The sequence below is a fragment of the Cavia porcellus genome, unplaced genomic scaffold (genome assembly GCF_034190915.1).
Source record: "Cavia porcellus strain 051 isolate PalLab524CR breed Dunkin Hartley unplaced genomic scaffold, mCavPor4.1 scaffold_1, whole genome shotgun sequence".
NCBI classification, from domain to species: Eukaryota; Metazoa; Chordata; class Mammalia; order Rodentia; family Caviidae; genus Cavia; species Cavia porcellus.
The window spans coordinates 129,831,037-129,901,340 of record NW_026947484.1 but is presented as its reverse complement, the minus strand read 5'-3'; the positions used below and the strand labels follow the sequence as shown (position 1 = coordinate 129,901,340).

At 45.7% G+C, this 70,304-nt stretch overlaps 2 protein-coding genes, 2 long non-coding RNA genes and 1 other non-coding gene across 6 annotated transcripts; 4 read left to right on the top strand and 1 right to left on the bottom strand.

The window, feature by feature from the left end:
* Nucleotides 1-6,177: 6,177 nt before the first annotated feature.
* LOC106025527 (uncharacterized) lies at nt 6,178-7,540 on the top strand. Its single transcript, XR_001199112.2, has 2 exons — nt 6,178-6,423; nt 7,276-7,540. It is a non-coding gene; the product is annotated as an uncharacterized LOC106025527 (long non-coding RNA).
* A 16,241-nt stretch (nt 7,541-23,781) lies between these two features.
* Nucleotides 23,782-40,245, bottom strand: LOC134472895 (uncharacterized). 2 transcript variants are annotated; one of them, XR_010042917.1, is made up of 4 exons: nt 40,140-40,245; nt 29,938-29,992; nt 27,140-27,353; nt 23,782-24,285 (listed from the first exon to the last, which is right to left on the bottom strand). It is a non-coding gene; the product is annotated as an uncharacterized LOC134472895 (long non-coding RNA). The 2 variants fall into 2 exon arrangements; XR_010042922.1 differs by lacking the exon at nt 40,140-40,245 and adding an exon at nt 30,420-30,535.
* A 75-nt stretch (nt 40,246-40,320) lies between these two features.
* On the top strand, nt 40,321-52,870 carry Eps8l3 (EPS8 signaling adaptor L3). Its single transcript, XM_063255584.1, has 19 exons — nt 40,321-40,480; nt 42,208-42,262; nt 42,427-42,491; nt 44,137-44,295; nt 44,558-44,707; nt 44,799-44,854; nt 45,213-45,349; nt 45,435-45,544; nt 45,801-45,924; nt 46,004-46,065; nt 46,255-46,329; nt 46,643-46,791; nt 49,770-49,851; nt 50,116-50,150; nt 50,556-50,748; nt 50,962-51,090; nt 51,392-51,465; nt 51,943-52,075; nt 52,324-52,870. The coding sequence occupies exons 2-19, from the start codon at nt 42,232-42,234 to the stop codon at nt 52,333-52,335; spliced, it is 1,776 nt and encodes a 591-aa protein (XP_063111654.1). The 5' UTR covers nt 40,321-40,480; nt 42,208-42,231; the 3' UTR covers nt 52,336-52,870.
* A 1,510-nt stretch (nt 52,871-54,380) lies between these two features.
* LOC111754384 (U6 spliceosomal RNA) lies at nt 54,381-54,487 on the top strand. Its single transcript, XR_002789076.1, has one exon. It is a non-coding gene; the product is annotated as a U6 spliceosomal RNA (small nuclear RNA).
* Nucleotides 54,488-57,931: 3,444 nt separating this feature from the next.
* On the top strand, nt 57,932-61,048 carry Gstm3 (glutathione S-transferase mu 3). The gene is made up of 8 exons (XM_003479212.4): nt 57,932-58,140; nt 58,511-58,586; nt 58,867-58,931; nt 59,588-59,669; nt 59,835-59,935; nt 60,278-60,373; nt 60,468-60,578; nt 60,860-61,048. Exons 1-8 carry the CDS (start codon nt 58,093-58,095, stop codon nt 60,956-60,958), a joined length of 678 nt encoding a protein of 225 aa, XP_003479260.1. The 5' UTR covers nt 57,932-58,092; the 3' UTR covers nt 60,959-61,048.
* The last annotated feature ends 9,256 nt before the right edge of the window (nt 61,049-70,304 follow it).

Genomic DNA, 70,304 nt, shown 5'->3' with positions numbered 1-70,304 from the left:
GTGGGCAGGACTTGTGACTTGCTTCTGACCAACCTAATAAGATAAAGATGAAGGGTTGTCACTGCCATGATTATGTTCTGTTATCAAAGACCTGATAACACTAGAGGACTGCAGCAAGAGACTTTCTCTCTTATGGGCTTTGAAGAAGTCAGCAGCCATGACCTGAGAGTCTTACAGAATGGACTCGTGGCAAGAAACTCTGGACAGCATCTGGGAGCTGGCAGCCAGTGAAGAGGCTTCAGCTGTGTGGCCACAAAAAGAGGAATTCCACCAACATACTGTGTGAGCCTGGAAGGGCTCTGTCTTGCACTGTGCCTGCAGGTGAGAACCCATCCCTGGTGAACACCCTGACTGTAGCCTTGCAGAGCAACTAGTTAAGTTGTATGATCCCTGTCTTACAGATAAAGACTCAGAATCAGAGATACATGCTTCGTATGAGGCCATGCTAGGGCGAGAGTCTGTCCCCAGACTCCACAGGCTGATGTTCTATCACTCCAAGTGAATCACTGTCCTTCAGCTGGTCATCTAGACATAAGAGGAGTAGTATGCACAGTATTTATTGAAATATCATTTCTTCATTTCAACTCAACAAGTGTTTGTTGACCCTCTTCAGTGTGCCCAGCAATGTGTCAGGCACAAGCGGAACAGTGCAGAGCCACCGAGCCACACTCTTGCTTCTAGGTTGCAGAGGTTCAGCACAGGGTTTGGACAATGGACAGAGGATGACAGCATGATGAAAATTACAAGGAATGAGCATGAGCATGTGCTGAGGCAGGCAGCCCCCCTGAGTAAGCTAAGCACCGGCCCCTAGGGTAGACAGACCTGGTGGGGAGTCAGCCCTGCCACATTTCAAGTGAGTTAGTGACTGAGTAAACTGTATTGGCCAAGGGTCCCTAGAGAAGAAGCCCCTTCCAGCAATGTGAAGTCACCCTGCTTCTCAGTACTGGTTCCCAGGATACCTGTCCTGAGAAGTCAGGGCTTCTCTGGCTCCCTGTGATACCCAAGACCTCAGAGCCCCCACCAAATACCATTTCCTAAATGCATCATGGATGGCTTGAGTCAGGGAGAATTTGGTTAGCTGGGACTGTCATCCTTTAAACATCCCAAACATCTGACAGATGGAGAATCACAGGTGGAGTTAGTAGGCAGAGAAGGGAGATAGGGGGTGGCACGGGGTGGGCACAAACAGAGCCACAGACATGAGTAAGAATTAGAGGAGACCTCCCTCCCTTCGGTGTGACTGCAGCCTGTGATGACTCAGCAGCCCCAGGAGTGTTGATGAGCTAGATGGATGGTATGGATCAGGCAAGATCCTAGCAGGAAGCAGGCAGCCCACAAATTTGGTGATTGGAGAAGTTGTCCATAAAAACGCTAGTGTCAGAGATCTGCGAAGGGTTGAAAGGAAGCTGGACACAAGCAGGTTGTCCCACTACTAGGCTTAACAAGCCAGGAATGTTGCTAGAACTGCAGGAACTGAGCAGGGGGGGCTACCTGGTGGGACCAAGGTCCCAGCTGAGGGCAGCAGCAAGGCTGTGGCAACCAGTAGGAGGTGTCAGGTGACCTCACTCTCCTCTACTTGTTGGAGGGTAAGGGCAGCCACTGATGCTGTCCCCCAGAGCAGCTTCCTGGGGAAGAGAACAGGGTAGGCAGTTTGGAGACAGATTGGAAGCAAAGAAAGACCTGATCCTGACTCCGCCCTTCCCAGCTAGAGGCTCTAGATAACCTTTCTGGGCCTCAGTTTCATTCCCTGTGAGAGAGAATGGTGAGGGTGCTTATGTTTCAGTTGTTCCAATTTGAATTGTGATCACACATTTAGGAGTCTCAGTCTAGAAGAGTGATGGTGAATCTTTTAGAGTTTCCAATGGTAACAGATGGCCAGCTGCAGCAGGTGTGCCATAGGTTTGCCACCACTGGCCTAGAGCCTGGCATGCATAACCTGGCTGTCAGCATTTGGGTCTATTTCAGAGGACAAATGAGGTAGTGGGTGGACAGGCAGCTAAGCCAGGTTCTCAGCTCTTCCAAGCATCAAGGGCCCAGCTGAAAGGACCCTTGGCAGTGCTGAGTCTCCCCGGTAGTATGGGGAGAAGGTACTCACAACCTCCCAGGCCTCTGGCAGGGCTGGGCAACTGCCTGCCCTGAATGCCAAGGGCCTAGAGCCCAACAACACAAGCCCTCAGAGCCTCAAGCTCCCAGAAGCTGTCCCCTCCTCAGGTGTCCATAGCAAAGACCCCGGTGACACCCACAGGCCTCTGCCCTTTATTTCTTATCACCTGCATCACAAGTTCACAGGAAGAGGGTTTTCAAACCATCAGAGTCAAGACTGCACTGTGGTTAGTGTTTTTCAAAAGAAAGAAAACCAAAATGGATCAAAGAACTGCAGGTGCAGTAGATTAGGCCCTGCCTGTGGTGGGAAAGGGGCTGGGTGAGAAAAGGGGTGAATGCAGGGGAGGCAACCCCTGCCCTCAAGGCCTATCGCCTTTTCAGCTCTCTGGGGAAGAGCAAAGGCTGGGGAGGGGCAGAAAGGGCAAAGGATGAGGAGGAGGGGCCAGGTCCCCTGAGTGTCAGGAAAGACAGAGGGCCATGAATGTGGGCCCGTGAGGTCAGTAAGGGGCACGTGCCCTGTACAGTGGCCAGCTCCTGTCCTTGTCCAGCCTCCCTGCCCCAAGAGACTTGCAGTCAGTGAGCCCAGCCTCTCCACGCCGGTGTCAGCCAGCCCTGGCTACTGTCACCTGCACCCGGGCAGCCAGTTCCTGACCCCGCTTGGCTCACCACATCCTACCCAGCTGCCATGCTGGATTCTCGTGAGTCACACTTTTCTAAGGAACTTGTGTCCCTTGTTTCTTTTGTCTGAGGCACATGCTAGAGATAAAAATGCTTCCAAATTTCCTCTGAGACTAGAATTAAATTTTCTGAGCTACCTGTAAGATGTTTATCTACTGAAGCTGGTGTGAGAGATGTAAAGTTGTTTTATTGCCCGTTTTCCACTTGCTTCATTTTTCTGAAATATATATATATGTAAAATGAGCCCTTTAAAAAAAACTGGTTTTGAAGTTGTGAAATGGTTCAAATATCCAGAAAATCATATAGGACTAGATAATTATACCTACTAGCCAGCTTTATTAGTTCTTGACATTACCATGTTTGCTTCAATTTCTTTTTTCTTTTCTTTGTTTAAGTAAAAGAAGAATAAAATTTACTATTTTCTCCATCTCAATATATTTTTGAAGTGTAACATTACAAATTAAAGGGCCCTCTGATCTATTACTCCTTTACTAGAGATAATCACCATTCTAGATTTCATTTTTGTGTAAAAAAGATCACCTGTCCATTAAGGCAAGTCATATATGAGAGGATATAAAATGGAAACTAAAATGTATCCTGCTGCTCCTGTCTTAAACTCACTCTCTCTGAAGTAATCATTGTAAAAACTTTCCATAGAATTTTCTACAAAAAATTTTTTAAAAATTTTTTTTTTTGTCTTGAGACAGGGTCTCGCTATGTAGTTCAGGCTGGCCTTGAGCTCACTTTGTAGCCCAGGCTGGTCTCAAACTCGCAATGATCCTCCTGCATCAGCCTACCGAGTGCTGGGATTACAGGCGTGAGCCACCACGCCTGGCTAACTACAGAAAATTTTTACACAACTTTCTTCAAGTTGTTTTGTTTGTTTTGGTGCTAGAGAGTGAATCCACACCTGACTTATTCTAAGTAGCATCCTTCCATTAAGCCCCAGACTTCCAGGTATTTTTTTTAGACATATGAATTATATTAACTTGTTTTCTTTCTTAGTACAAATGAAATGACATTACACATATTTTTCTCCAATTCACTCTTTGTTTCCAATTATCAGTGTTCCTTGGAATCACTGTGAATACTAACAAATCTACCATATTCTTTTTAACAGCTGCCTGGGATTCTACTTTATTTAGTATTTCCCATGGACGGGCATTTAGGTGGTTTCCAGTTATTGGGTTATTCTAAAACAGCTTGTAGTGAATATTCTTTGCCACATAGTTTTGGTGACTTGTGAGAATACTGTCTATCTATAGGATAAATACCTAGAAATCGAGTTTCTGGAGTAAAGAGTGACTAAACATCAGGCATCTTGAAAGAATTGCCGGACCCTCCCTCTAAAACCATCGCTTAAACACTGACAAGAATGCACAAGAGCTCCTGTTTCCCCCACATTCTCAGAGGATGTCTGTACAGACCACTGTTGACCCATTGTTTATCTCCTGTGAACTGTCTATTTCTAGTTCTCTCCCCTGACATTTTATGAATTTATTACTACATTTGGATCTTTGATCTATCTGGAATCAGTTTGCGGGTAGAGTGTGATTTTTTTTCAGTTAACCTATACTGATGTTTCTTACTCTGGAAATAGACTGAATTAAGCACCAAGACAAAAAGGAAAGCAGATTTTTCTCAAGTCTAAAAGACCTAAGGCCACCTGAGTTTGCCACCACCTCTGAGGCAAATTATGTAGACATGGAAGGAAGGTCCTGTAAGGGAATACCTCTGATTCTTGTTTTGGAATCAAAGAGGTGAGTAAAAATTAAGCAGGAGAGGAGGGAGGGAAGAGGAAAAGAATGATGTTCTGGCACCTGAAAGCTCTGCTCTGAAGTTAACGATGGGGCATTGCGTCTGACTACCTTGTCTTCATAATGGCTCAGCTGGATACTCCACAAACATCCAGTCACTGGATGTGTGACTGCAGTGGACACCATCACTGGGACTTTGATTTTTTTTTCCTATGATAAAGAAAGCCATATATGGAGTAGCTATTCAATGGCTGTAGGCCAACCATTAATAGTCTGCCAAAATCCAACTTTCCTTCCTCCCACAGTGGAGTCAAAGGCAGGAACATGGCTGCCAACCAGAGACAACAATCCCGACCCTGTCCATTTAGCTGAAGCCAAATGACTACATTCTCACTAGTGGAGTAAGAGGAAAACTAGCTTGTGCCCTTCCAGGGTGCAGTGGTTTTAAAATATGAGCACAAATTCTAGCAAGATATGGAGATCTATGAGCTTCCACTGGAACCTGAGAAATCTCAGGTTGCTGTGAGAAGCAATGTGGCTCCTGTGGCTAGGGAGCAGAAGGCTGCCATGTCCACCTTGTTCTCCAGAAGGCTTACTCTTAAAGCCCTGTGCCACCACGAAAATCCAGCTCCCCTGAGGCCATCATGTTGGAGAGGCTACAGGTTGGGTACAGGCCAGCTGAACTCAGACTTTCAGTCAGGTGCTGGGTGAATGAAATTCTTCCTGACAGAATCTTCCCAGCTGAGATCCAGACATCAGAGAGCAGAGATGCAAGCCATCTTTCTCATGTTTTATCAAATCCCACAGAATTCTTTGCAGATCTAATACAGACAGTACAGTTGGGAGTTACAGGGCTGCTCTCCTCTGCTCACCCAAATCTGGGCAAAGCCTTGTCTTAACATTTACTACAGGATGGCAGAAATAAGTGAAACAAAGACCTCTGCCATCAAATACGCTCTGGAAAATTCCAAAATTCCAAATTGGGACCAGTGCTTGCCACACCTCCTTATGTGGATTACAGTAACATATTTGTTCACCTGGAGCCTATTGAAGAAAATTCACACATACTGAGGGCTTCTCTCTTACACACAATTATAACAAAGTGCATGATGGGAAAGGATGCAGCTGACGTGACCCAGCATCCTGTCAATCATGTTGTTAATCATGCTCTAGAAGGCCCCAATGAGAGGTGCCCTCTCAAACACCTAAAACCCCTACTCTTTATGCCAATGGCAATTGTGACATCTTTGACAGCCAGAGCTCACTCACTCTGAGTACCTTGACCTTGATAAACTTTGCTGCTGTATCTTTGCTGTTGTGCCGTGTCCAATTCTTTGTTCCTTTCTCCTAACAACATCAGAATCTGTCTCAGACCCCATCACCCACAGTAACAGCCCAAAGAATCTGTGAGGATAGTGAAATGGTTGATGTTTTACAGCACTAAATTTTGCACAGCTTGTTATTCAGCAATAGATAACAAGAAGCAAACCATAACTCAGAAAAGCTGTCCTTTTTCTTGCTGGCTCAACCCAGATGTCAAGAACCCAGTCTCAGCTATGCAAATAACCAGTAAAGATGACAAGGCATAGCACAGGAGGGACCTAGATACCCAAATAATCACACAGTGCTAATGTGATCAGTTATCTTCGAGCTTTACACATAAACATCTTTCTTCAACCACAAGCAAGACAAACGCGTTGCCTGCCGTTTGTGAGCTTAGGTGGGGAGGAAGGAGAGGGGCAGCAAAAACAGCTCAAACAAGACAGGCAAACAGCACCCAGTTAGTGTGAGCAACTCTAACCACAGCTATGTACAGAGCTGTAAAAACAATTCACCGAGGCTCTGACTCAGGCGAAGGAGCTGATGTGTGCTCTGACACCACAGGGTGAGTAAAAATCAAGTCGTTTGGGAGGGAGAGAGCGAGAGAGGAAAAGAATATTCTGGCACTAGAAGGTAGAGCATGTGCGAAACTTCTGAGTCAGGAAGGAGATGCTGTTTCAGAAGCTGGGGTGGAGAGTAAGGGCTGCTGTGGGGAAGATTTACTACGACCTCTGTGAAATGAGGACCCATGGGCTGATTTCAGCTGGAGACCGATGAAGCCGGGGCAGAGAGCCCTCTCAAGAGGCTCAGGAAGATCCTGTAGGGGATGGAGCCATGGAGGTGATTGAGTTTAGGAGACACTTGGGAAGTGGATGATGAGTTTTTGGAGTCAGGGAGTTTGTGGAGAGAAAGAAGAGTAAAAGATGAAGCACCAGCAAGATGATGTCTAGTCTATGAGCACATTATGGTGTCATGGCCAGGGGAAATCTGGACACGGCCAGGTTCAAAGGCAGCTCAGAGAAGAGAAAGGGAACTGGATTTGTTAATGAGTACTGCTGAGCATGTCACCTTTCACACTTTTAGTTGTCGATAATATGGAAATAATCACAGTTCCATCTACTACACAGGATTCTTAAGCATATGGTCTGTGTCTGCATACATTCATTTACCCAAAACATTTACCGAGGGGTGCCTGCAGTGTGTAATAAATGAGATTAATATATAAAAACTATGGTGTTAGTAAAAAGCCCTAAAAAGAAGAAAACAAGGTAGGAAAAGGGAAAGAAAAGAGGAGTAAATTTTTATGTAGGATAGATCATGAGCAGAGTAGATCCAAGTTCCCTGGGGAGCTTGAGGCTTATGTAATTTGGGGGAGTTTCCTTTAGAAAAGGAATGTTTGAAAATATTACTGTTGCAGGTTCAATGAAGATATGTGACTGAATAAATGTCCGGGGCCTGAGGAGAGGCCAGCTTTGACTCTGGCCTCAGAGTTTACCTCTGCTCACAAGCAATGGAGCAGGGGAGGGATGGCTGCAGAGTCACAGCAAGAACCTGTTTTCTGCCACTTAGGAGCCAGACAGTCACACCAATCCTCAACTTCCTGATCTGTAAATGAAGACAATATCACATCCTTACAAGGTTTGAAAGAATAAATAAAGATGCAGAAGTGTAACTCATTGTAATATGTGATAGCTATTTTAGGCATTTTTTATTCCTACCCCACACAGCTGAAAAACCATGGTCTCAACCTCTGGAAGGGACTATAAAGAGCTGCAGTCCAAAGAGAACTGCAAGCTCCCGTGACAGGCAGCGCCACACTGCTCTTGAGTGCTGGGCTCTGGCACCACCAGCATACACAGTTTGTGTGGCCTTTGACCTGTGGTAGCAAGCTGTGGCAGTGACCCTTAAGTGCTGTGCTCCAGAGAACTTTATGGAGACCAAAGGTCCTGTGAGGACTCAGCTGCTCTGCAGGGTGGACATTTGAATGTAATGATGCCCTAACACTGCCACAGTCGGGTGTTTTGAGGGTGAGATGGTGTTCCAGGCATCTGCAGAGCAGGAAGTAAAAGCTCTTTTTAGTTGGACACCAGTTCCCGGTCTGTGCCAAACAGAAAAGTGCTTGTGACAGCCTAGAGCACTTGAAGACTCTCAAAGTCCCCCAGGCCCTGGGCACGAGACCGCTTAGCAAATGCTCACAGGCTCCTAACAAAGCAAGTTTGACTCGTGGTGGGTGCTGAGGATGCTCAATGACCCGGAACAATTAAACTCATAATCAGAGGGAGCTTGGATGTGAGCACTGCGGGCTTGTTTGCCCACAAGTCACAACCCTTTGCTGGATAACACATCGGCCGTTAGCCCTCAAAGTCCTGTTGCTAAGAGATTATGAGCTAAATGATGTTTCCAAAAACTAACCACTACAGGATGTCCCAGAATAGAGCCATAATAACATCCTAAACAGAAGGACCTGCTAGTATTAATACACCCTTGAACAGAGTTGAGGAATGGGCGGCTGGGAAGTCCCTGCCATGCACACCACTGCTTTGCCAAGGTTTTGACTCTAATAAAATTAGCTCAGTGATAAAATTGGAGTAAGTACAATGTAATGTCTTCAAAAGATGTATTTGTTAGGAGACCTATTATTTCAGGCATGTGTAGGATCATCCCAATTACATTTTAGTTGCAAGAATGACTAAGTCTAACATAACTGTAAACACCCTTGCTTGGCACCGTGCCTGTTTGGATAATTAAGTGATTTTACATGTCTGTTTGCCACCACCAATATTGTTGCTTTGTTGCTGGGACAACAGGAACTGGTCAGCCAACAAGCCCAGTCAGAGCAGGACAAAAGTCAGTGAACAGGGAACTGCCCATCATCAGGTACCTGTCTAGGGCAGAGCTGCCCAAAGGAGTTTCCTGGGAAGAAGTAGGGTTTTTCTGATTTGGTTTCTCACCAAAGGCTCCTGGCTTACCCTTAGATGATCTCCATCAGGCAGATGGATTAAGAACAAAATAACTCTCCCCTAAGTTGCTATGAAAGGAAATCCTGGTCTCTGCTGGCCTCCTGGGATCCTCACAGTGTGATATCAGCTGCAAGCCCTCCCTTCCTGGCCCCTCCCTGGTTTCCTCTCTCTCCCCACCCCTGGGCCTCCCTGCTGCCTCATGCTACCCCAGCCCACCTTTTGCCACTGCCAGGCAATGGCCATCTTTCTCTCTGGCCAGGTCTGAGGCTGCAGTGGCCCTACATTTTACATTTCATCTTGCTAGGACAGGTAGTGGAGAGATGTATACTTTCTTCCCATTTTATAGGTATGAAAACCGAGGCACATTGAAATAGAATTAGTTGTCAAAGTTACACAGCCTACTAAGGCAGGAGACCGGCTTTTAGCGGTGCTCACAGCTCACCAGTTCCAAGCACCCTGTGATGTTGCACAGGAAATCACCGGATGTTGCAATGCTTCTTAGAAAGGGGTCAGTGTTTCCATGGGCTATCCCTGCTGACCTTCAGTCGCTGTGTGGCACCCAGGGGAGAGACAAAGTCACAGGAACTCTGCCCCCTTTCTTTCTCTACTGAGTAGGGGTCTAGGGTGAGGGAAAATGTATCAAGCAGAATGTTTACCACTCGTACTTACTCTAACCCCTCACTGCTTGGTGACCATGAGCAAGCTAATAGCCTTCTATGGCAGTTTTCTCTCTAGAAAATGATGGCAGGCCTAGTACCTTCTGACTGTCTAGGGTTGTCATGAGGAATGCTTGAGATCGGCAAGTAACAGCGGGGAGGAGGGTACTCGGGGCACCAGCTAACAGACAGGACAGGAGCAGCTGTCTGTCCTCACACCACACCATATCCTTCTGCTCAGGACCTGAGCTGCAAGTGCACTGGAGGCTTGTACCAACCATGGGGCCACTACAGTCCCTGGTGGCAACTGCGTCTGGTGACAAAGGATCCTCAAGATCCTCAAGATCCTCCAGATCTTCTTAGAGTTAGCCTGGAAGAACTTTGTGAGTGTCTGTGCCTGTTTAAACACATGTGCTTCCAGCTGGCTTGCCTGGCTGGAACTCCCATGCACAGCCCAGGCCAGCTCTGCACTATCCTTTCTAGCCCTCCGAGCAGGTTCTTGCCATTATGAAGGTCTTAAAACCGCAGGCAGAGGACAGCATCTAAAGAAGGACCCCAGTAAGCACAGCAGAGTCTAAAGGATGGGGCTGGGGATCATGAATTCGCCCGCCCTGCCACTTGGCACCAGCCCCTGGCATGGTGGCTCCAGTCACCCCCAGTCCGGGACACTGTTTCTGTTGAGTCATCTTTTCTTGCCCAGAGGCGTCCTGGCCCGGAGCCACATTCCTGGTGGGGTCTGAGTGCCACGGAGAACGGAAGCCTCCTTTCTCCCTAAGCCACAGCTCCCCAGCCCTACAGACAGCCTTGTCTCTCAGGAGCCTCTGCCAGCAGGGAGCCTGGGCTACAAGATTGTCTGTGTCCTCCCCCTCTCCCCTGTTGCACTGGCCCTGGGTGGAGCCTGAGCCCCTAAAAGCTAAAACACTCCTAGGGAGGGAGGGAGTCAGAGACACCAGGGTTCAGGAAGGAGAGGCCAGCCAAGGGCTGGGGCCCAGAGAGAGGTTAAAGAGCCATGAAATGCCTGCCTGTCCTCTTGGATGCCTCATGCCAGTGAAGGCCAGCAGACCCATTGGGATGGACCCACTGACGGGTAGTGGCCAGCCTTACAGGTCTAAGAGCTGGGCCCATACTGGCCCTGCCCACATCCTTTATTGTGTGAAAGGGCAGTGGCTCCAGAGCAGCGAAGGCTGCACCTTCTGCAAAGTACACATTTCAGGAACGTCTGCACCGTTCACTAAGGGCCAACACCACACAGCATTGCCTACAGCAATGGGCAAGGCGGATGCAGCCAGCCGTACCAACCTGTGCTCCACTCATGCTCTCATCCCAGCTGCCGAGGGTCAGCTCTTATGTCCTCCTTCTAGCTGTGTGACCTTGAGCATGTTACTTTACCTCTCTGAGCCTCTACTGCCTCATTTACAAAATTAGGGCAAACTAATACTACAATATAAGGATGATAAAAGAGATAAATGAGTTCATATATGTAAAAGTATAGGAGAGTTGCTGGCACAAAAAAAGTTTAAAGGATGTGTGTGTGTGTATGCATGTGTGTGTGTGTGTATGCGTGTGTGTGTGTGTGTGTGTGTGTGTGTGTGTGTGTGTGTGTGTTAAACCCTAACTCTGTGTCTTGCCTTAGGTTATCTTTTGCCCGTAAAGCCTTTTCCCTCTTCAGGAACCTGCTAAGTTCAACCTATAGACGTTTTTAGAAGATGGGATTGAGAATCTCCCACACCAGCAGAACACATTTCCAATTGGTGAGGGTTTTGTCTGGCTTGGCAGGTGGATGAGGGCAGGATTCAGGAGGAGACATCTTCCCAGGGTTACCCTGCCTGTTAGCATGGCTCTGTGTGGAGCCCAGGTCTTCTGGCTGGAAGCAGCATTGCCTCTGCCCACCTGGTGGTGCTGGCTCCCCTGAAACCATCAGCTCCCTGAGGCCATCACTGGAGCCTCAAAAGATCGCCTGGGCCTCAGCACCCTGAAAATGAGGCTTCACTGACTCAGAGTCAGATAAGAGTCAGGAAGGAGGCCTCAAGATTGGGGGAACTGGCCTGGCAGAGGCCTGAGAGGGCCCCACAGAAAGACAGCCCAGGAAACTCTGAGCAACACTGGCAGACCACAGGGCCCCGGGCTTCCTGCGCTCCACACACACTGCCCCGTCAACGTCAACGAGTTTATGAAACCCTGTGGGGTGGGCATTGGGAATCCAAGGGCCCCAGGGGTTCACGGGCTGTGGTCATCCTGTTCCCTCAAGACCCTGGCAAAAGTGGCTTTCTGAAGACTGCTGTCCCCACTATAATGGAACACAGCTGCTGTGGGAAGCTGGCACCTGATGGAGGCCCGCCGTCTCCACAGCCCTCTGCCTCCGGACCCCGGTGCTCCTCCTGCAGGAACAGAGGCTCCCCACAGACGTAGCGGACTCACAGACAGAGCAGGAGGTGGGATCTGTGGTTGGAGGACTTAGCGGGGAGGGATATGTGGGTTAAGAGCCCAGTTCATAGCTTTGCCAGCCCTGCAACTTTGGGGAGTGGTGGTTAACTTCTGTGTGTTCCAGTTTCTCAACTCTAAAATGGTGGCAAAACAGCTACCTTTGGGGGATTAAATACAATAATGTACATGAGAGGAACTGGCACACAGTAAATTCTTAATCAGTAAAAGTTGTTCTATCTCTTGGTCCCTTTCCCATTTGTAAGACATCTATCTCCGTTTTTTCCAATTTTATTTTTGTATCCCCTTTCCTTCATTGTGTCTCCTCTCCCTCCATCTCCTGCTTCCCTTTCTACTTGCAAAAGATCTCCATACTTCCTATTATCTTTTATTTTGCTGTTTATTTATATTTTAGGTTTCCCCATACAAGAGAAAGCATGTGCTACTTAAGCTTATGTCTTTGGCTTATTTCACTTAATATTATGGTCTCAAGCTGTATCCAATTTATCCTTTATATGGTAATGTAATATTCCATTGTGTGTAAATGTTTCTTTAGAGATGGAAGAAGAAGGGGGGAACAGGGTAGCAGACAAAAAAGAATTAAGATGTGTTGCATACATGTACCGAATCGCCACGATAAATGTTATCATTATGTACTACAAATAAATGCTAATAAAAACTAAATAAAGAATAAACTAATGATTAAAATATAGTATGTAAATTTTTTAAAAAAAACAACAGGAGCAGTTATTTAAGGAGTTAACACCATTGCATTTCTTTGGTTTTGTAATTTTAGTCAAACCTGGATCCAATCTGTTACAAATAGTCACCGATTTCAGACGACCCACCTTACAATTTTTAGACTCCACAACAGTGTGAAAGCAATCACAGTCAATTAGAAATCATACTTCCAATTGTGAATTTGGATCTTTCTCATGGACCAGCGGCGATATGCAGTGTGATCCTCTCTCACAAAGTCGGGTGTGGTAGTTCCCTGCTGGATCCCCCCAGCCACAGGATGAGGAGGAGACACAGCCTGTACTCTACAGTATACAAGTGTTCAGTTTCTACTTTGGGAAGTTGGGTATGTTAAATGCATTTTTGAATTATGATTGTTTCAATCTATGATAGCCATATTAGGACATGACCACACGGTACAGTAAGGAATATCTATATACTAACAGGGAAAATACACCTTTCTCTTGCAGCTTCCTTTCTCTTTGACTGACCAGGAATCTCTATACACTGAAAAAGAGGGAGGTGGAGGGCACAACCTTCACATGTCAGCCACGCTAGCTGAATGCTGGCTTCCCCCACTGAGAGGTGCCACGAAGTCAGGAGGAAGTGACCCTCTGACAACCAGCACGCAACACAAGCTGCAGGGGCCTTCCAGAGAGATGACTCCAAAGATGGCCAAGCGTGTAGCGGGCTGCCCCCTGCTCACTCCACTCTCAGAGCCTGCCCACACTCGTGGCTTCTTCACAGCCATCTGTGGCTATTCCTCCTGCGCTGGGCTCCCGGTCAGCTAAATCAGAATGCTATCCCGTTTCCTTCCTTGGGGTTGAGGCTGCCTCCCCTTTCCAGACCTGCAAAATGTAAATGGTCTCCTTTTTCCTCTTGGTCTGAAAGTCCCAGAAAGCTGCCCACACCTGCTCCCCCTAGGCCTCACGTAAGTCTCAGTGCCAACTCACCCACCCAAGGGCCACCAAGGTAACTCCGGCCCAGAACAGAGAAGGGGATCTCCAGTGGAGCATCCTGACTTGATTTTTGTTGTTGTTCATTTGTTTGTTTTTGTTTGTTTTGGTTTTCTCAAGTATTTGAACAACCAACAGAAGCCAAAGTAGAGTCCAGCAGTGGAGCCTCTGGCTTTATTTTTTATGGTCCACGGGCACCAGACGTAAGCACCAGAAACACAACACAAGAGGATAGAGGAAGTGGAGCAGACACCCCAGGCAAAGGAAAGGGGATAAATTTCTAGGCAGCCAAAGAGAAGGAACAGCAGTCAGGGAAACATCAGTGCAGCTGCTAAAGGACAGAGGAGGCATCTCTGGGAGAACCTTAGGGACCAGCAGAGCCTCCATGTGCCCAGTGGGGCTTAGGGACGTGACAAAGGGCTGGTAAAGACTCTGCTCCAGCACAGGGACTGGGATGTGGTCCCCGGGGGAACTTCAGAGACAAACACCAGAATTATAGCTTCTTCTGTGAAGAGACCCTTGAACACTGCCCAAATTAAGCCAACAGAAAGCACCCTAACCCTTTGACTTTGTTCAGAGTCCGCGTTTCCTCTCCCCAGAGGCTGCTCCAGCATTCTGTGTGCCTATTTCAGTGCCCTGTGCCAAGACACAAGCCTCCGGGGAAGCTCTGGAGCTGACCTGGCCTCCTTGGGAACAAAAAGCACAGGGAGTGTCTGAGGGTAAGAGTAATGGACAGGGCCTGGCTGCAGAGGGCCACTTGGGTCATGGTCTCTGGAGTCTGATAACCTGGGTCCAGATTCTGAGCCTACCAGCTGTATGCAGAGATAACCTATCCAAGCCTCAACCACAAAAGCTGCTAGCAAATGGACCTAAAGGAGTTGCCAGTCAGAATTAAGTGACAGGACACAGAGCCCCTACCACCGGGCCTAGCACATGGCAAGTAGGATCCTAGGAGCCTTGTTTGGCATTGTGCTGGTACAAGAGGGCTGAGGAATCATGTGCAGGTGACAGAGACCTCTGTCAGCCTATGCCTTTCCAAGAACCTAGTTGGCCTTGCTCCCTCCCCCAGCCAAGACTCCAGGCCCAGTTGGAGAAAGCTGGGTCTTGGCCGGGAATGCAGGAGGTTTCTCACCGTGGCAGGGAAATTGCTGGGTTGGGGGTGTGGGCAGCCACAGTGACCGTCTTTCTGCAGAACGGATGCGGCTTTGCTGACAGAGAGTCTGCGGCCTGGACATGTCAGTGGTGCAGGTCTGAGGTCAGCATGGGGGAGCCAGGTCCACCACGGCCCTACCACTCCCACCAGGACCCCACCAGGGTATGGCATCTGCTTCTAATCAGCTGTCCCTCAGCTCAGAGACGAGTGAGAACTAGATCTCCCCCGGCTCAACTTCATATCATGCAGAAAGAACAGAGAGGGCAAAAAAGGCAGAGAGTTGCTCCATTGACAGGCCAAAGAGCAAAGTACAGGAAAAAGAGGTTTGCTGTTGTGAGCTAGTTAACCAAACTCTTTAAGTAGCTCATATTTGCAAAGCCATGCTCAGTTGAGCCCCACTATAGTTTGGATACTGAATGTCCCTCCAAAAGCCTATGTGTTAAAGTCTTGGTGCCCAGGTGTACTAAGAAAAGGTGGTGAAATCTTCATGTGCATGTGCATTTGTGTGTGTTTCTATATAGTGAAGCCTTTATGAGGGAGCCTCAAGGAAAGCATGCCCTTGAAGGGGACTGTGGAGCCCTAATAATCTCTCTCTCTCTCTCTCTCTCTCTCTCTCTCTCTCTCTGTCTCTCTCTCTCTGTCCCTCTCTTGTCTCTTTCTTCACTTGTGATAAGGTGAATGATTTCTGCTCCATCACACACGCCCATCATGATATCCTGTGTCACTGTAGGCTCAAAGCAACTGGGCTAACTGATCATCAAATTTCCAAAGCAGAGAGGGAGTGAGAACTATAGCCAAAATAAACCTTTCTTCTTCACAAGATGATTTTTCTCAGGTACTTTGTTATACTGACAGAAAGCTGATTAACAGACCTAGTCAGGCCGTCAGCCTTTTGTAGTTTCTGCTGCCTTGTCATAAGCCTCTTGAGCCTCTGACTTTTTCCCCACTCCAGGGCTTTTCTCTCATCCTTGGGGTTCCCTTCTCTGTTCTGTGCCATTAACTCTAACCTTTTGGCTTAAATCCAGCTTCCTCAGGAAAGCCTCCTGGCATGTATTTATTCCCTATTAAACAATCTTACTGGACCCAATTTGGTTTGTACTCAGGTATATATACAGGGCTCTTTACTGCCCACCTCTCCCCTAATTTCCCAGCCCCAAATGGGGGAGAGCTGTGCCTGTTTCCCTCAGGATAGTGTCCCTGAAACCCAGGGCAGGGCCTGCCAGAGTCCATGATCAATAAATCTTGGTGGAATGAATGATTCATACCTCATAATTTTTCTGGATGTTTCCTTCTGTAATCTTCAATTGTTGATCTGCACTAGAGCCCTGAAGGCTGGCCAATGTTTACACTAATTTTACAGGCCTGGAGTCAAGATTACAGATGAGTTATTAGACTCTAGTACCTACTCTATGCTTATTCACAGCACTGAGAAAACTTTGTTTAGGAAAAAGAAAGATGAACCAGAGGAGGAGAGGGATGCACCACAGAATCAGAGGCCAGCAAAGGGACTGGGTGAGCGGCTGGAAGAGGGTAAGGAGAGACTACAGGAGCCTGCTCTGCGAAGCAGGTTGTATCACAGATTCTAACACTGCACATCCTGGAGAAAGCTCAGGAAAACACCCGTGGGCATGTGCCCCAGCAGCGCCCAATTCTATACCCCATCCATGAATAAACACACACCAAAAGGAGAAAGGACTCAAAGAAGGGGAATGTTTACCTTTACTACTCATTTAGGCTGGGCGCTCCCTGTCCCCAAGCCCAGGTGGAAAACTGCTCCTCCATTGATGGAAATGGGCTTTGCAGTCAACTATCTTGGGGTCAAACCCAAGTGCCACTGCTGACAGCCAGGCAATCCAGACAGGTTACTCAACTCTCTGAAACTCAGTCTTATCTGTAAAATGGGACAATAACATAGCTAAACAAATGAGCTGTGGTGAGGCTGTCACAAACCATGGAAGTTAATGTCTTGGGCTAAGAATTAGGAATCTATATTCCTGTGGCACTCATTAGCTGGTGGGAACCATCTTTTGGGCATTGAATGGGTTTGGGTGTTGGACAGAACCAGTTCCATTCTACCTGGAGCATTTTAAGGACAGGGACTCTTGTGTCCCCAGTGCTCCCTGACTAGCCCAGACCCAGGCAAGGTGCTCAACTAGATGCACAAATACAGTGTTTGCTCAGGTCCAGAGAAGAAGCTTTGCCAGTTTCCTGCTGGTGACCAGCTGGAACCCAGGAGCTGGAAGACGAGTGTACAGGGCTAGAGCTCAGTGGGAGCAGTAATTGGGAAAGGAAAAGAGGGAGGGACATGGCCAGGGTAAGGCCCAATCTAGACAAGTCGCTGTGCTGGAGTTCGAAGGTAGGTTTGTAAGGGGCAGATTGGACGTGGGACTTCGGAGTGTAGCATCAGGCCTTGGTAATGTGACTCAGGATGAGCATCACCAGTTTGTCTGTCCCATCGTTCTCCTCCCAGGGCTCTGGCTATTCCATACTATACCTAGGCCTACGCCCTCTCACACCTGAGTGCTGGCGCCTGGGCTGCACTGATACGCAGCTGGGCTTTGATGGAAGTTTAAGTCCTGCTTGGCAGTGGAGTCTCTTGTTGTGCATCCCAGACAGGGCAAGCAGCCCTTTCTGAGCCCTGCAGCAGCTGAGCCTCATCTCCCAGCCTCTGCACTCACACCCCTGGGTGTGGGCACAGTAGCCATGGGCCTCACACGCATCCTCCCTGTATCTCTGGTGCCCAGTATGAGGGAGCCTCTGGGCCCAGTCTCTGGGGCCGTGCCCAATGCATTTCTTGAAAGAATCTTTTAAATAGAAGCCCTCAATATAATGATAGTGGAGACACCAAAAGGACTCCAAATAGCACCAAAAAACTTCAGAAGCCTTTCCTTAATGGCCCTATCAAGGACTACACGTGGTCACACCTAGTCCCAAAAACAGACAAGGCAGATCTGCCTTCAGCAGGCCAGCTCTAGAAAAACGAGGAAATGGGACAATTTTTGTTGTTGTTGTTTGTTGAGACAGGGTCTTGCATGTTATTCAGGCTGTCCTTGAACTCACACTGTGTAGTCCAGACTGGCCTCAAACTTGTAGCAGTCTTCCTGCCTCAGCCTTCCTAGGTAGATGCCTAGGATTACAGGCATCCACCACCACACCCAGAAACAATGTTATACTAAGAGCCTCAACCCCTCATTTGCTCTCTCTTTCCCCCCCTTACCCCCCCCCCTTTCTCTCCTGACTTCTATCAAGCTCCTCCTCTCTCACCTAGCTGAGTCCATACCCCCTCTTAGGCCAGAATTTTCCAACCTGTCAGCTAAGTCCCAAGTTATGGGTGTAAGCCTCTTCTTTGAAAAACAACCTGACACTGACTGTGGAGCCAGATGACTGAGGTTGGAGCTGGTGTTAAAAATTGATCTTCAAACTTTAGGGCCAACCAGCTACTCCGGAGACAAAGACAGGAGCATCTTGAGTTTGAGGCCAGCTTGAACAACATAGCAAGATCCCATTTCAAAAACAAACACACGACTTCCGGGAGAACATGGCGGACAGATAACAGCAACTACCGGAGGCTCTCTGAAAGACTCGGCTCAGAAGCCAGGAATGGTGCGGAGTAAGGAGACATAAGTCGGTGGAGATATGCTCTGCTGACTCAGGAACGAACTGGGCTGAGAGAAACCAACTTGGAATGCAGTCCTGGTGCTAAAACAGGAACAGAAAAGACTTGGTGTGGAGGCTGGAACCGCGCCATTGTAAGCCGCGATTTGGGTTTCCCGCCGCGCGGCGGCTGGCTGCCTCTGCAGTGGCTCGGCAAGGGGAGAGACGCGCAGAAGCTCTGAGAACGGCAGGGAGGTGTGCACTGACTTGTGGTGAGGTGAGTGAGAGAAACTGACACTCTACCACAGTTTGACTCCAGCAGAGGACTTTCTGGGCCCGGGCAGTCCTGCGGGAGCAGGGCGCGGTGGGACTCCAGCCACACATCCCCCTCTCGGGCGGGATTGGTGAAAAGTGCCTGGCCTGCGTGACGCTGCCGGCAGACCTGGTAGACTGTCCCAACCCAGATCCCAGAGCCTGACGGTGGCCGGGAGGGGAGATGCGTAGGCTGCCTGGTCCGTAACTCCCTGGTGCACAGCGGTGAGTGGGAACAACTAACTGGCGCAATTCGATCAGGCTGTGGCTGACTGGGAGAGAAGCTGGGCCTCTTATATAAGCTTGCATATATAAGGAACAGAGAAGAAGAGGCAGCATGGGAAGAGGCAGCAACAAGAAAGGCTCCTCGGCCCCCAATTCTGAGAAACAGGCAATAGCAGACACCACACCAATACACATAAGGCACCATATAGAGAGCCTCATAGACCAATTCAGGAATGAAGTTATCAATGACCTGAAGCTAGAAGTATGCAGAATAGTTAGAGAAATGCTAAGTACCACCCAAGAAAAAACAGGTGGTGGAGTGGAAGAACAGAAAAAAAGGGGAGAATTGTTTGATGGAGAAAACAGAGAAAGCATAGAATACGTGAAGCAGGTTCAAAGGGACTACCAAGATACTAAGAAGTCTATAGAAGACTGGCATAACAGCTTGAAAGAAACTAAGGACAGACTATCTGAACTGGAGGGCAGACTTGTAATATGGGAGAATGAAATGAAAAACTTCTTAAAAATAACAAAGAAACAAACAGCAATAATACAAAGACAAGAAGATGATAAGAGGATCCATAACTTAAGGATTAAGAACATAAAAGAAGAAGTAGGGACACAAACAAGTGAACTACAAAAGCTACTCACAGAAATAATCCAGGAGAATTTTCCTAATTTAGCAAAAGGTAAAGATACTCGGATGTATGAGGCATACAGGACCCCAGCTACCTACAACCCAAACAGAGCAACACCCAGGCATATAATAATAAAAATTCCAGAAATTCAATACAAGAACAGAATATTAAAAGCTGTAAGAGACAAGAAACAGACCACCTACAAGGGAACACCCATCAGAATTACAGCAGATTTCTCTGCACAAACCATCAAATCATGAAGAGCGTGGGGGGAAATAATTCAAGCATTGAAAGATAATAATCTCCAGCCAAGATTGAGATATCCTGCACAACTGTCCCTGGAAATTGATGGAAAAACAAGGTGCTTCCAGGATAAAGAGGAACTGGGGGAATTTGCAACCACCAATTCAACTCTACAGAGAGTATTGCAGGATATTCTAAAAAAAGAAAAATACAAAGAATCCAGAAATAATGGCAGAGAGGCCACAACGAATGGAGCAGAGAACAAAATGAAGAAGACAAACTGACAGCTACGGACAGAAAAAGAGCTTAACAGAAATGAGGCAGAGAAGATTGGATGATAGGAACAGCTATTTTGGAGAAAATGACATCTTAATAGGTAATACAGATTTAGTATCATCTTGTTTTGAAGTCTCATCTAGCTTTTGTCCTTCTGTCTCCAATGGTCTAAATAGGCTGTATCTTATTGGATTTTATTATGTACGATAGTATAAGCAAAAACCTTTTAAAGACAAGGAGATTATACAGAAACCATTGTTCATTTTGTTAGTCGATTCTAAATACTCTGTAATGCTGTCATTCTCTTGAATGGTTTTACATTGTTTTGATATACTTAATGCTACAGTATACGAAGTTGTACTCAAGGATTTCAAAGAAAGAAACAATATGGTAACTACTTTTAGGTTAGGATTATCTGGTGGTGAAACACTATTCTGCTTAAATGGTTATGTTTTGATCTGCGCTGTTTCGTTGTTATGCCCTCTTTTATCTCAATCTCCACTCCATTATTTACTTTTTTATCTTTATCCTTTTAATTAAAGGGAAAAAAATAGCAGGATATATTATAGTAACCCACTTTGACTTTTCATTACCTTGATTTAAAGCCCTGTATTACTCTCACCATCTGGTTTTTAACTGATGTTCCCCTATTCTGTTTTGCTGGATAGTATCAAGTTCGAAAGTTTAGGCATCAGCTGTGAAGATAATGAGATTCATTATGACGCCCATTCTTGTTGACTTTTGTCTACTTTTGAAGACCTACAATGTCTCCAATGTTTTGGTTTTGTCGGTTTTGTTCTTTACTGTTTTGTTCAATTGTATTATAACTAATGATATAGGCAATTCTATTAGAGATAGCGGGAGGCATTATGGTAACCATTGTTGATCACCTTGTATTATGTTTTTACATTATCTATTATGTCCACCCTTTTGACTTGACCGATTCTGTTCTGTTATGTCACATTTGGTTTTACTCTCTTCCAAAAAAGTAATAAGAACCGTGGGAGCAATGAAACCCAAAATGTGTAATAGTCATGGTACAAAAGAGAAGAAAAGAAAGTGCTCCAAACTATATAACTGCATGTATATTTAAGTGTATAAGATAGAAAATGATATCACAGAGTTTTATTGGATCAATGAACAGAACTGTTTGCAGTATCATTGATGGAATGTCCACTTTACAAGCTCTAATTTTGTGACTTGAACAATTATTTCTAAGATGACAATATGTAATCCATTAACTAGTGATTTCCTACTGTTCATTTTTTTTCTGTAAATCTGTATAACTTGTACCCTTTCCCTGCTTTTTTTTTCTTTTCTCCTTAAATAAAATTTAAAAAAAAAAAAAAACACACACACACATACAAAAAAAAAAAAAAAAACAAAATGAACAAACAAAAACAACTCTGGGGCTGTAAAGATCTGAGCATTTAACAGGTAAAAGAAAATCAGCTGTGAACATACCTGCAGGACATGATGGGCAGGACCTGGCAGGGCAGGACCTGGCAGGGCAGTTCCCAGAGGAGCGGGGAGAAGGGTTATCAGAGAGCAGGAGCACGGCAACAGAGTCATATTCCACACCAGGCCCTTTGGGGAGCGCTCGTACCCTGCCGTGACTCAGAACTCACAACAGACAGACCAGGTGGGCACTTCCAGGTCCTCATTTATAGGTGTACTTAGCCTGTAAAGCCAGCTCCCATATGGCAGGGCTAGGTTTGTCCTCCTTCTGCCTGGATGCAAAGCCACATTCTTTACCACCAAATTCTAAATGTCGGACTAGGGTCCTGTTAGTCTGGCTGTGATGGGCTGATGGGGACCTGGGCAGAGGAAATGGAAAGTAATACATCTATGGAGCATCACTGTGCACAGGAATGTCACTCAGATTCATTGTCAGGAGACATATATAGAGAGAGGGAGAGAGAGAGACAGACAGACAGACAGACAGAGAGAGAGTTTTCTTGCAGAAAGAAGAGTCAATTCTTTTTCTCTTCCTCCTCAGAGACCCCTCAAGCCCATGGATTTGATGAGTAAACATTTAATGAAAGGAGTCAGGCATTGTCTTATGTTGTTTTTTTGGCGATGTTTTAAAGGGAAATCTCTGATGTATCACACCGATTGAGTCACTTGCAGCCCAGGCCCATTTCGAGAGGATTAGACTCAGGTCTGCCTACCTTAAGCTGCTACCCAGGCTGTGCCCTTCCTAGCCTTGGCTCCACCCAGGTGGGCAGTAGAGTTGTGCCACATGACTGAGAATAGAGCAAAACCCTAATGCCAACCAAGCCAGCCCTGGAAGGCTGGGGAGCATTGACAGGAAAAAGCAAGATAATTTCTGTCCCACAAGGGCTCCTTCCCCACCTTGCAGAGGTGGGCATTTTGAGGTCAGCAGAGGTACCAGTCCCTGAGACACTAGGCCATGGTACAAGGAATCTGGGCTCCAAGAGTGTCATACTGTAGCTCTTGCTAATTTCTTCAGACTCTGCCTTCTGTTGCCAACCCCATTAATCACCTTCTCTGCCAATCCCCAGGAATGCGGCAGTCTTTTAAAAGTCAGCCCTAGGTTAAACAAACAAAGCAACCTGGAAGCTTCTAAGTCAGCTGTAGAAGCTCAGGCAGGTCAGAAGTAAGAGATAGTTTCTGGCCTACCCTTCTCTGCTCTTCCCCCTGCCCTGCATCTGTGAATTCAGAGCTCTCCCGCCTCCTAAACACCCACAACTAGGAGGGAACAGTTACCCAAGAGAAACTGCCATCAGATTGGGGAGAGGGTGCCCAAAAGCCTGAAACTACCTCTCCTGCTCTGGGTAGACCCTCTTCCAACTTCCATACCAACACTCCACTGGGTCCCTGCTCTTCCTTAAGATAGTTGGGCCAGGGTGGGGATTTATCTCAGCAGCATGAGCGCCTGCCTGGCAAGCACGAGGTCACGAGTTCGATCCCCGGTACCGCAAAAAAAAAAAAAAAAAAAAGACACCTGGGCCTTTCTGCATTTGGTGCCCAGAAATCTAGAGCTCTACAAACCACTCTCTTCTTGCCCAGAGAACAAGAGAACAGGGCCTAACTGGGAAGAATCTCCCTTAAGGAGCTGGAGTCTGAGGATGGGCAGGAGGGAGTGAGGCAAGTTGGATCTTTCAGGGTGAGCCTCCTTCTGCAGCACCCCACGTGTACCTCGCCCTCAGCCCCCAGGCTCAGCAGTAGTAAAGTCCTATGGGATGCAGGCCTCAGAAACCTACTGAAGCCAAGAGGGGCCTGCACCCTTATGTGCCGTAAACAAAGGGAAAAATATGCAAACACTCGGCCCACTCACCAGAACAGAAGAATCCACAGCTGGACAGGGTACATGCAGGTGCAGATCACGCCACTGGTTCCAGTGAGCTGGGCTAGCTGAAGGAAGTGCTAGCCAAAGGCCCAAGGCCGAGGCTGTGGCTCCCACTCTAGGACCCCAGGCCTCTGGGGTTCCTCAAGCCACTTAGAATTCCTCAGAAAGCCAATACATGCACTACATTTAGGCCTGGGAGATATCTGGGATTAACAAAATTCCAGGGCCTTGCTTTTGGCTGGAATTACATCAACTCAATGCAGAAACACTGGCCATCTTGTACTGATAAACATCTTGAGAGTAAGTACACAGGGGTCAGATGGAGAAAATGGAGAATGGAGCAATAATTTAACAGTGGCTGTTAAACAAAACCCTTCCAAACATGAAATTTATAGTGAAGGAAATAATAAAATGAATCCTAGATGTTTATTTCTTTAATACACACAGCTCCTACAAATCAAAGAGAAAAAGATTAATCCCACAAATGGTCCGAGACTAGTAAAATGGGAAGGGGAGGGGGTCACAAAAAAAAGTAAAAAAAAAAGTTCAAATAGCCAGAAAATATGGTAGTCCTCTCTCTATCTGCGGTTTCACTTTCCAAGGTTTCAGTTACCTGCGGTTGACCACAGTTGAAAAGCATAAACGGAAAACTTCAGAAATAAACAATTTGTAAGATTTAAATTGTGTACAGTAGTATGATGAAATCCCATGGGGTCCGACCCATCCTGCCTGAGATGCGGATCATCCCCTCATCCACCCTATCCAGGCAGATGCTGCCTGCCCACGCATCCCTAGGCTGGCCTCTTGGTTGTCACATCAACTGCTGTGGTATCAAAGCATCTGTGTTCAAGTAACGCAAATTTTATTTCATGATGGTCCCACAAGGCAAGAGCAGTGATGCTGGCAGTTCAAGGATGGTGAAGCGTAGCGGCAAAGTGTTTCCTGTAGGTGAAAAGGTAAAAGGTAACTTTTCAAGTTAATGAGGAAAGAAACAATCATCACAGAGGATGATAAAATCTATGTTAAGAATGTATCTTCTATCTGTGAAAATGTGGCCAAAGGAAAAGAAATTTAGGGTAGTTTTTCTGTCACACCTCAAACTATAAAATTTTCAGCACAGTGCATGAGAAGTACTTAATTAAGATGGAAAAGGCATTTGATTTACATAGGGAAACAGTACGTAGGGTGTGGATCCTATCTTTGGCTTCAGGCATCCGCCAGGGGTCTTAGAACATATCTCCAAGGGGTGGGGGCGCTGGTATATACTATATACTGTACCTTACTCTATTTAATAAACATTTAATAGTTCATGCCATTTTAAAAGCTACAAAAGTAGCAAAGATTTACATCTGATGATGTTGATGTTGGGACTTAGGCGGCTGCACAAGAAAGCAATTTGCCTGCCCTCTTGGTAAGCACCCCTGGCGCTGGCAGCCCGTGGGCTGAGAATCAAACATCACCCCCCACCCCGGTCAGCAATTGGGGACAGAGTTCTGAGCATCTCTCGGGAGGATGACCGCATGCAATGTAGCAAATATGGGGGATTTCCTTCTATGTTCTGTTTCAAGGCAAAGGTTATTTTCACTGTTATGTTTTGTAATAATTGTTACACTCTATTCAATATTCTCCTTCCATTGGTTTTACGATGGTCTGTTACTGGTTCGATTTCACTATACCTAATTGACTGGACAACTATTGTAAAGATAACGAGATATACTATAGTACCTTACACTACTATCCCAGTATCCTGCTGTGAAGTTCTGTACCAATGTCACTACATTGTCTCGATTGGCTTTGTTCTGTCTTGTTCTGTTGTATTTTTACTACATTCAGCATAAAATTTTTTAAAAATCTGATGATGTCAGCATTGGTGTAACTATAAAGAAGCAGGCATTCTGGTGCACTATTGCTGGAACTATAAAGAGTTACAAAGTTTTGGAAGGCAATTTGGGAATATATATTCAAATTTCAAATGCCAACATTGTTAGTCAACTGGAAAATACTGGTCTACAAATATAGTTATTCATCTAAGCACTGTTTGCAATGGCAAAAAAACTATAGTCTGATGAAAGAAGGAAAGAAAGAAAGAAGACAGAGAAGAGGGAGGGACGGAGAGATGGAGGAAGAGAAAAGAAAGGAAATGGCAAAAACTAAAAACTGGTTATTCACAGTTTTATAAGTTTTGTAATCATTATAAAGAGTGTGTGCTTGATCTATTGATACAGGCTTGCAGCGTGTCCAGATTCTAAAATTAAGTTAAAAAGAAGTAACTCACAAAGCAGTATGTTTATGATATGGTCCCATTTGCATATATTTTTTAAGAACACAGTCTGTACTTAAATATGCTTGTCTGTATATAGATATATCTTATGGGTAAACAGGAAATTGTAGAGTGTGGTTCCCAGGGGAATAGGATGAGATAAAGGAAAAGAGTGGGTAAAATGGTTTTAATTCTTATTTACATATCTCTGCTAGAATATTATAATATTAACATTTTTGAATGGTCCCTGGTAAGGAAAAGATGAATATCTAAATCCTAATTTAGGAATCTACAATTTAGGGAGACTACATAATTATTTGAGAAGGGAGCTGCCTTGGTCTGAATATTTCTAATCCCCTGAAATATATGTGTTAAAATTCTAATCCCCAAGGCAATAATTTGAGGCAAAATAAGAGTCTTTGTGAACAATTGGCTGTCTTACAAACAGACCCTAAAGAGCTGTCTTCCCTTCCCTCACGTGAATCTGCTGGTGCCTTGATGGCAGACTTCCTGTCCTCCCTGACTGTGAGATCAATTTCTGTTGTTCATAAGCCACCCAGCTTACAGTATTTTGTTACAGCAGCCTAAAAGGACTAAAACAGAAAGCTAATTGTGAGAGTGGCGTGCTGCATAGCAAAATATCTAAAATATGGAAGCAACTCTGGAATTTAAGCATTTATAATAAAATGCAAAAAGAGAAATGATATAAAATGAAATTTTTAATCAAAAAGGAGCAAAATTTCAAAATTAGAAAGGGTCTTAGCCTATCTATAGTGAAAGGAATGAAAACGTGCATTTGCATGAGAAAACATCAAGGATACTGGCCAAAGACTTGATGTGGAAATTAGTGTGGCTGGACCACCTCAAAGGAAGCTAGGTGTTATTCACAGGTCAAGAAAAGCAAGTCTCTGCAAACATTTTTGAGATTATTTCACTATATTTTTTTTGTTTTTTTCATTTTTATCGGTACCAGGGATCGAACTCACGACTGCCTGCTTGCAAGGCAGGCGCTTATGCCGCTGAGCTAAATCCCCAGCCCCCATTTTTGAGATTATTATGGCTGCTTCTCTTCTATCATAGGCACTTGGCACAAGGTCCTGCAGTGGGGGCTGGAGGGCAGAGGCTGTGCTCCCTACACCCCAACTCTGTGCTCCTTGGCAATATGACTGCAGTGGCACTGGCACAGCATGGGCCATGGTCACGACCCCTCTGGAATGCCTGGATGATAAACCTATGAGGTGCCACCCCTATTTATCTTCGGAGAAAGCCAACTGTGAGAGTTGTGGCCAATTCCATCTAGATTTTGAGGACTGGAAACACGGGGAGCCTCAGCTGTGCCACCCAGACAAAGACCAACAGAGAGGGTGGAATCACTGCAGAGTCTCTAATACTACAATGTCCAGCCAGGGTGTAAGGCTACCCCAATCTCGGTGAGCAACCAACATGCACTTCCAGCCTGGGAGAGCCACAGTCGCCCAACTACAATCTGTGAGACACAAAATGAGCATAACCAGCAAAGCTGTGGAAGTAAGTCACCTGGAGTCTTGGGGTCCCAAATCCCTGGCAGAGCACCAAGCCAAAGAAGGTTATTCTTGAGTCTGAGGCACATTGCCCTCCAGCTGTGCCCATGTAAAATCCAACAAGTTTTGAGTTTCCAAACTATAAAAGTGGGCCAGGCACAGGACAGATCTGCACACTCCAAAGGGAGTTGTAAGCAAGAAGAAAGAGGTAACAGGTTCCAAGCCTGAAACTGAACAGAATAAACAACATTAAACCTTACGGCTCACACCTACATCTGATTAGAAAAGACTTTGGACTTGGACTTTAAAGTTGATGCTGGGAAAAGTTAAGATGTTTGTGTCTTATTTTGCATGTGAGTATGACATGAATTTGGAGGTTGCAGGAATAGAATGCTGTGACCCAAACTTTTGCATTCTCTCAAAATTAATATGCTAAAATTCTAGCCCCCAACGCAATAGCATCAGGAGGCAGGATCTTCATCAGGTGATTATATGCCCTGATGAGGGGGATTAGCTTTTTTGGGTTTTTTTTTTTTTTTTTTTTTTTTTTTTTGGTACCTGAGATCAAACTCACAACCATGGGCTTATAAGGTAGGTGCTTATGCCACTTAGCTAAATCCCCAGTCTGGAATTAGTGTCTTTAAAGAGATCGCAAAGAGCTAGATCATCCTTTCTGCCCTATGTGGACACAGTGAGAAGGCATCATCTATGAACCAAGAGCCATCTCCACCAGATGGTAACTCTGCAGCAAACTGTGAGAAAAAGATTCTTGTTGTTTACAAGCCACACAGTCAGTGGCATTCTGTTACAGCAACCTGACAAAGACAGGCCAAAGTATGGTGAGGGCTACCCTTCTCTGAGGCAGGAAGTCCCGTATAAGCAGGCCTGTCTTTCGTCTGGAAGACAAAACCCATGGAGAGAAGTCTGTCCTCCAAGTATTCCCTTCCCACCCAGATGGACAACTGGGGAGTAGGGCACAAAGTCAGTCATTAAAAACCAGCCCCAAAGCTCTGGCCTAGCCCCTCCCAACCTTACATCCCCTCCAGCCCCCTCCTCTGTCCTTCTGACCCAGGCTCAACAAAATCTCTGACCCACAAAAATGGAATCTGCACAGGAATTTTTCTAAAAGGAGGATAAAAGATTAAGAGATAGACTAATAGGTGACTGTTTAAGAACAGGATTCTAACTAGAAGATCTTACAGCCTTCCCAGAGATGCTGAGGTTGAGGGGGAGATCCCTGGGAAAAGAGCTTTTCTGGTTTTTATGTACCATCTTACATATTCCCCTTAACTCCATCCAATAGAGGCAAAGTGGGATCACATGGCCCAGGACTAAGAAGTCAGCTCCTGCATTCCTTCCCAGGGCTGTCACTTTACTGTGCCCTTCCACTCTTTATCTCTAAGGTGAGGGTTGATGTGAGAATGAGAACTCATATAAGTAAGAGTGACTGCATAATGTTAACCATACACAAAGTGGTCTCTGAAACATGCATGCAGCTATATCTATTCACTGGCATCCTCTAACCATAGTCTCCGAGCCTTTGCTCAGGCTAGTTCTTGTTGGGGACACCCCTCCTGCTCCATCTGATAAGGTCCTACACATGTTCCCAGGCCTTGCTCCAGTATCACCTCATTTGTAAAGATGAGGTGCCAAGCAGCAGTAGCCTCTTCTCCTGGGAGCTTCTACAACACTGAGTCCCTTATCCCTTTTCATCCACCTGAGTCGCCAAGCTGTTTACTTTGAGGCCTGGGGAGCTACGTGAGGTGATGCCTCAGCAAGCGCACTTTCTTCTTTATGTCTCTGTCACTAGCACAGGGCTGCTGCGTAGGAATCCACTGGACGCCCACATGAATGTCTGCCCATCAACTTGATAACCACCACATCTTCCTTAGGAAGGGAGAGGAGGGAATAGCAGAGGAACTGTGTCTCCCCAGCTCCACTCTGGATTTGGCTTGATTCCAAAGCAGCTGGAGCACCCCAGAAGCCTAATTCAGACACCTCACAAAGCTAAAGGTCCCCTTACTGAAAGGAGGGGCTGTAGATAGTAAAGGCTGGGAAGCTGGGCTGGTGTAGGAGACCATATGCCCAGGAAGATCACCTGACCTTGCCCCAGTGCCCGTAATCTAGATGGCCAGCCTCCCCTCTCCTCCAGCTGTACACAGCTGGCCTATTTCCTTTGTGCCTGGTGTGCCTCTGTACTCACAGAATGGCCACCCCACCCTAGTTCTCCCAGGATTTTGAATCCTGAGCTGGATGTGTCCTGAGCTAAGGGAATGTGAGTTAGTACTGCCCCCTGCTGGCCACCAGGTGGAATGGGCCCCTAACTGTAGAGGAGCAGGAGGAAGCCGTCAAGGGAGCCTGGCTGGCCAGCGAGTACTCCTAGGGCTTCAGTCTCACACACTGTCTTGTGGGTCTCAATCAGAACTACTGGCTCAGCAGAAGTGGTGGTGCACACCTGTAATCTCAGCACTTGAAAGGCTGAGGCTGGAGGCGGGCCCCGAGTTCAAAGCTAGCCTAAACTACAAAGCAAGACCTTATATTTAAAAACAAAACAAAAGATCAAAATCTAAACCCCTTGGTAGGACAAAGTCCACCAATGTCTTAACATCATGCAGAGAAAAGAAGAAAAGTGTTATCTCAGGCTACAAGCCGTGACCCAACGGAGGGATGTAGTAAGGTTCAGGATTGTCCAGAAAACCCGCTCAGAAGAGAATGTGTTCAGTGAGATGGAAAGAAGAAATATATGTTATCCAGGTAAACAAGGCGAGGAGACAGAAAGAACAGTGAAGTGTGAGATGAAGCAGGTACACTCACCTGAAGGGAGCTTCAGGAAGTGTCTGAGCCTGGGTTTGGAGTAAGAAATATGAACCTGCGTGGGACAGAGACAAAGTGAAGTTATTTGTTGTTATTGTTGTTGTTGTTGTTGTTGTTGTTGTTGTTGTTTTAGCAGTGGAATAAGCTAAAGGATTTATGAGCAGGACAGTGGCATGAGTAGATGTGAATTTTAGAAAGTCTGTTGGGCAAAGGTGGGGAAGGATCAGAAGAAAGGACGGCATGGGATATTGAGGAGACTGTATCGAGATGCCTGTACTAAGGCAGTGACGACAGGGAGGCAAAATTGTGAGCAGATTCTGGAGTCTCAAAGAAAAAAATGCAAAACTTGGTGACTGGATGCAGGTAGAGGGAGCCAGGAGTGGGGACTGTGGGGAACGCAGCTTCAGTTCAGAGCATGGTGAGCTTAAAATGTCTAGGAGGCAGTGGTTAAAGGTGACCAAGAAACAGGTCTCTGTTGATACCAGAGGTGCAGGCAGACAGGAGATAGAGCCATCAGCTGAGGTGCCTTCAGCTGAAGAACTGACCAGGGACAGAGAGTAAGGATGAGCAGAGAGGTCAAGAAAGAAAAGGACAAGAGGACAACAACAAAATGAGGCAGTGAGTCAGCAGGAAGGCATTCATGTCACACAGCATGGGGTGCTATCCTTCCTCCTCTGCACCCAGGATATATGATCTCCAAGTCTTAGTTTCCTGTCTCTGAAGTGGGCATAATAAATTTTGTAATATTATAGAAAACTAGAGAAATAATAACCATCAGGTATATCTCAGCTCCTGGAAAAGAGGTATTCAATAATTAAAGCTACTACCATGAATGGCAAACACAGAGAAATTACAAAATTTCCAGAGTCTTCGAAGTCTACTAGTGCTCCCCTCCAGAAGTCCCTTCAGGCCTCTACCCAACCAAGTAATTGCCATCCTGATGAGCAGGCCCAGACTGCTCCTCCCTGTTTCCCTAAAGGGCACAAGCTGGTGGTGTCCTCCCATGATGCATACGAATCCAGAGGAGTAAAAGGGACCAACAATGGGTTATGGGTCAGGAAAACTTTTATTACTGAAATGCCCAGCTCCTCTCTCCAATCTGGGATTCACAGAGGCAGATTTCAAAGAGGCTATCCAGGGAGGTGGCAGGCTTTGGCTTCATTCTCCTCAACTGTAAAATACCAGGCTGGATCAGATCACCTTTGAGGTTCCTCCACCCTGTTAGCAGCCCACAATCCACCTTGGTCTGATCTTTCCTTCCTGCATTTCACCTACTGTGCAGCAGAGGGACCCCGTACTTCTCTGAAGACAGCCAGGGTCCCGGCCTGGGGCCTGGGAAAGATCAGGAAACCTTCAAAAAACACTGCTGTGCCTGGCGTGTGGAGTGCTTAGAGCAGAGCCTGGCCAGGGCACACGTTCAACGTGTAGTGGTGGTGGTGACTGCATTTCACAGATGAGGAATCGGGCTTCATTCATTTGAACCTGGGGTTCTGGTTCTGCTGATGCTGTGGGAGACCACAAGAGCAATGTGGCCTAAATAACTGAGGGGCTTGCCTTCAAAGAGAAGGTAGACGTTCCAAGGATTCAAGAGCAGTGTGAGAATGGGCAGAGCTGGACAATTGTGAGGGCCTTGCCTCAGCTGTCCATGAGTACCGCGTCAGAAGGAGCAGTCAGGAATTAAGGGCAAAGGTTTCCCTAATGCCCCCTGTGACCCAGGGGTTACACTCTTTGAAGGGCCAGGCACATAGTGTGTCAAGATGCCTTGAGTCACAGAGGCCACAGCCTTTGTGAGGTCACAGCTCCACCCAGGGCCTTGCAGCTGCTTGTCATCTCCTTAGGACATAGTCAGCCTCAGCCCTGGAGCAGCCAGCCCTCTTCTCACACCCTAGGGAGCAGCCCCCACTAGCTGTTCAACAGCTGCCCACTCCCACCAAGGGCATGTTCTGGGACCCTGGCCAGGCCCCTTATTGCAGGGGCTGTGGTGGCCTCTGTTCTGACACTGCACCCGCCCCCATCTGGTGGGAGCACACAGAGCCACAAGCAGTGCTCATCAGGTTCGTTCTGGGAGCCCTGCAAGGCTGTCTGCCTAGGCCTTTATGTAGATAAACATTCTGGGCACAAAAGCTACTGAAGGTCACATACCAGGAGTGTGGGGCTCCTGGCCCCAGCTACCCAGCCGGGGCAGAGCAAGCTTCTCTGGAGTGATGCTACTGTCCACAGCACAGGCCCCTCCACCACAGGGTGCATGAGTGAGAAGGATGGCAAGACGTAGCCTGAGGGACGGCCCCACAGATCCATGCTGCTCAGCCTCCAGCCTGGCCCTGGCCACTTCCTCGGCCACACTTAAGGCAGGACAGTAACAGAGCATTTTCTCCTATCACAATCACTGGAGAGATGGTGAAAAATTGGATTCTGAGGCTCCTGCCTGAATCACCTGAGGCAGACTCTCCATTAGTGGAGTCTAGGCTTTAGCATTTCACCCAGGCTTCCCAAGGATCCTGGTGGCACCAGAAAGTTGAGAAGCCACTCTAGAGAGACCATAATGGGAACCTGCTGAGCATTGCAGGGTGGCTGAAGCAGCTCTGGGGCCTTCACATAGAGGGCTGGCAGCACAGAAAGGAGTCATAGGGAAGATAATTTTGGAGACCTATTTATACACACACACACACACACACACACACACACACACACACACGTGCGCGCGCGCACACACACACACACCTACCAGACATGTGACCTATGCACCCATGTGGGTAAACTTTGCCATCACTATCGGCCATTTTTCCCCCTACCCAGGACTGGGAATTGAGCCCAAGGAATGCTGAGCTACATCTCCAGACTTGTTTTTATTTTATTTTGAAACAAGATCTCACTGAGTTGCCCAGGAACACCTCACACTTGGGGTCCTCCTGCCCACAGCTCCTTGCAGCATCAGTCATTTTAACAAATGATGAATAGGACTCAAACTGACTGTGACACAGGGCCCCTTTCTCCATGTCATGTAGAGCCTTATAGTCTCCTTGCTGGGTGAGTAACAGCAGGCTCTGGGTCACTAAGCAGGTTTCAGCTGCAACCAGGGATGAGAGAGCCACTCTTGCTTTGTGTGGAGGTGGGAATCCATGTGGAGGTGTAGGCCCAAGAGACAGAGAAGGTGCCAGATCCCTCTGTCCTGGCTGTGCACACACCCACACCTATACATGTGTACACACACACACCCTCCCCAAATTCAAAGAAGCCAGCCCCACTCAGGGCCAATCAGGCACAGGCTCAGCCCAGGCCTTAGGTGCTTCAGTAGGGAAGAGCCTGATTCCTCACAGGCCTGGCCCTGGGCCTCTGGGGCCACAGCAAGGAGGGGGCACACACAGAGTCCTTCCCATTCCTAGACCACTGATCCTGCCCTTCAACAGCCAACCCTGGGCAAGGCAGAGTCCTCGTGGTGCCGGAAGGGTACCTTCCTGGGACACTTTTTGTCTTATTTGTTATTTGGTAATAACTATATATTAATTACAAAAATAACATGTTCTTTGGAGAAAAGTAAGAAAAATTTTAAAAATATAAAGTAAAACCTCAGAGAAGCCCATGCATCTTGAAATAGAATTTTTTCTTCAGTGTCTCCACTGCAAGCTCAGCAACTTAAACACAAACTGTACTCCTGCCAATTACTGGTTATGTGACCTGGGACATATAATTAACTTCTCTGTGCCTCTTTGTGCCTCAATTATAGGTAAATTGGAGATGAAAACCCTGGTACCCGTTTCAAAGGATTGTTGTGAACACTTGCTATTAAGCACTTAAAAGGATGCCTGTCACAGAACAAGGGCCGAATAAAAACTTAGATTCACATGATTATAATTTTCTCATTTAGATTTTAATCATTATAACTTTTTTTTTACAAAATTGAGTATTACCATCTTATAACAAGCATTTTTCTCTTCAGACTTCATGTTTTCTACATTTAGATTTATATAATAGCAATATTTCTTCTGTTTACACTCTTGTAGGTTTTATTTAGATATTTCCTATGACTCAGTTTACTTATTTGTTTGTGTGTATTTGTTTCACAAAACCAGGGTTTTATGTTTTACAACCTGCATTTTATATTCAGTACTACTCAGTGAACTTTGCCCTGCATCATTGATGATCCTTCTACTACATGGATTTGAATGGCCACATTGTGCCAGGCTTGGCCAATGGTTTGAGCAGGGGCAGGAGCAGGATCGTGTGAGTGAGTGCATAGCCCTGGTCCAGGCCTGGGCCACTCCATGCCCCTGGTAGGTTAGGCCAGGTCCAGGGAGAGGGCAGGAGCTGCCCAGCTGACTGCCAAGAGCTCTTAGGTAGGCAGACAGGACACTGGCTCTCCATCTCTCCTCGCCTGTCCTGTGTGGTGGGCCAGGGCCCACCTTGAGATCCTGAGAAGATTTCCTTCCAGGAGGCACCCTTTCCCAGCCTTGTCTCTGGTTCTTCTCCAGCTGGGCTTTCCTAAGAGCCTGCTGAGGATATTGCAAACACCCCAGCGGACTTCCGTCTGGAGCTGTCAGGGCAAGGAATCCAGTCCCCAGAATCATCTACCTGAATGAAAGAGGGGATGCATAGCAGAGGAAAGGTAACATCCAACTTCCAGGATAATGAGCCAAAGGGAGAAAAAATAGTCCTCAGAGCTGACTTCAGGTCCGAGGGTTTGAGAGACTGAGGAACCCAGGAGGACTTAATACAAAGAGGTGGCTCTCAGGTTCCAATCTCCAACTCCCACCCCAGACGGTAGATTTCAGGAGCACTGGAGGCCCCTTACTGACCTCAACCCTATTTATTCATTACATCAAAAGGACCCATTGAGTCAAGGGCAAACTTGATTTGGGAGCCAGGGAAAATATTTATTTGGTAAGCCAGCAAAATCAAGAAGATGGAGCCCTAGCACCCTGAATGTCTATTTTAGTTTAGTCTAAGTTCCAAGCTCCTCCTATCCTGGAAAGGGGTCAGGACAGGAAGATGAGTTTTAAAAAGGTCTGTAATTGGATACTTATGGGTGCTGCTTTGCTGATTTGGAATAGGATGCTATGAAAACTGACGTTTAGTAATCTGCTGATCGTCAGTGATTCTGAAATATGTTAGTTACTCTTATGTTGGTGTCTTTACCTTTGAAGGGGAAAGAGAATTAAGAAATTTCAGGAAAATCAGACCTATACTACTATTTTGCACCAATATCCCTAAATAAAAAATATGTCTGTGTGCAGAAACAACCTTTATACAGTATGAAAGCAGAAGTGCCACAGATTGTCACCTTGTTTTATTCACGCATCAGGCATCTGCAGGCCCAAGTGAGGAGTCAGAGCTTCTGACAACAATGGTCTTCAAGTCTCTGCAAGTAACCTAGGCAGCCATTATTGTCACAACCCACGCATCACAGATCACATCCACAGCAAAGCTAGTAGGAAACTAATAACATACTGTTCAGCTGGGTGGCCCCCAAATTAGTGATTTTTCAAATTCAACTAAAAACAAGTAGAGCCAGAAGGTTTATTTTGGGTTCCCCTCAATTATGGGCTTGGATTTCTCTTCTGAAAATTCAAGCCTCTCATGCTACCCTGTTCCAGAAAATTGCCCATCTGCCCTCCAAATCTCCCTCTCTTCTTTTCTGTCTTAACGGGGAAGGGCAGGCATGTGTAACTCAGCAGAGTCTGTTTGACCCACAGATGGAGCTGGAGAATTTCACTGCCCTACTCTCTCACTGAAGCTAGCTCCTGCATTTACACTCAGCTCCATTATTTGTCCACTTTTGCTGGTTCATCAGCCTCTCCGCTGGCAAATATGAGACATACTTTCCCAACCAAACACGTTTGAAAATATCCCCATGTCTCACTCCTGACCTCACTGTCTCCAGGGGACAGACAGGAGGCAAAGCGAACAACACTCCCCAAGAGGTACTTTTTACCTATGTTTTCTACTACTGTCCTAAAGCCAATCACAACTACATCACACACTACACAGCTGCTCTGGAAGAACCTTGCTTTGGCTGTAGCAAGCTGCAGTCAGGAGCTCATGCCAGATAACTCTACTCTGAAGACTCTGGATGGTCCTGTCCCCCTGCTGCCTTCCTCAATTAAGCCCACGAGGAATTCCTTCCCTAGCCATGACCAAATAAAAAAAATCTGGCCCTTCACATGTATAAGCCTACATTTTTATTCCCCTTCAAGCAGTTTTTCCCATATCTTTAATGAGTCATCCCCTGTATTGTTCTCTGTTATGCTGCAGCTTCTTTTGGATGACTTCATTAGGAATAGGTGTATTTGTGCCTATTTGTGATTTCCATCTGACCTTGTATACTAAGAATGTGTGCACCACAGCCACTGGCACCACAAGTGGCCAGCAGATCTGGCTTGTAACACTGAGGGAACTAGCAGCCTACGAATGATGACAGAAAATAACGGGGAACCTCCTTTGACAACTGGAAGTTTCCAGAGGCCTGTTGGTACCTGTTGGCTCTGGCTGCCAGCAAAGTAATAAAGAGCTGCTAAAAATAAGCTCATCTCCTTTGCACTATAAGCTCAGGGTTGTTAACACTAAAAATAGCTACACTTTGCCTATTCATGATTTCTATCCAAATTGAGCAAAAGAAGCCTTATCTTATTGGTGACAGGACCACCCATGACTTCCATAGGGACATATACACAGGTACTGCCCTCTTGGTAGTTCCATTATTTGTCCCAGATGTCTCCTCCTTCCTTCTTAACATACTCTGCCCTCCTGGACTCCTGGAGTTCACCGGCACCCCACTCAATCTTTCAGGCATTTCCTCCTGACTTTGTGGCCCTAGACTCAGGCCCAGGTTCACTGTGCTTCGTCTACACACACTCCCCAGGTGATCTCATTCAGCTTTTGGCCTCTGAATATAATTTGTGTATTTAACAACTCCCAAGCCTCTATCATTGTCTCCACTGTGAACTTCTTCCCACATCCCTGAAGAGTCTTTTCCCTCATGGCTTGGGAAGATTGTGCTGCAAGCACTCTGCTCCCAATTCAAGTTTGCTTCTTCTCTCCCAACATAACAAAGCCATCTATGTGCACTGAAATTCTCCATTCTTCCTCATCTTCTCAACTTCTTCTCACTAAATGTCATCATAACCCACTTAGCTGTCCAAGCCAAAAACCTGAGCTGTGCAGAAGTCCCCTTTCCTCCTCACAACCTTCCAGTCTATCCACAGTGCATGTGTTCATTCCCCTGCAGCGTGTCTCCATCTTCACTCTCTAGGCCCTGATGTACTCTGCCATCTCTGCAGCAACCCTTTATGGGTCCCCCAGCCCACCCCACTCCGCCTTCCCTTCAACACACTGTCCCCAGCACAGTCAGAGAGACTAAACTATAGGTTGCACTATGCCACTGTTCCGCTTAAACCTCAGTGCTGTCCACCTGCCCATGGATACAACTCCTGGTGGGACCATGCACCCTGCTCAGTGTCCACTCATCTCAAGGCAGCTCTCCTGTTAGTCATTCTATGTTGGCACCCTGGATTCCTGCCCAGCCGTGAGACCTCTGCCTGCTGCTCCCCTCTCCTGGCACCCTTCCCATCCCTCTGTCTCAGTTCTGACTCCCCTCCCATAGCAGTCTTCTCCAAATTCATGCATCCATCCCTACGCTGTCATCCACATCCCCTTTTAACGTCACTTAGCAGGGCTCTGACATTTTTTTCTCCCCAGTCCTCCTGCCACAGTGCCATCCCCCTCAGCCCCACAGGCCAGGATCCTCTGCATGCCAGGCCCCAACAGGACCTGTCTCTGGGACCCAGCCCAGCTGAGACCACCTGGCATCTGGGTGGGGAAGCTCCTCATTCCACCTCGCCTCACCCCACCCTACTCCTATGCTCTCCTCCCGGGCCTTGATGCCTCCAGCCCCCTGGGCCCTGTGGACGGGAGCCCCTGCTCTGCCCCTTCCTGCTCCTGGTCTTCCTCTCCCCTGCTTCTTCCTTTACCTCCTCTTCTTTCCCTCCTTCCCCTCCGTCCTTTGCTCCTTGTTTGCCCTCCTCCTCTTTTCTCTCCTCCTTCCTCCTCTTATCCTATCCCTCCCTTTCCTACCTCCTCTCCCTCCCCACCTCCCCCCCCTTCTCCTCCTTATTCTCTCTGATTTTCTTTATATGAGTTTGTTTCTTCTACCTCTGGAGCATGAACTTCACCAGTTAGGGAAGATTTCACCATCAAGAGGGAAGGAAGAACAGAGGCAGGGGGACAAGTGAGAGACTGGTGTACAAACAGAGGCAGAGAATTTAGTAGGAGCCTGAAGAAAGTAGAAGATGAGAGGAGGTTGAGTCTGTAAACTATCTTGCTGAGGAAGTAGAACTTTCAGGAGGATGAAAAGTCAGGTATGAGGACTTTGGAATGGCACATGCTCCCACAGTACACACAGCTGGTACTGGTGCCTTCACTAAAACGGGAATGTTGGAGAAGAGGATGAGTTGTTTTGAGGTTCTAAGGTACCTGTGATCTACTAGATGTGTTGCAGCACCCAGCACAGTGCCTGGCATTCAGGAGAGCTTAAAATGTACAAGAAGCTCTGGAATGAATGAGATCTCCCAAACTTTGTAACCTCAAATTTCAGGGAGCTACTCTCTGAGTCTCATTTCTTTCTCCTTCCACTGGAGTCTCATCTCCTCATGCTTCACCAGGATTGTTGGGGCAGATGGAACTTTCTTTGGGCAGAAGCATCCATTACAAAATCATCAGGAGTAAGTGATCAAGCCTTTCTATCTTTCCTAACATTCGTCTTCCCTGGGTAGACTTCATTTTAGCAGACCTCCCCAAGGCCTGGCACCAAAGAAGTTACAAAGGGTTTTGGTCTAAGGAGACCCACCTGCTCCTAGGTATCCTTAATGGGCACTGCAGTGTACAAGATGCTGAGGATGCCATGTGGCACTCATTGTTTCTCTGCCCAAAGTTGTCACATGGATCCCTGCAGTGGGTTGAGTCCTTGTCCCTGCCATGAAAATCTCTGTTATACTCACATTAACCTGGGGAGAGCCTGTGCAAAAGATAGGGCCTGGCCTGATCTTGGTGGAAATAAAGTGCTGGCTAGGAACCCAAGCCGACAGTGGGAGTAGAATGTGGACTATGCCTTCAGTGGGGGTGGGCCTGACTTGTGGGCAAGGGCAATAAGGAGGAAAAAAAAGGAAAGGCAAAAGGCTCACTGATCAGGATTAGCCAGGAGGTGAGGAGGGCTGATTCCCACAGGGTCATAAATAGGTGTTGGCCAACAGATATCTGGCCTTTGGAGTAGAGAATTTGGCTGTGCAATGGACTTTTCCAGGGGCCCACACCAATCAAGCTTGTAGAAGCCCCTCACTAGGCTCCAAGCCCTGGACTCCAAGCCACCAGGGCAATGCTGGCAGGGGGAAGAGAGGTAGATCTGGAATGGTTCCAGGGAAGCCAAAGACGGCAGTACAGGTTGCAGTCAGTAGTCCCAGACTCTCTGGAGCTCTCCATCACAGATCCAAACCCCAGCAGGTCCTGATCTTCTGTCTTACAAGGATCAGTTCCTATACTGGTGTTTCCCCTTCTGCATTTCTTCTCTGATTTTTGTTTATACCTAGTCTCCCTCGTTGTCCTGTGTGTTCCCAGAAGGCAAGGAGCCTGGCCTGCTCAGGTTGCCAAAGGATATATTTAAATAAAACAACACAGTGGCAGTATGTTCTTGAATATCAACAGAAGGAGGCCTCGATTTCCCATCTTTGCTGAAGCAAATCAGGTATCCACTAGAAGACTGGGAGGCAAGGAGTGGGGTGGAGGAGGAAAGAGATTGAAAAAGCACCAACAGGAACAAGTGGGTGGGAAGGCTGTTTACTGGATAAAAAAGGACAGAAGAAATGACAGAACAAGGTGAACCCAGCTGTAAAGAAACCTCAGTCCTCAGTGGATGGCCATGGTGATCTTATGTGCCCATTCCCCTCTTCTCTGACAGATCCATTTCCAATTCACATACACCACCTGGGTACACATGAGCACATGCCCACGGGTGCAGCACACATGTACACACAGCACATGTTCCAACCCACAGCTTCCCCCATGCCTGGAGTCTGCTTCCAGTTGATTTGTACCCTGATCACAGAACCCAGACTCTCCTGACTGGATGGCCCTTCTTTCTGCTCCCAACTTCAGTGCCTGATAATAACCAGGGGCCCCAGAGTACCTAGGAGGGACAGTGCTGAGAACGATCATACCTAAGGTCAGCGGCCAGCAAGGAGGAATCTGGAAAGCAAGGGTCTCTGGTTAAGCTCAAGGAACCAGCAGAACTGGCACTTCATGTCCAGTTCAGTGTGGGGTGGGTGGAGGCCTGGGAAACCTCTCCACCTACCAGAGTCCAAAGAGCACAGGTGTGGCTGGCTCTGGAGCCTCATCACCACAGGGCCTGTCTGCTCACCTAGAGCTGCCTGCTTGCCAGCAGGGCTCTCCCTGAGGCAGCAAGCAGAGAAGCCGTTGCCTTTCCGCAACCAGCACCTGACCACCGGCTCAAACGCAAGCCCCTTTGGGGAATCAGCTATCAGATCACATTATCATCCAGGTAAGGACCCATCTCCAGGTAAGATCAGGGCCTGGGCCTGCTTCCGGGGACCCCAAGGCAAGTGGTGGCAACTCAGTGTCTTCCCAGCCCAGGGCCTCTCCAGGGTAAGCCTGGGGAACGATTTAGAATTCAGTGGGTGGCTTATGGGCTCAGAAGCAGAGCAAAGAGTTTGGGAAGTGGCTTCGGGATAGTCACCCCAGTGTCTATGATACAGATTTCACTTCCCTGCTTCAAGATCCTACATTTGGGGGACAAATGGGAAAAATGGGGCTGGCACAGCTTCCCACATTCCAAGGGGTATAGATGGGCCAAAACTGGCCTCCTTCCCTTTCCTAAGGTTCAGGTCTTTGGCAGCAACTGTTGCTCCACAGACTCACAAGGACCCACAGGACTACCGTGGTGAGGGGATTCAAGGGGACAACGCTGCTTTCTCCTCCATGTCTAGAATCAGGAAGTGTGTCATACTTGCTCACTGGGGTGAGGAACAGGCTTCCAGGACTCCTCTTTGCAGAGGAAAGGGGTCCCTTCAAACGAGGAAAAAGAGGTTTGGCCTCCTCCTCTATAAAGTCCTATAATTGTTCACTGGAGATTCATTTCCCCAATCACTGAGTCTTATCAGATCCTCTGTAACTATTTTCATAACAGTTCTAATAAATGGGTGTGGGTGCTTCCTTACACTTTGCCCAGGATATTCTAGGATTCCATACATACATCAGGTGCACCATGGGAAAGTATGGAGACCCACAAACCAACACCATTTCATGATTCCCCATTCAGCTAACATATACCACTGACTCACACACAAGACTAACACCCAATTCACCCCACACATACACACACACCGCATTCAACTGCATTCCATTTCAATAGACAAATGCTCCAGACCCACTCAACTGCCAGCCCACTCCCCTTATTGGAGATAGATATAGATGATATAGATATAGATGTCAAACATGACATGTGCAGCCAATGGGTTTGGGTTCATTTTCTGTGAAATAATCATAGTGACTTCAGGTGTATTGCTCTCTTTGAGTGTCGGAGTCCTAGGACATGTTATAGCTAAGGATAATAACAGTATTCACCTCATGAATTTGTTTTGAGGATTAAAAGAATTGAAGAAAGTATAAGCCATAGAATAGTGCAAATGGAAGATGGTGAACACTGGACAGAGTATGTTCTTGAGGGGCTTAGAAGTGTCTTATGGCACTGGCCATGGGGGCTGCTTGACTGTTTTTGTCAGAGGGCAATGTACAAGGCTGTGAGGCACTCACAGGGCCATATGGGCAGAGTGGTGGCCAAAGAGAACTGTGTCAGGAAGGAGCTCCATGAGCTGGATTTCAAAGGCTGGGGAAGAGAGTACCCGGGAAGGAATATGGAATCAGGGAAGGCAAAAAAGCACAGGTATTTGTCAGGTACTTGGGGGAATGCAGATTAGCAAGTCCTACAAAGCGCCCTCACAGACATGTGAAGGCACAGCCTCCCCCTGAGAATGTTCCAGTTTAGGGGCTAACATCAGCTTCCTTCCTGCTTGCAAAATTGAAATGGGACTGAGAAGGCCTGCTCAGGCAGGAAAGGCTGTTGAGCCTCGTCTTCCCTACAGAAGTGGGCATGGCTCATCCATTTGGCTTTGGGTCCCAGATGGGAGCAATAGAAGCCTTCAGCTCAGAGGTACCTGGGGCTCATCTTCCTACCTCTGATGGTGGTCTCTGGTTCTCTTGGGGTTTTAGGGAGCTGTACTCAGCAGCATCAACATGTCCCGGCCCAGCAGCAGAGCCATTTACTGTAAGCTTCTTCCACCGCCTCTTTTCCTCTGTTCACTCAGATCCTGGCTAAACTGCTTCCTTCCCTAATCTCCAGCCTCTCTCCCAGCACTGACCACTCCTGCAATCATCTAAGCTTCATCTCATCCCTCTGGCACTTGCTGTCCCTGGTTTTTTCTCCCACAGTGCACCGGAAAGAATATTCCCAGAGGCTCACCACAGAGCCCACCCTTCAGCAGCACAGGGTGGAGGTGAGTATCTCTGGGGTCTCCGGGTGGTTTCTGAGTAAACTTAAGAGTTCTTGTATGCCCACAACCCTCCCAAAACACAGGATGCATGGCCCTGCTGTGGAAGCCAGTAATCTGCCCTGGCCAAATTCTGTGAACTTGGTTCAAAAAAATCTGAAGCTTAACAGCACCTGCCATATGCAGGGAGGAAGAATGGTTGGACGTTGGCACAACAGGTTCAGGGGAGGGCGAGAGGGTAGATATCTGGGGTCAAGAAGCCACTAGAATCATCCCAACCAACCACACTTGTATCTTACCCACTGTTCACTACACTCACCTCCATAGAGTTGCTCTTTGCTCAGGACCAGGTATGACTCAAGGAAGAAAGATATGAAGGCAGCAGGGTTTGAGAGGGCCATGTGGAGGAGGGGTTGTGCCTGGGCCTGCGATGTCCAGCAGTCTGTGTTGCTGGAATGGAGTTTCTGGCCCCACCTAAAATGATGACACTTCCTGATTACCTACCAGATTACTTCCAGTTACCTGAAGGGCTGTCAACACCATGCTGAAAGCAAAGCACAGGCCACAGGGGTATGGCCAGAAGAGTACACGTCACTGAGATGCGGTCAGGGCCACAGCACAGGGTGTGGGATAGAAACTGCCCTCGCCTTAACAGTCTCAGGTATTAAGGCTATAGCACAGACACAGTAGGGAGTGACACTGACATGGGATCTGGTTACCCCACAAGGCAATGGAGATATGGTTCCTCAGCCAGCTGGGGAGAAGCCAGGGGTATTTGGCTTGTTTTTGAAGTCGTGTTGATGAACTGGCTTCATTGAGGCCTAATAGAAAAGAGGAGACATCTTCAGGATAACAAGAGTATCAGGATCCCCTGAACCAATGGCAGTGTTAAAATAGGGAGAGGAGTTGGCCCCAAGCTGGAATGGAGGATCCAGGGGGAGAACACGGACTGCATCTCCCTGGAAGAGGAAAACAGACTGGAAAGAGGGCAACTCATTATGGCAACATATGGCTGGATTGATTCCTAGAGAGGATTCCTAGGAAGGATTCCTAGAGAGCTGTAGATAGGGGCAAAAACCCACCAAACCATAGGCTAGCAATAGACAAGACCTTGAGTGAAGACAGATCACTGTGATCTCTGAGTTAGAATCAGGAGATGGGCTTGATCTGGAAAGACCCAAGGTGGTAGATTGCCAGAGGTGGAAAAGACTTTTGACCATAGGGAGCAGTATGAGAAAGGCAGGGAAACAAGAATGCCGGGTAATTGAGGAGGAAGATCTGCCTAAGGGGATCAGTTCCTACATGCAGCAAAGGAAGCCAGGGACAGATCTGATGGTCCCCTACCCCTCAGGAGTTCAGACATCATTTGCTGGGTGATTGTAGTCCAGCCACCTCACCACTATCCATTCTTTGGAGTCCTAAAACTTCATGTGCAGCACCTCAGATGCAGGCCTGGATACCCCATCCCTAGCCCAGCTGCTTCTATACTGACCCTCACGTTGACCTTAAAGGGGGCTCCACTAAGAGCCTGGGACCTCCAAATAAGGGGAAGAAGGACTTGCATTCCTCCTTTTCTGTTTTTACTCCTGACTTCCCACATTTGATACTCTTTCTCCAAGCTTCCTCCCCGTCTGGTCCCCTCTCCCTTTAGCACCTGATGACATGTAAGCTGGGGACACAGAGAATCCAAGAGCCCAAGGATGTCCTGCAGAAGCTGCAGGAGATGGATGCGCAGGGCCGGGTATGGAGCCAAGACCTAATCCTGCAGGTCAAAGATGGCTGGCTCCAGCTGCTGGACATTGAGACCAAGGTCAGTCCTCCCACAAAACCCAGAGATGGGCCCTACACACCTCATGCTCCTCCACTCCACTGCTTCATGGCCAAAACAGCAGCCACTCCTCCCCATACACAACACACACCAGGCCCAGGAAGTAACAGGGGACAGGAGGTGGGACAGAGGCACAAGAGTCAGGTAGATGGCACCCCATCCCAGAGGGAAACCACATAAAGAGCTCCCAGGAGCCAAACCTGGCTTTCAATGGCTTCACAATTAATCTCTCTGCTTGACCCAGGAGGAGCTGGACTCTTACCGCCTAGACAACATCAAGGCCATGGATGTGGCTCTCAACACCTGCTCCTACAACTCGATCTTGTCCATCACTGTACAGGAGTCTGGCCTGCCAGGCACCAGTACTTTGCTCTTCCAGTGTGAGGAAGTAGGGGTGAGTGGCCAGGAGTGGGTTTATCACACACACACACACACACACACACACACACACACACACACCCCTGGCTGACTACAGTTTCCTCTAGGCACAGAGACTGAGGACCAGCCTACAGAAGGCACTGGAGGAGGAGCTAGAGCAAAGGTAGGCAGCCTTTGCCCAGTCACATGTGAAACCTCATAGCCTAGGCCTTGGGGAGCCAGACCCTAGCACCATACCTTGGGGAACTCAAGAGCCTCCAGTACAGTCAATCAGACCTAAAACTGAGATAAAACCAGGACAGAGATTGGGGGTAAGGAAAGGAGTGGACCCACAAGGCACTGAGGACTGTCCCTGGAGACTTCTATGGGACCCAAGAAGGCCTGCAGTTTAAGCAGATGAGGCAGAATGGGGTTAGGGAAGGTCAGATGCAGAGCAGGAAGCAGGGGCAGAGTTTCTGGGGAAAGGTTTCTCTGTACCAAGAATCTCTTCAAAGACACATCCTTCACAATGTCTTCCACAGACCTCAATTTGGAAGCCTTTATTCAGGTCAGGAGAAATGGAACGGACCTCTGGAAAAGCCACACCCTGTGGAACAGGCCTCCCTTCCAGAGCGAGGGTCCCCTCCAGAACAGCCCCATCGAATGGCCCCAGAGCACAGTAAGTTTGGGATTTGTGATTGGGTGGAGAAGGTTTGAATCGAAAGTCAAAGCAGCTCTAGGACCATGATCCCCTTCTATTGCAGACATCCCACCACCCCCGAAGTTCCCGCCACACTACCCTACTGCCCAAGAACCAAGTGCCTTTGCTTCTCCAAGGCAGTCACCGTCCCCCGAGCACACAACAAGGGAAGAGGTAACTACAGATAACCTTGGGTTTTCTGAGGCTTTCTGAACTGGAGTAAAGGAAAACAAGAATCTTTTCATTCTTCCAAGATTAGAACCCCAGAGTGGCCAGGGAAACTTGGGCTAAGGAGAGACAGATGAGCTTGGTCAGACCCAAGTCTGGGTCCAAGGTGGGGGGTTTGTGGCAGACAGAAGACAGAGGCAAGGTTTGGACTTCCAGGGTGACCCTAACTGCCCACTCAAGGCCCTGGGTTTTGGGGGTCTAGGAGATACTGAACCGTGTCCTAAGGGACATCGAGCTATTCACAGAAAAGCTGAAGGAGACTGAGGCAAAGGCCAGCCATAAGAAGAAGAAGAAACTTGGAAAAAAGAAGAGCAAGACTCAGGGAGGTAAGTGTTAGGGACCATGGGAGAGGAATGGGCTGTCTTAGGATGTTCTGCGACACTGCCTTTACCTCTTCTCCCACAGGGATAACACAGGAAGAGTACATTGACTGCTTTCAGAAGATCAAGTACAGCTTCAATCTCCTGGTCAGTGTCTTCCTGCAAGTCCCCAAACCCCTTCCCCTACTCTCTAACCATCCCAAGTCTTTCCCTTCTCTAGCTTCTCCTCCTCCTCCCAGCCAAGGCATAAAACAATTGTTTTATGTGGGGTACTGGGGGTCCTGGTAAAGATGTCATAGGGTAAAAGGTAAGACAAACATTGTCCTATATCCTCAGGGGAACCTGGCCGTCAGGCTTCAGGAGACAAGTGCCCCTGAGTTTGTGCACATTCTCTTCCAAACGCTGAGCTTCGTGAGTAAAGGGAGGAAAGGGTATCAAGAGGGATAGGTTGAAGTCAAGAAAAAATAAGGGAAGGATCAGAGTCTGGAGAAGGGCCTGGGGGGCAGAGGGCGGCTATGAGGTCTGCCCCTTGATTAACCCAGCACACCTTCCTGCTTCACCTCCAAAATTCCATCTCTGTGGTACATAATACCCTCTGACAGGTTTGATGGGCTAGGGTCAGAGCCAAGGACACCAGTACTCCAACAGAGACAAGCTGGGGACTCTGGACCTTTTTCCATTTCATCTGGCCTAGGCTTCCTGACACCGTCTATCCGTTCCCCAGATCCTGAGCCAGTGTCCTGAGGATGGCCTTACAGCTCAAGTGATCTCACCGCTCCTCACCCCCAAAGCCATTGACCTGCTGCAGTCTTGTCTAAGCCTACCTGAGAGCAGTCTCTGGAAGAGCCTGGGAATGGCCTGGACCACCAGTCCGTAAGTGAAAACAAGGCCTGAAGTGAACCGAGAGTGACAGGGACTAGAGCAAGACATGAGGGGTGTCTGGGTATTATGTTATGACCAATCAGAAGTATTTTAAAACCACTTGGGGGATGTTATTCAACTGATCACCTGTAATCAGTTTAAAACAAATCAGCCCAGGGATTTAGTTCAGTGGCACAGTGCCCTGCCTGGCAAGCATGAGGTCATGAGTTTGATTCCTAATACTAAAAAAAAAAAAAAAAAAAAACACCAATTCTATCCACAACTGAAAGAATGAAATATCTTCTGCCCAGGAAAGTAGAGACCCAAACCTTCTGCTAAACTATTTTCTCATGTTAGCAAGGACACAGTGAAAACTTTGTTTCAATCCAGTCCAGAATTTAAGCTCTACTGATTTAAGAGGTTCTGTAAATGTAACATCAAAGCCCATGGCAGCCAGCTGATTATAAATTAGAAAAAGCGATCTCAGCCCCCCAAGCTGATGTAACTGAGATGGATCCTGGACCGGAAACCGAACTGTTGAGAGCCACGGGAAGTGGGGACAAGACTGACTTGGATTTGCTGAGCTATGGGATCAGTAGAACTATTACAGAGGCCAGGAAGCAAGTCCCTGGACAAGAGGACTGCCTGGCTGTGTGGCAGAACGATGAGAATGGAAGTGACAGCTGGAAGTGACAGGGTGAGCTGAGCAGCATGCCAGGAGCCGGCCCCGAACTTTCTTAAGCAAACATATCTGTTCTTTCCATGAGGAAAAGGGCAGGGCATCTGGAAACTGTCGCCTAGAAGTGACAAATGGCAAAAGGGTCAAGAAAGTAAGAAGTACCTGGTATGTTAGTACATGCCTATAATCTGAGCACTCTGAGAGGCCGAGGCAGGAAGCCTGCAAGTTTGAGCTCAGTCTTGGCAATTTAGTGACTCAATGAGACCCTATTTTTTAAAAAAGCATAGGACAAAGGGCAGAGGAAGAAAACCAAGAGTCCACAGAGAAATAAGCCAGCTTTTCTAGCTAGCCTTTTGCCTACCGATCAGTTCTTTGCAATTGAGTCCATTTAAAGGAGTTTTGCCTACTTTGTTTAAATACATGAGTTAGTTCAATATAATCTATTTTGTTGTGAATAGAATAAAATTTACCACTTTAGTGACTTTAGGTATATAATTCAGTAAACTACATGTTACATAGCCACACCAGATCTATTTCTAGAACTTTTTCATCATCCCAAACAAAACTTGTATAGCCATTAAACAATGATCCTCATTACCCCCTCTCCTCAGCCCCTATTCTACTTTCTATCTCTATAGACTTGGCTATTCTAGATACTTCTTATCAGTGCGCTCAGACTTGGTTTCTCCCTTTCTGACTGACTTATTCACTCAGCACGTCCTCAGGTCCGTCCATGTTCCAGCGTGTGTCGGAATTTCCTTCCTCCTCGTGTCTGAATGAGATTCCATTGTATGCTTACCCCTTCATTTGTTAATGGACACTTGAATTGTTTATAACCAATTTTTAATGTGCTGTCTTGATTTATCACTAAATGAAATAACTGATGGATCTAGGGGAGACTGCCCATCTCACAGCAGTGTTCAGTTGCCCAGGACACTGGATCAGCGGGTCTCCCAGCCCAGTGACTTCTACAGCTCTGCTTGGCTCACTGTGTCTGTGGGGACAGCCTTGGCATCTGCCTTGCACAAGAAAAGCAGGGAAACAGAGGCTGTACAGTGGATTCCAACAAAAGAACCTCATATATTTTACTCAGCCACTTTAAAATTGAGTAATCATGTTTAACACATCATTTTGTGTTCTAAAATTCATCCTTCCTTCAAGAATTGGAGACCTTAGGAAAACTATACATGAGGCAAGATTTCACTAAGTTGCTAAATTGCCCAGTCTGGGCCCAAACTTGCAATTCTGACCCAAAGGTATAAGTATCACTAGGTTCCGTGGTGATTGAGGAGCACAGAGACCACACAAGGCCACTGGACTTGATAATCAGGACATTATCATGGGTTCATTTAATAAAATAATGGCAGAGGTATAAATCAGGCTGCAGGAATAATGACAGAAGAAAAGGCAAATAAGTGTATGCAGGGCATGCAAGCGCACTCCCAGGCATTTGGTAAGGAGAAGGTTGTAGAGTAACAGATTAAAGGGTCACAACTGAGTCAAGGGAAGATCTGTGTATGTTTCTAAGGCAAAGAGAAGGCATCAGTGAGGAAGGTTCAGAAGAAGAAATATTTTCTCCATTCCCTCTGAACAAACATTTATTATCTGTCACCTCTGTACCTACCACACAGTACTCAGGGAACAGTCCTCCAGACGTCCAATAGGGTAAGAAAAACAGACAAGTGGGAAACATGTGCAGCAAAGCCTGGGAGGAGCAATAAGCCAATGATTTACTAAGTTCAAAGGAATACTGACCTCTTCACAAGTGAGGCAGGGAGCAGGACTTCCTCAAGGAGATGAGCGGACACCTAGCTGGCAAGTAGAACTATCCAAGCATTGCAAGAACTATCCAAGCCCTGCTGGTGGGCAAGAGGAAGGCTGAGAGGCAAGTGCCAGCCCCATTCTAGTGCCAACTAGAACAACCCTGCCATGGTGCGTCTCATATAGAACATTCCAGCGCATTGTAATTAGAAAAAAAGAGATCAGATGCTGGGACACTGCCAACAGGTTAGGAAAAAAATACTGCACCAGACCCCGAGGGTTATTCTAGCCCTAACACTTTGGGTTTTACTACCTTAATTCTAACCCTTGATCTGGGTGATGAGTGTCTACTGTTTATCAGGGGGATGCTATATCAGGACTTTGTGGACAGAGAAACCTCAGACACCTGCACCACAGGATTTGTTCTTACTAAACTGCTCCTATGTAGGTGTTCTGCAGCCTCTTCTCTGTGCACATGGACCACATTCCCATTGGCTAGAAGATCCCTGAAGCACAGAGTGATAGGAATTCAGTTTTGTTCTCCCCCCAGGGCTGACTGGACAGGCAATGAGCCTCCTCCCTACCAACCTACATTCTCTAATGGCTGGCAGCCTCTGGAGTCCTCTTTCCAGGTAAGACATGTTAGGCACAGAGCCTCACCCAAAACCATGGTCTCTGACAAGTTTTTGCCTTCCCAGTCCAAATCATCGGTACATGACAATTAAATGATGGGTGAGCAGGTGGGTGTGAGTACCTACATCTACTGCTGTAGGGTCAGTAGGAAAGGGACAGGAGGCAGCTGTGTGGGAGTAAGGCTGTGTGTCTGATAGCCCGTTCCCTATCACCCAGGCTGGCTGCCTCCTGCTCTCACTCATTCTCTGTTCTGTCCCTTACAGGCACCCATAAGACATCAGGACTCTCTTACCCTCCGGTATGCCTTTCAACCTCGGGATCTCTACATCTCAGAAACTCTGTGGGCTCCAATGTACCCCTCTCCCACACTGTGTTATCAGTTTTGTATCTTCCTTAGGCTCCAAACCCTTCTTCTCATGATACTGCTCACACATGCCTCTGATTTCCCAGAGCTCTAGTAGAAAATATTCAAAGCGGAGGTCAGACATAGAAAATCCCACTGCTGGAAATGTCTGCAGAGTCCTCCTATCTGCAGAAACACCCACCCAAAGCCCCATCTAGCACTGCTGCCACCACCTTGTAAGGGAACCAAAAAGTCAACACTAGTCAGCAGTCAAGGGACATCCGGGGCTTCTGGGACTGGGACTGGGATTAATTTCTAAGACATGTTCTCCAGCCTTCCTGTCTCCATTTTTTATGGCAGAGATTCTAGATTACATAGAACCCCATACTTTGCTGAGGATGAAATATATAAACATGGCTTTCAGCCTGAGGACGCCAACCACCGGTCCTCCAGCCCCAGACCAGTCAAGCCAACTCTGAAAATGCAAGTCCTATATGAGTTTGAAGCAAGGAACCCACAGGAACTGACTGTGGTCCAGGGAGAGGTACTGGAGGTAAGGTCTGGGCTTGAGGCTAGTAAAGGAGGCAATGGTTGGGTGTAGGAGCTCCCTGGAGTGGGTAGCATGAACATGGGACTGCCTGGATAGGTGACCAAGAAAAGGAGGAGGAAAGTGAGAAAAGCCTGAGGTGGTGGTGGGGAGGCTTTCTGGGGAGTGGCGGAGGCTGGCAAGACAGAAGCTGAAGTGACAGGTGGTGACTCTTGGCAGATTCTGGACCAGAGCAAGCGGTGGTGGCTGGTGAAGAATGAGGCAGGACAGAGTGGCTACATTCCCAGCAACATCCTGGAGCCTCTGCAATCAGGAGCCTCTGGGCCCCAGGCCCCGTCATCCCTTCGGGTACTACCCAGCCAGGGCTATCCAAAAGCCATAAGTCCTGGATCAGAGGTGGGGTTAAGGAGGACTTAATGACAAAGTGGAGGATACAGTCTTAAGCTTGATTTATTAGTTTATTGTATATTTATGGGGTGCCAAGTTTGTCTTGGATCAGACCAGAGAACAAGAGGTCACTGCTAGACCAGAGAATGAGAGAGTAAGATAAGTGGTTTGAGGGGACCTCAGAGAGGGGACCTGAATATTAGGAGCTGTGTGGGCCTGTGAGATGAGATGCCCTCTGATTCCTGCTTCAACCCCCTTCTAGGCACCAATGCTTCGACTTAGCTCAAGGCCTGAGGAGGTTAAAGCCTGGCTGCAGGCAGAGAACTTCTCCACTGTGTGAGTGCCCAGGCCCATAGGGTAATGGGGAAGAGTCTTATGAAGGACTCAGATGATATCCATGGAAACGCAGAGATCCAGAGCGTACAACCTGGCCTCCACTGTTCCTGACAACTCCATTGCAGGCTGTCCCTGCTGATTGAAAGGACAGCAAAGTGGGGTGTCTAAACCTAGGTTAGGTCATCAATTGGGGAACCCATGCATTGTTGAAGGCAGCAAGGATGGGGTAGTGAACTTGGGAAAAATCTTGGCTGCCGGTTCAATCACCCCTCCCTACCAGAACATTCTCTTCCAGAGCACTTCCTCCAGAGTCCTGGGATTGGTTGAAGCCAAACCAGTTCCTCCATTCAGATACCCCATTCCATGAACCTTTCCATAACCCCTAACTTCTAAGCCCTCAAATACCCCTTCTCTACCCAAGTACTCAGGCCCAGCATTTTCCCACTCACCGCTGATTTCTGATGTTTTTGTTGACAGCACGGTGAAGACCCTTGGGTCCATGACAGGAAACCAGCTACTTCACATGAGAACTGGAGAGCTTCAGATGCTGTGTCCCCAGGAGGCCCCACGGATTGTGGCCCGGCTAGAGGCTGTCAGAAGGACACTAGGGGTGAGAACACTGTGGGGTCCTGATTCCTACTGGGAGGGTCTGAGTGGGAGTATCAGTGCTAGGTGGCAAGCTAAGCAGCCCCAACCCTGGGTGGGATTGAGTGCAGCACGTGCTGAGCAGATGGTACTCCTCCAGGGTTTGTCTTCCTGCACTCAGGTGTGCCTTGACACTCCAAGCTTATTGGTGGCATGAGCTCTGGGACTCCCTCAACTGACTTTAACCCCATCTAAATTCTTTTCCTCCATCAGATAAGCCATTAGACACTTGCTCAGAAACCTCCAAGATCAAGGACTTTGCATTACAAGATGGAGTATTTGATACACTTTAGAATCCTGAGAATTGCAACCCCTCGGTCTTCAGCAAACCACACAGCTCAGCTCACTCAGCAAGAGGGTGAACAGGCCCAGGTGCTGCAGCAAATGGTACCCTTCCTGCTGTGCTGGGAACACGTCCCAATTACTACCTATTTATTTTCTCTGTTTCCTACACCTGGCACGCTTCTGTCTAGGTTTGTGGGGAGTCTATTCAGTCCCTTTCCTTCCCAGTAAAAGTATCTTCAAGTCTTTCATGTGCCTCCCTTGCAGCTTCTTCTGGGCCTGATCAGAGCTAAAGGCAGGGAGGCAGGAAGGGCTGGGACACTGGACATTAAAAAGCAGCAATACTACATCTACTGGCGGGCAGATTGACTGAAGAGGGGACAGAATTCACTTTGTGACCTGGAGCTGGAAATCAGCACTGGAAAACTATGGCCCAAACTCTCTTTACTATCAATAAATTCCAAGACTGTTCAGCATCTCTAAGCTTCCAAGTCCATATCTCTTGGTATCCCAACCACCAGCCCAGCTGAGCACACTGCATTTCACAGTATCGAAGAGTGCTGGACTGACAGCTGTAGGCTGTGATCATCATGCTGGTTGATGACCTAGAGGAGCACTAATAACCGAGTCAGGTATTCATGGCTCCACTTAATAACTTCTTTTGCAATGTGATTTTTGTTCCCTACTATACAATGTAAGCCAACCTTCAATTTCCTCTGTAGTTTCCCCATCAGTGGCAGAGCATAAGGAACTCTAGATAGGAAGGTAAAATTCCTCCAGTCAGCTGTGTGAACTCAACAAGCTGTTCCATTCTTTGGATCACCGTTCTCTCTAATGTTAAAAAGTTTGGGTTGTCTGCGGCCTCTAGTAGCTTTTAGTGTAAGTAGCCTACTTTAATCTCAAAACTGTCATAGAATGAGCTTCTACCTGCTCCTAATATGAGCCATACTTCTATTGATTTAATCTACAAATTAGGTATTATGGATTCAGGAGTCCCTTGGTAATTCTTAAAATAAATCTTCCTTAGCTGAATTTGTTCTGTGATCCCACCTTCATCTGAGGCCCAGTTAACTCTATTTTCTTAGACTGCCTATGTTCTTTCTTCAACTTCCTAGCCTCAGAAAATCATCTCTCATAGCTAGTAATACAAAAATAGGAAAGCAAAAAAAAAAAAAAAGAAAAAACCTCCTCCACAATATGTAATAAAAAGGTAAAACTCTTAGGCTCTGACTTAAGAGTAAATTTAATCAGAAAACCTATTCTTAGAGTGGAGTGCCTTGTGAGACAGACAGCCTTACAGGGACTGGTGATGTGGGCAATAAAAGAATTTACCAAGATCAAAGTAGAGATAAAGGCAAGAATTTATTTAGATCAGAGTATACTGTCAAGAAGGGCATCTGGGAGACACAAAGGAAAGTCTGCACAGGGGAGCAGGATTGGCCTTGTTCTTGAAGAAGTGTGGGCTGGAAGGATGGAATAGTTTGGAACCAAGGACATGGGAAGGAATTTAGGGAGGATAAAGCAAGTTGCAGGTTTCTAAAACAGTTTCTTTTTGAGAACAGTATGTGACTCTGATTTGGGGCCTAGACCACCTTCTGGTGACTTAGCACTCCAAAGGGAGGAGATTTTAACCTATTGTTCTTGGGGATTCTCAAAGCTAAGGGATCCCTAAAACCAGGGAAATTATCCAGTACTAGGAAAATAAAAAGTTGTTTAGCTCAATTTTCCTGTGTTTCAGAGAAAGGCTTAGATGAGGTAAGGAATTATCCAGATAGCTAAGTGCAATGGAACTCTTATAAGTACTGGACAGAACTTGGTCTGAACCCTGGATCACCCAGGGGAACTACAGATCATCCAGGCCTCTTTCCTATAACACCTACTTCACAATATTGTGTAAAGCTTAACTGGAATTAATTACTGAACAGTATAAAACACTTAGGCTATTTCTTAGCACATTTTGGTGCCCAATAAAAGCTAGACTTCTACCTGAGCTCACTTCGGCAGCACATATACTAAAATTGGAACGATACAGAGAAGATTAGCATGGCCCCTACACAAGGATGAAATGCAAATTCATGAAGGGTTCCACATTTTTTCTCACTGTTTGAATGTCCACTTTGTATGCTTTACTTTTGTAACTTGAACAACTATTTCTAAGAGGACAATGTGTAATTTATCAACTAGTGGTTTCTTACTGTTTATTTTTTTAATTACGTATTATTTCTCCCCTTTTTGTTTTGTTTTGTTTTTCTCTTTAAATAAAGTTTTAAAAAAAAATAAAAGCTAGACTTCTATCTCAAGGTAAATTTTGACCAACTTTGTGATTATCTTGAGAGAAACCCAGGAATTAAACATTTTTGTATCTGTATGATTGTACTTTTCCCCTTTCTTATTCCAGCAAAATGTCCATTTAAAAAGTCTCAATTTTCCCAGGCGTGGTGGTGTACTCTTGTAATCTTAGCACTCAGGAGCTGAGACAGGAGGATCATTGCAAGTTCAAGATTAGCCCAGGCTACAAAATGAGCCCAAGGCCAGCCTGAACTGCACAGCAAGACCCTGTCTCAAAAACAAAAACAAATAAAAAATTCAATTTTGCTTCCACTGAAGTAATGGATGAACATGATTTCCCACACCTCAGCTAGAGGAGTAAAAGCTCAGAACCCTAAGTGACCATGCTGTGGAGGCCAGGCAGGGACCCTCAAAGCAGCTCGGGACTCCTCCTCTCTCTCAGCTCATAGACTCTCCCTCCCCTCTCCTGTGGGGAGCAACTGAACCTGGAGATCAATCACACATCAGGATTGAAGCAAGGATGGTCCCAAGAACAAAGACCCCTTGAGATGAGCCCATGAACAGATTGCTAGGCAAAGGAGTGTCATGTGACATCAACCTGCTTAATGCATAAGTAAACACACTGTGGTGGTTGAGCAGTTTCTTTTCTCCCATCTGGAGAGAAAGCTCCACTTGACCTTATTTTTCTGTATTTTAACTCTTTATTTCTGCATCCTCCGTTGTTCCACCTAAAGAGCTGTGCTGGATGTAGCACCTTCCCATTATTAATATTATCATAATTCAGGGCCTCTTTCTCATTCATCTGGTCTCTGCATCAACTCAGAAGTTGAATTCTAACAAGGAATGTAGAGGCTTTGTGGCACTGAGGGTTGAGTGTCAAGCTGATTGGCCAGGGGATTAGTGGAACACAGTTCTGCAGGTGTCTGAGTGTTTGGTGGAAGCAAGGTCTTGGGGCTGTGACTGGTCTCTAGCTCCTTCCTCTCTGGCACTCTTCCCCTGCTCTGCTTCCCAGATACCATGGAGAAAGAATCTTTGATCCACTACGCCCTTCTGCCGTGATATTTCTACTTCAAAGTCTGCTGCTCTTAAAACACAAATCAAATTAAGCCCCTCCTCCTTTAAATTGTAGGTGTCAAGTATTGTATCCAGCAATGGGGAAACTAATATAGGCTTCCTATAGACCAAACCTCTTGCTCTACCAAAGTCACCATAACCTGCACATTGCCAAACCCAAGAGTTAACTATCTTCATCTTATTTGTCCTACCAGCCACACTGATGGAGTTGCTCACTAACTTCTTCAAAAATCTTCATTTGGTTTCCAGTGCACTTGATTTTCCTTCCACCTCACTGATCACTCCTTTTCAGACTCCTTTGCTAATTCTCAAGTTAAACTCACAAACCTCTCTTCACTGTTGTTCTCACTCTCATAGTGGTATCAATCTGCTCTCAATATTAAATGCTGTCTAGGCAGTGATGACTTTCTCCATTTGCACCCCTTCTGCCTAGCCTCCTGTACCCACACCCCTGCAACGCAATGGTTCGATCCTGCACCTATTTCAGATTGTTGCTAAGGTTAATAGCTCAGTGAGGCCTATTATGCATACTCTCTTTAAAAAACAAATACCTTTCTTGCTGAGGCTCCCTCAGAAGCACTCCTAACTTCCTATTTCTCTGCTCTGCTTTACTTCTCTCCAAAGGTATATCATCCTCTTACTACACGTTTGATATGTATTCATTTATTTATACCTCTCCCTATAAGAAGGAACGCTTCCTGGGAATAGAGATTTTTCTTTTGATTTCACTTCTGTATTCCCAGAACCCAAAACAATGCCTGTCATTAATATACATATTAATAAATACTACTATACAGATGAATGGATGGATGAACCAGTACATAAAAAAAGACAGTATCTTCCCTCTTCACATCAACTCTACAAAAAGAAACTAATTTTCCTAAAAGAGACTGTGACAATATCATTCACCTCAGCAATGAATCTGAATCTGCACTGTGCTGTAAAGAAGCGGTCCCCCAGGCCTCCTACTGGTACTGTTCTATATGCTGTTAGGAATGTAACTGCACAGCAGGTGGTGAGCCAGGGAAGCTTCCTCTGTACTTACAGCTGTTCTCAATCGTTAGCATTACTGCCTCGGCTCCTGTCAAATCAGTGCTGGCATTAGAGTCTCATAGAAGCATGAACCCTACTGTAAACCGCACATGCCAGCAATTTAGGTTGCACTCCTATGAATCATCCCCAAACCATCCCCAACTTCATGTCTGTGGAAAAACTGTCTTCCACAAAGCTGGTCCCTGATGCCAAAAAGACTGGGGACTACGGCAATAGAGCGGTCATGAGTACATGTGCCACTGAACAGGTGAAATGTAGTTAACTTGAATTGAGATGTTTACTAGGTGCAATACAGTTTGTATTTTGAAGACAATACAAAGAATAGAAAATATCTCAATAATTTTAACATTAATTACATGTTAAAATTATAGCAGTTTTGGATATAACGGACTAAGTAAAATAATCTATCGATTTACCTGTTTCTTTTTTTAACTCACAAGTATGGCTTGCATTACATTTCTGTTGGATAGCATGATCTAGACTACACACCCCACAGACCAGAGGAGGAAAACCATGACTTTTGGCAGTTAAAAGCCATCTATCAGCCAAATCTATCCCTAGATCCCATCACAGCCTCATGAACTGGCCTAACAGGACCTGCTGTCCTTTCTACACACACTTGCATTTCTCACCTTCTGGTGTCTGCTTTACCCTCCTTCTGTCTAGAATGCCCTCTGCAGCATTCCCAATTTCACCAGCCTATTCTTCCTCATCAGCTTTGCTAAAATGCTCACCTCCTCCTTAAACCCTTCTCAGAACCAACACTGTGCTGACCAGAAGACATTATCTCTCCAAAGTACTTCAGGTAAGAGTTTTATGAGTTTGAGTAATCTGGTGGCTTCCTATCATTTATGCCTCCCTTTCTTAGCACTTGCTCCTCCAAAACAGAAGTCAAAAATGGAGATTTCCTGCTAGTCAGAGTAAAGCCTCTGCTCAGTGACAGTAACAATCCCCACTCTACCCCAGTTTGGCAAATGCATCGATAAAATCTCTACTGCTTGGATGTGAGTGAATTTCCCGCCCAGCCTAGCATTATCAAAGGAATGTGGCAAGACGCCAGCCCAGTCTCCTAGCAGTCCCCACCACCCGCTGTAACCCGCTCTAGACCGACTCAATCAGAGACTGCGCATGCGGGTGACCCCGCAGAAAGGAATGGGCGGGGCCTAGTGGGTGTGGCCAACAATTCTCGCTGGCCCCGCCCACCTCTGTGAGGTATAAAGCCCCCTCCAACTCCTGCCTGGCTCAACCGCCTATCCTGGAAGACAAGCAAACGAACTTATCATCATGTCTTCCAAGTCGTCTATGGTTCTGGGTTACTGGGATATTCGCGGGGTGAGTGAATCACCCTACATAGCCCCAAGCCTCTCTTGTCAGAGATGGTCGCAGAGGTGTCCCGGGCCGCGGTTCAGCGGTTTCCCTAGAAGCAGCTCCAGGTGGTATCCGCGGCTACCCATGCGGACCAAGCCACCCAGCCTCGCAGGCCGCCCCTCGCCCAGCCTATGGGATCTCTTGGCCCTGCCGAGCACAGCTTGCCACTAGAATCGGGCTGGGAGCTCTGCTTAACGAACGCCCTAGCAGGACGAAGGGCTGCCTGAGGGGCCAGGGGTTGGGGGAGCGGGCTGAGGGACGTTGGCGGGTGGGGGTTGGTTTCTGGCGGATGGGTCTCGCGCAGGCGCTGACCATCCCGAGCTGTCTCCCCTAGCTGGCGCACGCCATCCGCCTGCTCCTGGAGTTCACCGATACAGCGTATGAGGAGAAGCACTACATTTGCGGGGAAGGTAAGGTTGCTCTTGGCGCCCTAGGCCAACTTGGCTTTCCGTTTTGGAGTTCTCTGCAGGATCCGGTGTGAGGAGAGACTCGTCTTTAATGTCCACCTGGGTAGTTTCACTTTGCCCAGACCAACCCTCATCTTGATAGTTAGCAAATAGGCTGCCGAGACTAAAAAGTTAAGCTTTGCAGGCCTGGGAATTTGATGTATTGAGACTGTTTTTTAGATATTTTCACTCTCATCAGATGAATTATACAAGAGATTGGTTCCCACTTCTCTCTCTCTCACAGCTCCTGACTATGATCGAAGCCAGTGGCTGGATGTGAAATTCAAGCTAGACCTGGACTTTCCTAATGTAGGTGGATTTAAAAACTGACAAGAAAGAAGGGAAGACCTTCAAATATATTCATCTTTGCTTTTTCCCCTTCTCTGATCTCAGAGAATCTAGAACAGAGAACCTTAACATGGATAGAATAGATTGTATTCAAGAGTCCTTTAACTGGAAAAAAAACTACATTTTCATTTCCACTAACCATTAACAAAAGATTTCCTCTGATTGTGAGGATAGGCAAAAAAAGACATTAGTTACTAGCTATCTCTGTGACATTTTACAAATCAGTTATTTTGATATACTACTAAATGTATTGCAGATATTTTAAATATTCTTTATAGTCATCATTATTCTGGAATTATGGTAGTTACATCTGCTTGCTACTTAACACACTAATAAGTACATATTACTGTATTACAGTTTTTCTTTAAAATGCTTTACAATTATGTGAAAATATATAATTTGCATTTAAATCCCTATTCTGAGAAAGGCTGTATGGTATGTGCATACATGCACACATACAGATTTAAGAGTCCTTCTATGGAATCTAGGGGGGCCCACTGCTACCTTCTACTTACTTTCTTCTTAACACGAGATCTCTCTCCCTCTTGTTCCCACTTGCAAGTCTTCTCTTCCACAGGATAGAGAAATTGTTCATTGAGTCTGTCTTTCATTCCCAGCTTCCTTACCTGATGGATGGCAAGAACAGAATCACCCAGAGCAATGCCATCTTGCGCTACATCGCTCGCAAGCACAACATGTGTGAGTAGGGTAGAGTTGGCCTAAATTATTCAATGGCTGGACAGCTCTGGGCTTTCCTTCTGGAAGAGGTGTCTGGACTTTCCTTCTGGAAGAGGTGTCTGGACTGTTTGCCACTCACCTGGAGTGGATGATCCCAAGGGTGATTTGTTGTCATTTGACCCACAGGTGGTGATACTGAGGAAGAAAAGATTAGAGTGGACATAATGGAAAATCAAATAATGGATTTCCGCATGCAACTGGCACGACTTTGCTACAACTCTGAACATGTAAGTTTTCATAGCAGGCATCGGCTAAATGGGATATCAGGAAAAGAAGCATTTAGGAATCTAAGGGTTATTTCTGCCCTCTTCTGCTGTTGCCTTCTTCCCACCTACTCAACCTCTAAAGAATAACAAACGGAACTCTTTATTTTGTTTGTGGTGATATGTAATTCAGCTGTTGGCTGCTCCCTCATCCTTTCCAAATCTCCTCTTATTTTGCCACCGCCAGCTGAAGGCAATGAGAAGAAAGCAGCTGGAGAGGTGCTACTAAGTGATCACTAGTCTGTGTCTTGATTAGCTATGTAGATGATGACAACAGCTATTCTTGCTTTTGCCCCCATTTCCCAGGATAAAATGAAACCTCAGTACTTGGAACAGCTGCCTGGACAACTAAAACAATTTTCCTTGTTCCTGGGGAAGTACTCATGGTTTGCAGGAGAAAAGGTAGGCGAAGAGAAAGGGAGATTATACTTGTCTATTTCCACAGGTATTATTTATGAACACCTGAGACCTGACCATCATATTGTCCTCTTTCTAGCTCACCTTTGTGGATTTCCTCACCTATGATGTCTTAGACCAGAACCGTCTATTTGAACCCAAGTGCCTGGATGAATTCCCAAATCTGAAGGATTTCATGTGCCGCTTTGAGGTGATGATGCTCCCTGTACCTTTCTCTTAGAGAAGTATTCACAGGCTCTTCTAGGCCCCGAGGGACCTTCTTGTGGTAAATGTTTCCCTAGTACCAGCTTTGGCCTAAATTATTCAATGGCTGGATACTTCTGGGCCTGTAATCTTGGGCAAGCCACTTTCTACTCTCCAAAGAAATGGAGGAAACGTAGAGGCAAGCAACATATAAATGTTACTGTTTTGCTGTAGCCCTCTAGACTAGAGTTTTGTGTGCTTATAAGGTTTGGTGTGCTTTTCCTTCAGGCTTTGGAGAAAATAGCAACCTATCTGCAGTCCGATCGCTGCTTCAAGATGCCCATCAATAACAAGATGGCCAAGTGGGGCAACAAGTGTATATGCTGAGCAAGAAACAGAAGTGCACTGCTTTTGTTTCCTGGCCTATCCCTAGGGGCCTGTACTCTCTGCTCTTTTCAATAAACAACACTTGGGTTACTGGTGTCCAGCTAGATTTCTCTTGGGTGTAAAAGACAAAACAATAGGAATACGGAGAGAACGATCAAGGTAGGAATTAAGTCACTACGACATTAACATCCCTTTATTTCACAACTGAGTTCAAGAGGTACAAGTCCCGAGCTTTAAGAGTAGACCCTAAACATAAAGATATTGCACAGTTGGAGAGCGCAGTATTTTAAATGGACATGGGACCCCCATAGAAGATCTGGTGAAGATATCAAGGAAAATTACTTAATACTAATGAATTTTACAGAACTGAAGTTCAGAAACAGACCTGTGTATGAATGGAAATTCAGTGTAATAAAGATGGTGTTTCAAACTGACAAGCTAGCCAGTAGAGTTGGGACAATGGCTTACTAATTAAAAATCACAGAACCAAAACACACCACTCACTAAAGCTAATTATCAGATTTAAGGCCCAACATAAAACACAAAGCTGTTGAAATACAAATATAAGGATGTTTGTGATCATGGGGTAAGAAAAATTTTTGCAACACAAAAAGAAACCATGAAAGATTTATCCATTTAACAGTATTATAAAACTTCCATGATAAGACACAAGGAAACTTAAGTGAACAAAAAATAAGGGACTAATATAAAGACTACATTGTTAGGAGTTTAAAAGAATGGACAGAATTTATGAACAGTTGCAAAATAGAAATGCCACACTGATGTCCCAAAAAATGTTTTTAAAATGTTTATAATCTAAGGACCTGCACATTACAATTGTAATGAGTCATTTTTCTCTTTCAGACAGAAGTTTCCACAATGTTGACAAAGTTTGGGAAATGATAGTATTTTCCTGCTGGTAAACTTATAAATTGATATGGCTTCTTTGGAGAACAATTTGTCTTAGTATTTTCAAATTCAAATGAAATCCTCTGATCCAACAATTCCATCTCATAGCTCACCCATGTACCCCAAGATTAACGTTGTATGCTAGGGTGTTCATTATACCATTGTGTGGATATATTAATGCCTAATTCTGCCATAATGCCATATGACAAGATTGAGCTGTGTGAATTAACATGGACGGATCTTCAAGATGCATTTACTGAATATCAAAATTAATAGATTAGTAGGCACAGCATGACAACTTTTATGTTTTAAAAAGATTTCTACAGATAGATTTATATAAACATACACAGAAGAGGACCTGGAGGGACACAACCAAATGATAATGACTTGTTTCAGTCAAAGAGGAAGCCCAAAATCCATGAATAACTTAAAGAGGGCTTGTAAGATACAACTAAGATTTTCTTTTCTTAACTAGGGAATTTATATTCACAGTACTTACCCTTATTCTTATCATAAAAACTAGCTTTGAAAAAGCAGATGAATCATGATCGTGAGTTCAATTCCCAGTACCAAAAAAAGCAAATGAGAAACTGACTCCTGTGGAGATTGATTTGGGACCACTCTTTATTATAAAGTCAAAAGTGTTCAGCCGCAGAAAGTGATCTTCAGATCAGATTGGTGTCCCCTGGGGAACAAGTCAAGGATCTGTGTCATGAGAGACAGAAGGCCTAAATGGCCATGAGAGCTGCCTCAAGAAATGCTAAGCAAATGGTTCAACTTCCTCCTCTATCACCACTCCTACTAGCACTAGTTAGTACCCAGGCCAGTATCTTGGATATGGAGAACCTTTGATCAGCCGTGTAAAGGTGAGATGTTTCTCTTTGTTATGATAACCATTGAAATGAATTTCCAGGTTGTGAGGGAGAGGGGTGTCTTGTGGATTTAAGGGAGGCAGAGAAGTTAAGGATGTCTCTAGAACCAAATAGGTGTTACAACCAGAAATCAAAGGAAATGTATTATATATTGCTATGTAACTGTTACTACAAATTTAACAGCCTTAAACAACAAATCATCTTACAGTTTCTATGGGCCATGAGTCAGCACAGCTTTGCTGGGTGCTCAGTTCAGTTCTTATTTGAAAGGTGTATTCAAGCGAGTCAGCCAAGGCTGTGATCTTAACTCAAAATTCAACTGGAGGCAAATCTTCTTCCAAATTCAAGAGGTAGTTGATATAAGTACCCAGTTTTTTGTGCCTTGGTTGACAGAGAGCCTCTTTTTCTTACTGGCTGGTAGCTAAAGGCCACCTTTGGTTTCTTGTAAAAAGACAACTCCAACATGGCCTCTTGTATTATTAAAGCCAGCAAAGTAGTCTCCTTGGAAAGAGAAACACTGCAGTTGTGTGTCACATAATCATAGTGGTGACATTTTCAAAACTTGTTCTATCAGAGGCAAGTTACAGGTCCTGTTCACACTCAAGGGGAGAGGATTGCACAAGGATGTGTGAGTACAGAAGATGGAATTATGGGAACTAGCTCAATCTATTCATCACAGAGCAGAAAGCAAACAAATAGGAAGTTGGTCCTGTTGTCTTCTGCATAAAAAACCTAGAAAGGCCACAGGAGAGAGCAACATGGTAGAGGGGTAATTAATTGCAAGGGAAAAATGTAAAATGCACAAGTCTAAAGATGTAACATTTCATGTGAATTCCAGGTAAGCAGACTACAAATGAGTCACATATTCTAACTTACATTTATTATTGTAATTCATGTAATGTTTATTAGTCACGTAACAGTTATCCAAAGCCAAGTTCACTGGCCCAGAAAGCAAGGGAAGCCACTGACAGAAACAGGGGAAATAGTTCTCCAGGCCCCAGTCAGCCCCCAACTCTAATTCTAACACAGACCATAAAAAATATGGCTATTACAATAATTGTCCTCAAGCAAGGGGCAGGTTCTGGTTGGGCTGCGATAGGGGACAACCTGTCATCCCTTAGGCTCAGAGACCCACAAATACTGAAGGTAGGTTTATCAGTAGCATGGGGTAGGGGACTTGTGATAGAGGCATTAAACTTGGTGCAGCATATATCTGAAAATATTAGAGAAACTCATTTCATTGTTAAAGATTAACTAGAATAAAGTCTTTTCCAGGCAGAAGGAAACAGCTTATGCGATTAGAAAAAATCATTGTTGGGGCTGGGGATTTAGCTCAGCCGCATAAGCGCCTGCCTTGCAAGCACGCAGTTGTGAGTTTGATCCCTGGTACCGATTGAAAAAAAGAAAAGAAAAGAAAAAAAAATCATTGTTTCACTGACACAATGAGTGGAACAGAAGACACTGATACGTATAGATATTGGCTTGCCTCTAAAGCCAGTTTAAGAAGGGCTTATGAGAACAGCTGCCTTTGTATAGAAATTACACATTCCTACCCTTCAGCTGAAGGGCAGGTGGCTCAAATTAACCAAGCTAATAAAGGCCTTGGATTCAGATGAATAGTGAGGGAGAGAAAAGGAATTGAAATTTAGCCAGTGGTTTTCCTAACATGCAAATTGGTACTAGTTGTTCCCCTGCTTTAATATTTTTAATGAGTTTTGAGGCCTCAGGAAAACAACTGTGTCCTCCTGTTTAATCATCTGATCTCTGCTTTCTTTTATGCCACATTTTTTAGCATGTGCCCCCTCTCCCAGTTCTGGAGCCCTGGGTTCAACCTTTCTGAACAACCTAGTGACATTGGCTGTGTTAGGCCTGTGTTTGGCCTGAATCTGCCCCCCTCCTAATATGGGTTCCTTCACTCACTCATTTGGTACATGAAGGATCCATTAAGAAGGAGGAGGAGGAGAGGAAGAAGAAGGAGAAGGAGAAAGGGAAGAAGAAGGAGAAGAAAAAAAGGATAAAGAAGAGGAAGAGGAAAATGGGGAAAAAGAAAGAGGAAGAAAATTAGTTTATTTCTTTGTTCAAAATGAGAAGAACCTGAAAACTTAGCTCCAGAGGAAGAGGCAAGCAGTCCAGAACCCGGTAACATTTAGGTGGCAAGCCACTTTTAGAAGCATGCACATAGACATATCCTAATGAACACCAGGAAATATCTACATATAGATTTAGTCAAGCTTTGACTCAACAGAGGGGTGGAAATGTTGAATTTTTCTTTGCACCATGATTGGGGAACTGGAACATTTCACTACCAGCATAAGAAAGCTTGGAGAAACAGTTGTCTTTTTTTTTAAAAAAATCTCAGTTTTTATAGATCTATTTGAATCTCTCAGTTATACTAGGAAGCAGTGCAGTGTGGACTTGGGAAAAAGAATTCAAGTCAAGTCTCCTGGGTTCCAATACTGGCTTTCTTTGCTGCCAGTTGACGGTGGCCTTGTGTATACAGTGTCTCCTCTAATTAAAAGTAAATTTCCCCCACTCTCCACAAAGTGATATGAACATTAGGTCAGTATATCTATAAGAGAACAGATCAATGTCACATATATTTATAAATGTAAACTATCCCAAAACACCACTTTATGTCCAGCCTAATGCCATATTTCCCCAAAAATAAGATCTAGCCAGAAAGTAATCAGCCTTGAAACCTAGAGATAACAAATGCCAGTCCCAATCATTCTATCCTTGTCTTACTTGCCTTATAGAGTAGACACCAAGCAAAAGAGTAACAGTGGCATGTAACATAAGGGGATGCTGATTGGGGCCGGCATTTTTCATTTCTAGGTTTCGAGGCTGATTGTTTTCTAGTTAGATCTCATTTTAGGGGAAACAGAGTGTCTATTAGTTTCCCATTCCCAGCATAGAAATAGTATCTGATAAGTCCTTGGTGGAGGTCATGTAAGATTTCTGATGGTTACCCATGGGCAGGAGATAGAGCTCAGCAGCAGAGTGCCTGCCTGCTAGGTGTGAGTTAGTGAGTTCAATTCCCAGCATGAGAGAGAGAGAGAGTTTCATAATCTTTTTGAACTTAAGTATAGCCTTATGATTCACTTTGGCCAATTAAACATGAATAGAAGTTACACACATATTACAAGTAAAAGCTTTAAAAATCAGTATGTAAACTGCCGTATCTGCCTCCTACCACATGCAATCATGATGCAAGGATTGTTCACCAAGTTGAAGCCTCCATTAGTCTAGGTCTCTGATAAGTTGAAAATAGCAAGTCCTCCTCTTGACTACATCCAGACTTGAAGCATACGTAAGAAATATTTATACACTATGCCATTGAGATTTGGTTTATTGAAATCAATGCTCATCCACCTCCCTCAGGATATCTGAATGCAGTTATTTCAAAACTCTCTTCCAATAGGTTTTGACATTTTCCTGGATCAGCACATAACACACTGAACTCTAATTACTCATTTATACCAATAAACTGTTAATTTATGTAGGGAGTGGTGGTGCATGCTTGTAACCCCAGCTCTCAGGAGGCTGAGGCAAGAGAATCCCTGTGAGTTTGAGGCCAGTTTGAGCTACATAGTGAGTTCAAGGCCAGCCTGAACTACATAGTGAGATCTTAAGTCAGAAACCAAAACAAAGCAAAGTAGAATGAAATACTTTTGAAAACTGGCAGAGACAAGATCTTAATGTTCTTGAGGGGTTTTCAATGGAAGTAATTACAAGTGACTCATCTGGGATTTAAATCTGAAAGAAGAAATTAGGCAAACGTGTACATACACGATGTGTAAGTAAATAGGTGCTTCTAGAGGCATTTTCAGTGGAATGGGAATAAACAGGATAATGTTGTATCAGAAATTCAAAGGAAAATTAGGTCTGTATTTTATTTTCAGTGGCATAATGTATTAAGGGACTGTTATGGTTTGTGTTGAGATGGCCCCCTAAAGCTCATGCAATCCTGAACACAGCTGAATCCAGTGTGCGTGATTGGCTCATTGCCTAGCAGAGGGATGGGTGGGTGTGAGTGCTACACCCAGCTAGGGATGGATCTGACATACAAGGCCAGAAAGAAGGAGTGTGTTTTTCTCTTTTGAGTGGTTTGCTCTTGCTGTTTTGCAGGGGCATGAACGGTGGCTCCCCCACCGTGCCACTTGGCCTTAGAGGCAGGTGAATAGGGACTGAAACCTCCAAAATTGTAAGAAATAAACTTTCCCTTCCCTAATTTTGGGTGTCAGGTATTTTGTCTTAACAATGAGAAAAAAATAACCAAGACAGAGACATTCTTTTGAATGGTAACCCTCTCTGTCCTCCCAAAATTATATTTCTGATGGAAGAGAACTACATAAGCGTAGGAAATATAGAGTGCTATTAGATCTTTTAGGCAGGACTTGCTTGCTTTAGTGGGCAACTATTGGGGCTACAATGTGGACTTGTTGAAGCTCCTCGATTCATTGATCTTTTGTATTTTTAATCTCTATTGTATTTATTTCTCCTGTGGCCTTTCTTTCCTTGTGCTAATTTGAGGTTTTATTTTGTTTTGGTTTTTTCTGTTTCCTTGGGATGAGGCAACAGGATTCGTTGAGATCTTTCTGCTTTTTTGCTGTGGGAGTGATTGCTATAAATTTCCCTGTTATTTGGTAAATTTGCTATGTTTTGATATATCCTGTATATTTTAGTATGTTGTATTTTCCTTTTCACTTAATTAAAAACTTTTAGGGCCAGAAATATAGCTCAGTGGCACAGTGCCTTCCCAGCAAGTGCAATATCCTGAGTTTTATTCCTGGTATTAAAAAAAGAAAGAAAAGAAAAGAAAGTTTTGATTTCTTTCTTGATTTCTCCCTTAATCCATTGGTTGTCCAAAGATAAATTATTTAATTTCCATATATTGTATATTACTAAAGTTTTTTCCTGTCGTTTATTTCTGTTCTTTTGCATCGTAGTTAGAAAAAATACTCAATGTGATTTCATGCTTCAAAACTTATTTATTTTATGTATTGAGGAGCTCTATTACTGGAAATATATAGTATTTTCTCTCACTGAATTGCTTGTGGAACTTGAGGATGTTCTCTTTAACTTTTGAGAAATGAATTTTAATATGTCTTGTGGTAGGTTTTGTTGCATTAAATCTTACTAGTCTCTTTGACCTCTCTGTACCTGGATATTTGTTTCTCTAGGTTGAGTAAATTTTTTACTGTTATCTCTGTTGTATGCTTTCTTATGCCTCTGGCATTGTCAGGCCTTCCTCCAAGACCCCCCAAAAACTGAGCATTTGCTCCTTCAATGCTGTTCCATACTTTATTTTTCTTCATACTCTTTTTCTCCTCTATGTATATTCAGATAGCCTGTCTTTGAGCTCACTAATACTTGTTTGAGCTATTCTATTGTTTATGTCTTCTATTGTATTTTTAATTTTGCTTAGAGCATTTTCTAGCTCAAAGATTGCTGTTTTTGTTTTCATCTGTTAATTTCTCTACTATGGTTTCTCTATATGTCTTGAAACTCCTTTAGTTTCCTAAAAAACATCTATTTTTGTTGCTGTCTTTTATTTGTTTTTGTTTTCTGAGACTGGCTGTTACTCAAATCCAGATGGACTGAAAATTTTTATACAGCCCAGCCTGGTCTCTGCCTTCTGAGTACTGAGATTACATGGGCACACCACCACACAAAGGCAAAAAAGGCACTTTAAATTTTCCACGCAGCACCTTATTTATACTGGTGCTATGTGGTCCATTTTCAGTGCCTTTCTGTGATTATTAAAATGAAGTCATTGTTCCCGGATAGTACTTGATGCTTGTTGATATGTGCCATCTTACAAACACTAAAAGCTTAGGTATTTATTCAGTCTTGGTAGCTGACTTTGTTCATGGCTCCTCTTTCCAGAAATTCTAGGTGAGATGCTTTTCTCTGAGCCTGTAGTTACTTCCACTATTTCAGCACTAGATGGTGACCTAAGCAGAGGTTTGCCATAAGTACAGTGCAGGTGTGTAGCCTCCCAGAGTGCTGGATATATAGGTGTGCGCTGCCAGTTCTCTTATCCTTAATTAATATGAAGTGACTAGAAAGGGAATAGTTGGTTGAATGGGGGGGGGGACAATTGTTAGAGGATTTTACTCAGCTGCCATCTTGCTCCATCTTTATTCTTAAGTTTTTTGAGGAACTGCCATACTGATTTGCACAGTGCTGTACCGTTATGCATTCCTAGCAACAGTGAACAAATGTGCAAATTTCTCCACAGCCTCACCAAACTATTTTTTACTCATTTATAATAACTATCCTAATGTATATGAGGTCAAACTTGAGTGTAGTTTTGATTTACCTTCCTCTAATTATCAGTGATGTTCGGCACTTTTTCAAATGCTTACTGCCATCTGTATAGCTTTTTTCAAGAAAAATCCTTTCAAGTGCTTTGCTTGTTTTTATACTGGAGTTGATTGGGCTTTTATGGTGGCTACAGCCATCCATGTTTGTAAATGAAGTTATGTTTCAAATGAAGTTTTACCCCACTGACTCTGTGTGGTCTAAACCAAGTGGTGGCACCTGCCTGTAATCCCAGCACTCAGGAGACTGCTTCTACATAACCACAGAATTGAGGAAATGTTACAGAGCGACGTGGCCTCTAAGCCTAAAATACTGGGCTTGTGGTTCCTGACCTTTTCAAGATCCTTATCTGTTTTTTCCAGTTCAGCCTTTTGTTTCTTAACTTTTGTCACACTGTCACACCTAACTTCTATTACATTTTTCCCTTTTGACTCATCTATCTTTCAAGTTTAATAAATATTTGAATTAAATAGTTTTTACTCTAATCGTTCATAAACTTTGAGTGTCACTGAACCTTCATGTCAGTTTTAGCTTTTTAATTAATCCCTTATTTCACAATGCTCTTTAAGGCTCCCTGGTTTTTTTAACTACAGGAGGCAGCAGAAGGCATTGATCATGGATAAATGCCCAGCAATCTGTCTTCTGTTATCTCAGTAGAAGTCTCAGCAGGCCCTGACTAAGGCCTGAATCTATGATCCAGATGCTGTCCCAGGAAGCTGCTAACTTGGTGCTCCTTGGCAATCACCAGATCCAAAATGCCTGCAGCCCTCTGACTTTAAACATTGCTGCCCCATGGCCCAGCAAATTAGGCCCGTGCATCTCGAGTTGCCTTGCCCCAGGGACAGCTGGAGCCTCTTAAAGCTTATGTGAGAGAAAGCTAGTGGCTCAGTGACCCAATACCTATTCATGTAAAATCATCTTCACCTTATACCTCCTTGGGCTAAGGCAGCTAGCTATTCCCTGAGCTCTAGTCCCAATATTAGCTCTACAGAGTCTCACCAAGGCTTCCTTGGGAACAATTCTTTCAAGTTTCCAAATTCCCAGAATTTGGATGCCAGCGACTGCCATATATGCATGAGATAAAATGTGCAACACTTATGATGGAACTGGGGGAAAAATCACACAACATCAATTGTAATGTAGCAGATATGTTTATGGAGAAGTGTCCTGAGAACACAGAAGAGGGATTAAGATCAGGGAACACTTCTATGAAAAGGTGACAGTAGAAGGGGTTCACT

Excerpts from the sequence above, each read along its gene's own strand:
- Eps8l3 (XM_063255584.1), top strand. The coding sequence starts at position 42,232 with ATGTCCCGGCCCAGCAGCAGAGCCATTTACT. Across the intron at positions 46,066-46,254 it reads AGTACAGCTTCAATCTCCTG|GGGAACCTGGCCGTCAGGCT; the intron begins GTCAGTGTCTTC and ends CTATATCCTCAG. Across the intron at positions 51,091-51,391 it reads AGGCCCCGTCATCCCTTCGG|GCACCAATGCTTCGACTTAG; the intron begins GTACTACCCAGC and ends ACCCCCTTCTAG.
- Gstm3 (XM_003479212.4), top strand. The coding sequence starts at position 58,093 with ATGTCTTCCAAGTCGTCTATGGTTCTGGGTTACTGGGATATTCGCGGG. Across the intron at positions 59,670-59,834 it reads CGCTCGCAAGCACAACATGT|GTGGTGATACTGAGGAAGAA; the intron begins GTGAGTAGGGTA and ends TTTGACCCACAG. Across the intron at positions 59,936-60,277 it reads TTTGCTACAACTCTGAACAT|GATAAAATGAAACCTCAGTA; the intron begins GTAAGTTTTCAT and ends CCCATTTCCCAG.